Consider the following 72089-nt stretch of genomic DNA (forward strand, 5'->3'; position numbering starts at 1 on the left):
CGGACTCGGCACAGCAAGCCTCATCGCACTGTTAAATACAGACTGAATGGTGGCTCAAAACTTCCTCCGCTGCACCCAAACTTCATTTTAGAGACCTGCACGGGACTCACGTTTTAGTCCCGTTTCCGCAAGATTCTGTCCCGCGCCCACCCGCTCCCGCAGAGATATGTTATTTCGTCCCGCTCCCATCCGCGGTATTGATGTTTTGTACCGCTCCTCCTCGCACAAGCCCGCATAAAAGTAACTCACGTACACATTTTTCACTACATCGATGAAATGTACATGAAATAGTTCTGTAACATCTCGTTATTTCCACAAGATCTCTGTATAAACGCTCCCGATAAAATATCTGTTATTTAGACTAAGCATCAACATTTAGAAACCACTGCTATTCTTAACAGAAAAGCAAGCATCGGCTGCTGCGTGCATGCATGACAGAATGCGAGCAAACAGCGCTCCCTTAAAGCTGACATCTCAGTTCATCGCGATCTCACAAAGCTCTTATAACACAATGAATATATGCACAGTGAATTTTCCACAATGCCTACTAGACCGCGGTGAAGTGAGCCGCTATCTGCGAACGCCAGCCGCCATCTGGATTTGCTGCACGTCTATTAGTGGAATTACGGTACGGAGACACGAAGCGGCCAAAAAGCTGACGAACATCTATATTTCAGCGGTTAAAAATTAAATGTGCCCGAAAACAGGGGGAAAGTATTTACAAAACGTATTTATATTGTACATTATAGAAGATACACTTATATTACTTTCGAATACATTATACTGTGAAGTTTTCTGGAAAAATAAAGTTTGTTAAAATACGTTGTAACACTTAATATTTGCTCCTTTGTTCGTACATGCATTATTAAAATTTCTTCAGAGTTACCATGAACATTTCAATAAATTCTTTTTCTGAACAACCATGTCTCTATCTGTGTTCACGATGTTTTAGTGTAGAATTTGCACAGAAAAAGAATGGCAGTCTGTCACAATGCATTATATAACATATATATTGTTGCTTCTTGTCATTTCTGATGTGTCCTTTCATAATAATAATAACGATAAAAGGCCAAATGTTTTTTAGCATTTATCAAAAAAAAGTCTTCAGAGTTAACAGGAAATTTTCTATTCATACAAAGTCTGTGACATTGCACTGACCATTCTTTCACATTTATACATGCGTTATTTAAATTCCTTCAAATCTCACAGCAAGATTTCTATTCATACTTCTTCAGAATGCCCAACACTCTGTCTGTATCAAGTTTCATGAGACTTCAGTGAAGATTTGTACAGAAAATGAATGGCAAAGTCTGTGAATGGCAAAGTCTGTGACATTGCACAGACCACTTTTTCACATTTATACATGCGTTATTTAAATTCCTTCAAATCTCACAGCAAGATTTCTATTCATACTTCTTCAGAATGCCCAAGACTCTGTCTGTATCAAGTTTCATGAGATTTCAGTGAAGATTTGTACAGAAAATGAATGGCAATTTGTCACAATGCATTATATAGCATATACAGGTGCTGGTCATATAATTAGAATATCTTCAAAAAGTTGATTTATTTCACTAATTCCATTCAAGAAGTGAAACTTGTATAATGCATACATTCATTCCACACAGACTGATATATTTCAAGTGTTTATTTCTTTTAATTTTGATGATTATAACTGACAACTAATGAAAACCCCAAATTCAGTATCTCAGAAAATTAGAATATTGTGAAAAGGTTCAGTATTGAAGAGATCTGGTACCACAGTGTAATCAGCTAATGAACTCAAAACACCTGCAAAGGCCTTTAAATGGTCTCTCAGTGTAGTTCTGTAGGCTAAACAATCATGGGGAAGACTGCTGATTTGACAGTTTCCAAAAGACGACCATTGACACCTTGCACAAGGAGGGCAAGACACAAAAGGTCATTGCAAAAGAGTCTGGCTGTTCACAGAGCTCTGTGTCCAAGCACATTAATAGAGAGGCAAAGGGAAGGAAAAGATGTGGTAGAAAAAATGTACAAGCAATAGGGATAACCGCACCCTGGAGAGAATTGTGAAACAAAACACATTCAAAAATGTGGGGGAGATTCACAAAGAGTGGACTGCAGCTGGAGTCAGTGCTTCAAGAACCACTACACACAGACGTATGCAAGATATGGGTTTCAGCTGTCACATTCCTTGTGTCAAGCTGCTCTTGAACAACAGACAGCGTCAGAAGTGTCTCACCTGGGATAAAGACAAAAAGGACTGGACTGCTGCTGAGTGGTCCAAAGTTATGTTCTCTGATGAAAGTAAATTTTGCATTTCCTTTGGAAATCAGGGTCCCAGAGTCTGGAGGAAGAGAGGAGAGGCACAGAATCCACGTTGCTTGAGGTCTAGTGTAAAGTTTCCACAGTCAGTGATGGTTTGGGGTGCCATGTCATCTGCTGGTGTTGGTCCACTGTGTTTTCTGAGGTCCAAGGTCAACGCAGCTGGATACCAGGACGTTTTAGAGCACTTCATGCTTCCTGCTGCTGACCAACTTTATGGAGATGCAGATTTCATTTTCCAACAGGACTTTTTGCAATTTGCAAATGTATCATTATGTTATGACTTTACTTGTTCAGGCACAGAACTATTAACTAATTGTTAAGTAATATGTCATTGTGGTTATGGATTTACAATTAGTTAGTTAGTCATGTGCCTCAACAAGTAACGTCACAATATAATGATACATTTGCAAATCATTAACTAATGAGTATTTAAAGCAGACAACTGGAAGTTGAAGTACATAGCTTTGAACACTGTGGTAATTAACATATGAATTTAGCATGTCTTTACTAATAACAATTTAATGATTACTTAATCTATGAATCATACAGAATGTTCAATTGTTGCTGATCTAGTAATCATTAATAAATGCTTTAGTTCATCATGAATTATACATTAACTCGTGATTATCTGTGCATTAATTAAGCATGAATTAATGCATATTTTTGTACACATATTGTAAAGTGTTACCAAGATTTGCTTTTCATTTTCTGTCAAATTCTACAATTTTCCTGTTAACTCTAAAGACTTTTTTTGGATAAATAATAAAAGACATTTTGCCTTTTATCATTATTATTATTATTATTATGAAAGGACACATCAGAAATGACAAGAAGTGACATGGGGGTGGGATCAGGAAAGGCCCAGAGTAGGGATTCGAACCCAAGACAGTGCTGCCCACAAAGCTATCGGCATCAACATCTTTGAAGGATATATAAGAGAATATAACAATATATATGCTATATAATGCATTGTGACAAATTGCCATTAATTTTCTGTACAAATCTTCACTGAAATCTCGTGAAACTTGATACAGACAGAGTGTTGGGCATTCTGAAGAAGTATGAATAGAAATGTTGCTGTGAGATTTGAAGGAATTTAAATAACGCATGTATAAATGTGAAAGAGTGGTCAGTGCAATGTCACAGACTTTGCCATTCATTTTCTGTACAAATCTTCACTGAAATCTTATGAAACTTGATACAGACAGAGTCTTGGGCATTCTGAAGAAGTATGAATAGAAATGTTGCTGTGAGATTTGAAGGAATTTAAATAACGCATGTATAAATGTGAAAGAATGGTCAGTGCAATGTCAGACTTTGCCATTAATTTTCTGTACAAATCTTCACTGAAATCTTGTGAAACTTGATACAGACAGAGTGTGGGGCATTCTGAAGAAGTATGAATAGAAATGTTGCTGTGAGATTTGAAGGAATTTAAATAACGCATGTATAAATGTGAAAAAGTGGTCAGTGCAATGTCACAGACTTTGTATGAATAGAAAATTTCCTGTTAACTCTGAAGACTTTTTTTTGATAAATGCTAAAAAAACATTTTGCCTTTTATCGTTATTATTATTATGAAAGGACACATCAGAAATGACAAGAAGCAACGATATATATGTTATATAATGCATTGTGACAGACTGCCATTCATTTTCTGTACAAATTCTACACTAAAACATCGTGAACACAGATAGAGACATGATTGTTCAGAAATTTATTGAAATGTTCATGGTAACTCTGAAGAAATTTTAATAATGCATGTAGAAAAAAGGAGCAAACATTAAGTGTTAGAATGTATTTTAACAAACTTTATTTTTTCAGAAAACTTCACAGTATAATGTATTTGAATGTAATATAAGTGTATCTTCTATAATGTGCAATATACGTTTTGTAAATACTTTTTTCCTGTGTTCGGGCACATTTAATTTTTAACCGCTGAAATATAGATGTTCGTCAGCTTTTTGGCCGCTTCGTGTCTCTGTACCGTAATTCCACTAATAGACGTGCAGCGGTACCCAGATGGCGGCTCACTTGACCGGGTGTTTGTAGATGGCGGCTCACTTGACCGCGGTCCTACAACCGATGTGACGAGATCAGATGTGTCTCCTGACCATATCACCATAAAACATTTTGCAGTGTTTACATTAGAACTGCACGATTAATCCTTAAAATATCAATATCTCGTTTCAAACACCCACGCGATCTTACTCCCGAATGACAACGATTTAGCTATGTCTATTAGGACTGTTTCACATCGCGAGTTTCAGTGGAGCGTGAGAAGCACGTTTTGTCGCTGCCCATGTTAATGAATCAGAGGGTCGGGGTAAATGTGAATGCAGAAAGAGCAACACAAGCAGTCTTTTTAACCACATTATAATCATTATTTCTGTGTTACAGACATTTAAACAATAGAAGCACTGGGATAAAAGTTCATAGTTTGGGTATAAACACTTATGGTCTCGATAAGTAGAGACAATAATAGTAGCGATCAAACCGAAAGTATCTTAACACTTGTATGTATTGTAACGCTTATCCTCTTCCGCCAGGAGGTGGCGACAACTGCCCGTTTTAAAAAGAGTATTTCATTGAATCATTCATTCAGGAGATTTCAATAGTCAAACAAGTCTTAATGAAGTGAGACACTGACTCCTTCATTGAATGTTTTTTTTTTTTTAATAAATATATATTTTTAAAAGACTTAAGCAATGAACAGTTTGTCAGAACCATTATATTTTATAATGGATGCTCACCCATAGAGAAGGTCTTGTGAGGCTCAGTGGTGTTTATGCACATATGAGCATCAGCATCAACAGAGTTAGAATCTATTTGCTGTATTTTTCATTTGTATGTTTTATTTTATAATAGATACAAACAATAGATATGTCAAGTTCAGATGGACAGGTTTAGTGAGTGGTCTTTTTTATAACATGCAGTAGAAGAATAAAAAGGCAAGACAAATGTTTTGGTTAATAAAAAGGTTTAAAAATAAACACCTTTAGAGGAAATTTTAAGGCATAGGGGGGGCCTTGCAAAATTGACCAGAGAAGGAGGTGGGCCGCAGCGTAAAAAAGGTTGAGAACCCCTGTCCTAACAGACATCTTCAACACCTCGCTGAGCCAGGCAGTCGTCCCCACATGTCTCAAATCCACATCCATAATTCCAGTTCCAAAGAAGTCACCTGTGTCCTGTCTGAATGACTATCGTCCCATAGCACTGACCCCAATCATGATGAAGTGCTTTGAGAGGTTAGTCATGCATCACATCAAGTCCAGTCTCCCAAACACACTGGACCCATTCCAGTTTGCATACCATCCAAACCGCTCCACGGACGATGCAATATCCAGCACTCTCCACCTAGCTCTCACTCACCTGGAACAGAAAGACTCTTATGTTAGAATGCTGTTCATTGACTTCAGCTCAGCATTCAACACAATAATCCCTCAGCAGCTCATCCACAAACTAAACCTGCTGGGCCTAAACACCTCCCTCTGTAATTGGATCTTGGACTTCTTAACTGGTGGACCCCAGTCAGTCCGTGTCGGCCGCAACACCTCGAGCACTACCTTACTCAGTGTTGAGGAGTAACTAGTTACATGTAACGGAATTACGTAATTTAATTATAAAATAAATGTAATTGTAATTAGTTACAGTTACTGAGAAAAAATATGTAATTAAATTACAGTTACTTTTGAAAAATCCCAGTGATTACAAAGGGGGGTTACATCTGAATTTTTTCACACACCCACCCCCACTTACAGATTTAACTGACTTCTTTTAAATTGCATTGGCTGCTCTAAAATGAGACACCAGTGTTTCAGGAGTTTAGGACACAGAACAGGACACATGCTTATTCGATAATGGTTTATTTCCTATTTGGGTTTATGCATAAACTTTATTTTTTAAGATTGTTTTTTTCAAGGCATTGTTAGATGCTAGTGTTTTCTGTCATAACTATGCAAACATTTGATTTCAAACCCAGTATCATAGCTATTTCTTGTTATGATGTTAATTATATTATGATCTTGTTATGACATATAGCACAACTGCGCTCACGGTGACCTGAGTTCAATTCCCGTCTCGAGATCCTTTGCCGATCCCGCTCCCTTCTCTCCTACCAGCTCTTTCCTTTCATCTCTCTACTGTCCTATCACAATAAAAGGCATAAAAAGCCCAAAAAAAGTTGGTCAAGACAAAAAAAAGTCAGTGCTATATGCTTGATAATTTTTCTTGGCGGAAGTTTGGAGAAAGCGTTTTGTTAGCTAATAAAATATTAAAGCTTCATTCAATATTATGTGTACAATTTCTTAATTCTGTTATCCTGGTATCGTGGACTTGCTCTGTTGTTTCATACAAACGCAGCTGCTGCCATTTTTTTTTTTTTGTACATTGTAATGGATTATAAGATAACTAACAAACTAGTACTACTACTTAATTATTTATGTGGTGAAATGTTGTGTAAGAAAACAAACTGGTATGACTGCACTGTATCCCTAAAATGTCTTGTTTGAACTTGCCATTTGCAGGCAACTGATTTCTTCATGGAAGCTGGAAGCGTTCAAACATTTCAACTCAGATCAGTGTTGTGTAATAAGTGGGATAATGTACATTCAGCCAGTTGTTATCGCAAAATAAAGATGTATATTATCCCTTACTTATTATAATCTTAATTCAAGTGATAAAGGATTTTGAAAGTCTGACAGTAATCAGTGTTGAGTGCTACTGTAAGGCTAACTCTGCCTGGTTTACATGTTTCAAAATGATTAACAGTTGAAAAAATTATTATTATTAAATTTAGAATTAAATTTAGAAAAGTAATCAAAAAGTAATTAAAAGTAATGTTACATTACTTTAATAAAGTAACTGAAAAGGTACACTACTTATTACATTTTAAATCAAGTAACTTGTAATCTGTAACCTATTACATTTCCAAAGTAACCTTCCCAACACTGACCATACTGAGCACAGGTGCCCCACAGGGCTGTGTTCTCAGCCCACTGCTCTTTACGCTGCTGACCCACGACTGCACTGCCAAGTTCAGCTCCAACCACAACATCAAGTTCGCTGATGACACGACTGTGGTAGGGCTCATCACCAGCAACGATGAAACACACTACAGAGAGGAAGTGGCACAGCTGGCTAAATGGTGTGGTGCTAACAACCTGTCCCTCAATGTGGGTAAGACAAAAGAGGTTGTGATGGACTTCAGAAGAAACTTTGTTGGCCTCCCCCCACTGACCATCGACAGCTCGACTGTGGAGAGAGTCAGCAGCACTAAATTCCTGGGGGTGCACATTACGGAGGATCTCACCTGGACCACCAATGTCACATCGCTCAACAAGAGGGGCCAACAGCGCCTCCACTTTCTCCGCCAGCTGAAAAGGGCAAGTCTCCCTCCACCCATTCTCACCACTTTCTATAGGGGTACCACTGAGAGTGTGCTGACCAGCTGCATCACTGTCTGGTACGGGAACTGCAGTGCTGCTGACCACAAGACCCCACAGCGGACAGTGAACACAGCTGCAAAGATCATCGGTGCCCCTCTCCCCGCCATCCTGGACATTTTCCTTGCACGATGCTCCAGCATGGCCTCCAGCATCATGAAGGACCCCACCCATCCCTCCCACAGCCTCTTCCAGCTCCTGCCATCAGGTAGAAGGTACCGGAGTATCAAAGCTCGCTCTGTCAGATTTCTCAACAGCTTTTTCCCCCAGGCTGTGAGAGTCCTTAACTCTAATCTCCCTGTCCCCCTCTGAAACCATGAAAACCTCAGACTCCTCCCCCCAACTCATTAAAACTGCTGACAATTTTCTAAAGTGCAATTCTGAGTGTGCTAGACACAGGTGAGTGGGCTATACAAACCACCTATAGTAACACACTTATGTACATTAGACACTTTCTATAAACATTTGCTGCTACAAAGACTCAATAGGATTATATATGTTTATTTGTGCATTGCACTATGAATCATTTTGCACTCATTTGTTTATATATGTTTATTTGTGCATTGCACTCAAGCATCATTTGTGCTGCTTCCCTCAAAATCTCTTTTCTGCACAATTTAATGCACAAAATATCTCTTTTGCACAATTTCACGTACAGATGTCTCTTTTGTAAAATGTCATGTACAGTACTTATGTAAAGTTTTTGTTGTCTCAGTTTTGTATGTGTAGTCAACTATTTATTATATAGTATTTATAGTATATGTATAGTCAGATGGTTAACCGTTGTATAAGTCTATAATTGCTTTTCTTATTCATGTACTGTTGTATGTTTATATTATGCCTAACTAGTATGTAGCACCGTGGTCCTGTGAGATATCTCATTCCACTATATGTCCACACATGTAGCAGAATGACAATAAAGCTCAACTTGACTTGACTTGACTTAACTGAACTCTATTGTGGCCTTTCGGACTAGTCATAACATAAGACGAGTAAAAAAGCAGATCTGACTAGTAAGATAAAAATTGTTACTAGTAATAATTGTGAAAGATACTAGTGTCTAATAAATAAGTTCTAGTACCTAATGAATAACTACTAGTATCTATTCAATAAATACTAGTACCTAATGAATGATTACTAGTAATATTTAAATAGATACTAGTCACTATTGCAATAATTACTAGTCACAAATGAAAAGATTATATCAAAAACAGAATAACTACCCTTTCCTGTTCATTTGGAGATATCTTTAACCTCATAAAGAACTAGTGAGAATGTATTTGGAGATATCTTCTTTTAAAAAGGTCATACATAAACATGAGTACCTCTCCACCGTCCAATCAGAGTCCACACGGTAATACAATACATTAATATGCTGAATTAATTTGATTATTAAGTAGGGCTAACTGGCTTTGTATGTTAGCCTGCCTTGCTAATTGGTTACCATGAAAACACAAGGAAAAATTACAAACCTGTTGTCCAACAAAAGTATATTGATATGTTTAGTCCAAATACACTTCAGCTAAGTCTTTGAAATAACATATTTTTGTAATCTGACATGGTTTTATTGAAAAGAATGAGGCAGAAACCATGCCACTTAATATTATTTTAAACGGTGATAAAGACTATGTCGGTTAGCATTGGGTTTTAAATTTACCTTTTTCTTATAAAAATACCCGAGATGGCTTGAAGAACACAGATAAAAGCCATATATTGTCGCGATAATTGTTTATTTTATTCATGTTTGATAAGTAAAATGTCTATCTGCATGTTATTCAGCTGCTAGCCTACATCTACAGCAAAAGCTGAATGTCTTTGTCCATAGAATGGATTTCCTGGAACATCATCAGTGAGTCTTGTGGAGGGCGCCCTCCGGCGACGAGTATGAATTAAAAAAAAGAAATTACATTAATTGAGTACTCATTATTGCTCACAAAACCCTGATTTGGGTAAAAATAGCAAAAATAATTAAGAACTTTCAGCTAAACATTTGCAAAGCCTTACATTTTTCTCCAGTGTAGAGAAGTGTACTTTTTTTTTCTTTTTCTTGCAGCTATATTTATTATATTTATTCTAAAATGCTGAGTGTTTTTTTTTTTTTTATATATTATAGTGAAATAGTGTTATTACAAAAGTAATATTCTCTATTTTGTTTAATGGTATAGAAATAATAACCATAATCATTATTAGTCATAATGTTATATAAAAACAACATTTTTGGCCAAATTGTGCAGCCCTAGAAGTACAGCACACATTTTTTTCTTTTTTTTTATTAATAATATTTTATGTCCTTTTTTCCAAATAAAGCAAATGTTTGTCTGAAAACCATAAGGGTTTGTATTCTGTATGTCCTGTACAGAATATTTATGTAAAAACATTCAATGTCTGTAGCACCAGTGCTATATACAAAAAAAAAAAAAGTTAACTTACAGTCCTGATATGATATTTATTGTTTTTACTGGAGGAAAAAAAAGAGGAAATTAATTGATAATAAAATTGGTGTCTTTTCTCCATTCTGCCACCAGAGGGCACCCGATGACCAAACAAACACATTAGGCTAATATGTTTACAAAATTACAGTGTCTACAAAACTGGCAAATATGTTTTCTATGTGCTTGAGTACAAATTATTGTTTTTTTTTTTTTTTATTCTATGTGGTTTCATCAGAAAAAAAAGTACAACCATCACCTTGTTTCCATTTCCTCTTCCGCTTCCTATATGTTGCTGGTTCATTAATATTCAACATACGATTCCCATACTGGCAGAAATGCAAATTCAAAAAGTACTAGTATCTATTAAGTTCAGGATATCTCTGGTCTAAAAACTTATAGTCACTATTGGAATAAGTACTAGTATCTAAAATATAAGAACTAGTATCTAATGAATAAGTATTAGTAACTTTACAAAAGTTACTAGTAGCTAAAGAATAAGCACTAGTAGCTAATAAATAAGTACTAGTATTTAATGGAAAAGATACTATCTAAAAAATAAGTACTAGTAGCATGAGAATAGATACTAGTATGGCTCTTAGATTAAATGTTAAAACGGCTTGCCATACTCGCACACCTCGCTGCTTACGTTAACCGCTTTAACAGCACCGTTCAGAGTTTACGTGACATACACGGATCCTCCGTGAGCGGATGACCGCGAGTTGTGAGCCTTTAGTAACGTCATTCGTTTAATTTCGGCGCCCGTGTTAACAGATGACTGCCTGTGCAAATTCGATTTACATCATAAAATAATAACGAGAAAGTGTGCTGAACAACACGACGTTCCCGTGAATCACAACTGTTGTCAGTGAAGCGCGTTATTCTTAACGTAGGAACCTACTTTCCGCCTATAGCCACTATAAGGCCGGGGAATGTGTGAAATCCTCCCGCATCCGCGTTGCTTAAACCCGGTAAAAGTCTCCATCGCGCCTCGCGGACGGAGGATTCGTTAATCTGCGGTTACCACGAATGTAGACACCTTAATATACTACTGCAGTTACCAAACATGAAAAATAAAAACTGAAATAAGTCACTTACCACAGTTGTGAATCGTTCTTCTTGCCGCGAATGTCGACCGTTGAAAAAAAAAAAATCCCGCCTCGATTTGAAATTTACAGAATTATGCTGTAGGTTTGCATCAAACCACAATGTGCCCCCAAAGTGCATTGCCGTTTACAGCAATATGCTGTATTATAAGAATTACTTTTACTGCAATTCGTTACACTGTAAAAAACAACCTATAGAATCTACTCAATAAAATGAGGTAAACTGAGGTAACAATTTACACTCAGTTTGTTTGGGTAGATTCTATTCTATATGTCTGAGTAAAGAATACCTGAATTTATCAGCTAAGACAAACTAAAAAAAAGTAGGTAAAGTCTACACAGCAAAAAGCCCAGTGTTAAATGAACTCTCCCGGGAGTTTGAGTCCATACTCAAGAGTATTAAAATGAACACTGAAGCAGTGTTAGAGTTAATGAGGTAATTAAGTGATTCATTGAGTGATGATTGACCATTATTAAAGATGCCTGATGTTAATAAGCAGAATCACCAAAAGGAGAAAATCTAATTTTGTAAGTTGCCATTATAGTGGTCAGTGTTAGCATTAGTTGGGCTCTTGACCCGTAGCTTTTTAACATTAGCTTTTGTTCAACTGTTTAGTTAAACTAGCCAGACAAGCCAAAGAGCAAAAGTCATGCAGTGGTGATAATTCTGTTTTAAAATAAACTTAATTTGAGCCACTGAAACCATTTAGAGTTATATATCCTTTATTTATTACAACTGCCTTGTGGTTTCACAGCAGCAAAAAAATGATAAAGCCTGAATTTTTTTTTTTTTAATTTTGAATGGACTTCTTACAAGCTCCTCCGATCAAAAAAAACTTTCAAAAGCTGTTCTTTTAGGCACACACAGACATCATGAATCAGCATATGAATCGCAAAAATGGTGACAAACAGCATATTCAGAAACAGATCAACTCTAAACATCATGGAAATCATCAGCTCATAATTTATTCATGCCACAATGCATGATGGGAGATGTGGATGAGTTTTGATTGGCTACAACATACGTTTTTGTTGGTCACCATTGTTGTGATTCTCATGCTGATTGTTGATGTCTGTGTGTCTAAATCTAAAAAACGTTTATATTTTTTCCGGTCAAATAAATTTCAGAAACACCTGCCTGATTAAACCAACATAAACAAAATACAACTTGCTTATTCTGATCGCTACTTCATAACTTTGTCAAAGCATATTCAAAACCACAAAATCTCATTTCTTCTGCTTTGTCTGACTGTTATAACTCAATTACAACACCCAAGCAAAATATAATATTAAGAAGTTACTGGTAAGAGCTACACTAATGCTAACACTCACCACTATAATGGTGACTTACAAAATTAGATTTTCTCCTTTTGGTGATTCTGCTTATTAACATCAGGCGTCTTTAATAATGGTCAATCATCACTCAATGAATCACTTAATTACCTCATTAACTCTAACACTGCTTCAGTGTTCATTTTAATACTCTTGAGTATGGACTCAGACTCCCGGGAGAGTTCATTTAACACTGGGCTTTTTGCTGTGTAGACTTTACCTACTGTTTTTTTAGTTTGTCTTAGCTGATAAATTCAGGTATTCTTTACTCAGACATATAGGATAGAATCTACCCAAACAAACTGAGTGTAAATTGTTACCTCAGTTTACCTCATTTTATTGAGTAGATTCTAGAGGTTGTTTTTTACAGTGTACAGTGTAGAATAGTAAGGCAGATGACATTTAAACATCAACAGGCAAAAAAGTTTCACAGGATTATATAAAGTGACAGACGAGCTTCATCTTGGGCTTTTTTTCCCTTTCCTTCTTCTCCCCACTAATTTCTACACATGCACAAAACAAGAAAAATCACTCACACTTTAGTGAAAATCCACTCCAAGAAAAAAAAATATATATAAAAATAAAATAAAAGAATGCACAATTTGAAAACAGACTCCCACACCAAAATAGCCTGCCCATTCTGGATCCCCCAACTCCTAAAAACACACAAAAGAAAAAGCACAACGTCAACAAGGGTAACACTAACGAAACTAGTAACCAATAACAAAGACGAAGAAGGAATTAAAGAATTTTACAAATTAATTTCTTCCAAGGAGACAAAAACAACTTAAACATCTAACCATGAAAAAAGCAGCCCAGGTTAGAAGCCCACCAAAAAGACGGGACACGACAGTGCTCCACGAGCGCGCTGGCAAGCAAACAGGCTGCAAAACAGTACAGAGACAAACAAAACACCAAAGCAAAACAGCAGCGTCAATGTTTCCGGCCGTGCAGTGGCAGAGCACAAAAAGGACACACTAATACACCAATTTACATCCACATGCGGGAAGCACGTCACCCATCCGGCAGAACAATACTTCAAGACTAATCACGGGCAGGAAGACAGCCGTAACACACGCACGCAGCGATGTAAACGACAGGGATTCAATACCCCAAGTTTTACGCCGACAAGACGACACAGCCAAAAAGAGCACCGAACAGACACCAGCCTCCAACACCAGGCAGTGACGCAATCCCGTGTCCCTAGCAACTCCTTTATATATGCTCACGTAATAAGGCTCAAGTCAAAATAAAAGCATCGGACACCGCAATGCATTTCACCACAGTCTACCCCCCACTTTTAAATCGCTGGCCCAGAGATCACCTGATCAGTAACAACCCTCGGTTCAGTCCCAAGGCCTAAAAATGGCAGTTATGCAATTAGATGCCGAATAAGATTGCAGTGAAACTCCTACTGTACAAGGCAAATTATGAGGATTAGAGTGGCGACCGGCCGTTATTCACCCTGTTCGTCGTGGTATAACCGCAGCTACTTTCACAGGCTCTACTAATAATGAAACGTTTACAGCTTCAGGGCCTTCCTCAGTAGTTTCCCTTTCCAAAGCCATCAAGTCTGAGGACTCCCTAGAAGACTGAGAAGCGAATGGTCTTGATGGAACTGACAATTCAAGCCCAACACTTGACACAGCCTGACCTTGCACAGGTAATACACCCACCAAATCCATCTCCTCTTCTTCATACACAGATGCCTCCAGTTGTTCGGTGACATCCCTTGATACTCCATCAGGAAGAGCTCTCTGCACTCGACTCTTAAGCAACGACTGATGTACCGTGATCACCTTGCTCAGATCCTCAACCGGTGCAATAGAATACACTGCACCGCCATCGCCAGGAGCTCGCACCACCTAGTATACTACCGGACTCCAAAGGTCCTGGATCTTATGGCAACCTCTATGGCCACAATGACGGAGGAACACTAACTGGCCTTCTATAAGAGGGACATCACAAACATGCTGATCATGGTTCGCCTTACGTCTATTTGCCGCGGCCTGCAGCCGCTCTCATGCACCATCAAATGCCACCTGTAACCTGGTCCGGTGTTCCTGAACCCAGTCATGCACACTGCCTGGAACTGGTTCCTGCACCCTACCTAACAAAAAGTCCACTGGCAACCGTGGTTCCTGGCCCAACATTAAAAAGTGTGGCGACTCACCCGTAGTTTGGTGCAGAGTTGTGTTATAACAAAAGATAACCTGAGGCAAACATGCAACCCAGTCCCTTTCCTAGTGACTGGCAATGTGCGCAATAAATTATGCAATGTACGGTTGAAGCGCTCGCACTGCCCATTTCCAGATGGATGGCATGGTGTAGTGCGAGACTTCTTCACCCCGTACAGGTCGCACAGCTGACGAATCAACAAGGACTCAAAGTTACGGCCCTGGTCAGAATGCAACCGGCCTGGAATGCCAAACTTATAAAACCATTCAGTGACCAGGGCCTGAGCTACAGTCTCAGCCCGTTGGTCCCGGGTAGCAACAGCCAGAGTATACTTACTAAAGACATCAGTCATTACAAGGACATTTTCGATGCCTGAGCTGGATGGTTCCAGCATCGTAAAATCAATGGCCAAAATTTCTTTTGGCCGTGATGCCAAAAGATGACCCATAAAGCTTTGAGCTGATGGCCCAGTGTCCTTGGCAGACTGACATCTTTCACATTCCTGGCACCAACGGGCCGCATCCGATGAAAGACCTGGCCAATAGCACCGCCGACGGACCAACTCAGCAGTTCGCTCTATACCCTGATGACCGTGTTGCTGATGCAACAAAGTAAACACTTCTGACCTCAAGGCAGCAGGCAGGAGTAACTGTAAGACCTCTTCTCCACCATTCGGGCAATAAACCTGATGATAAAGTACCCCATCTTTCTCCACCAGCCAGTCCCACTGACGGAGTAATGTCAAGGCAGCGGGAGACATCAGTTGGCGCTCATCTTGCCCAGGGCGTGCCTTGCGCCTCCAAAATGGCAAGACCTCAGCAATAACAGGGTCTAGCGACTGCAATAAACACAAATCTGCCAGGGAATAACCAGGCACAGTAACAATCATAGATTGTCGTACCTCTGCTACTGGTCCGACCTCCAAGGCTTGTTGCAAGGATGCAGGCACTACAGTTCCAGGCATTAATCCACCCACCGCACTGCTCTCCGGAGGGTTCTAGCGAGAACGCTGCTCAGTAGCCCCAAGTTTTGCCATGGACAGATGGCTGAGTGGATTGTTATCGGTAAACACCACACACCGACTGCCCAACAGGTACTCTCTAAATTTTTCAGTCATGGCCCACTTGAGCGCAACAAAGTCCCACTTCATAGAACTGTAGTTGGACATATTGCACTCAGTGGGCCTCAGACTGCGACTTGCATATGCAATAGGGCGTACTTGACCCTCCTGTTCTTGAGAAAGGACTGCACCTAGCTCCCCATAACTGGCATCCACTTCCAAGATAAATGGTTGAGAAAAATCAGCATATGCGAGTACCAGGGCGGTGGTGAGTCGTACCTTTAACTCCTCAAAGCTCTCCTCGCACTGCCTACTCCAGGCCTCAACAAACCCAGACTCAGTATTTTTTTCTAGACTTTACCTTGCTCCCAGAAAAATCTGCCCCTAGCCTATGCAGAGGAGCTGCGATCTTCGCAAACCCCTCTACAAACCGACGGTTATAGCTTGCAAAGCCAAGAAAAGACCGCAGCTCTGTAGCGCTGGATGGACGACGCCACTGGGCCACAGCCAAAACTTTGCTCGGGTCAGTTGACACGCCCTTAGCAGAAGTCACATGGCCCATGTAACTAGCCTCTGGCGCAAAAACGCACACTTTTCCAGCCGTGCCTTGAGCCCCTCACGTTCCAATCGGCCCAGAACAACCTCCAACCGTTCCAAATGCTGCTCTACAGAAAAAGAGAACACAATAATATCATCCAAATACAAAAGTAGTGAACGACACTGTTGATCTCCAAACAAACGTTCCATTAGTCGTTGGAACGTACTGGGGGCGTTGCACAGTCCAAAAGGCATCCGATTTCATTCGAATAACCTGAATGGTGTACAAAAAGGGACTGCAACTCTCAAGAATTACTTGTGTCTCCAACAACAGATTAATATGTGCTCTCACTACTTCATATTCAGAAGGAGGTATGCACCGATACCGTTTCGTACAGGAACATCATCCAACAGGGGGATATCACGCAAAATTAAATCAGTACACCCCAAATCCCCCTCACCAGTAGAAAATATGGACTGATACTTACGGAGAAGGGCCCTAACCTTGTTCTGCTTTTCCTCTGCTAATGAAGACAAATCAACAGCATCCATCTGTTCTTGAACGGCTGGGGCCCCTACCTGAGAACCAATTGAACACACAGTCCCCAAAAAGGGCCTGATCTCAGTAACCCCGGAGGGTGGACTAACAACATCCACCCTAGTTAATGTGCCAATCACCCGGCGAGGAAACAGCAAAGCATCAATAGTCCCCACATTGACGACGGGTACATAAACAGTACCCCTTGTCACTCGAATGAGGGCAGGAGAGGCTAATAACCCTGCAGGAAGTCCCGACTCCAAAGGCTCAAAAAGTGCTACACCACTAGAAAATTTCTCAGAACAGGTGGCAGCTACTAGTTTAATCACACCACCCGGTATGCGACTGGCTCGAGGGCCACGCACCTTCACCTTACCCATCACTTCAGTAGGCAATTGTAAACTTGCCTGATGGCAATGTTGTAAAACCTGAAACACTACCTGGGAAGCACCTAACACTGAGGGAGAATCAAAAAGAGAAGGCCCATATTGCCCAAAGAGCTCCTGGTAACACCGGCCCAAGATGTTCATGGCCAACACACCAGGGGCTTGGGCACAGATACCATCAGGAGGATCTCGGACCACCAACACACCACATTTTGGGACCAACTTACCACACAGTTCCACATCTAACTCAATATAACCTATATAAGGGATAGACAAACCGTTGGCGGCCCTAAGCTGCAACCACTGACAGGTCTTAAGGCGTTCTTGATCCCATGGCTCGAAATATTCACAGAAACAACTTTCCGTTATGGTGGACACCATCGAACCGTTGTCAACCAAACACAACACAGACACCCCACCCATAACAACCACCAAATGGGGACAAGACGACATTAAATTCAACCCAGGGCCCTCACTGACCAAACTGACCGAGCTGCGGCTCAACAACACGGCGGGAACTAGTTTTCCGATACCTGGTGTGAACGTGACTGCCTATTTTCCGGTGCCCTGGTGTCTGTTCGAGCTGATAGAGGAGGAGAAGGGGGAGGAGGAGGAGGAACACGCTCCCCATCACACTCCCGAAAATGGCCACATTTTTGACATCTCCTACATACAACAGAATCATTACAGACAACACGCGGGCCACGAGGTGATTCACGTAGCAGAGCGACGCTTTTAGCAAGCTGAGTAAGCTGTTCTTGCTGCAATTTTAACATTTCCCTAAGTTCACCCACCTCAGACCGCTGGGGACTATCACTAGATGAATTAGCATCGCCTTGTACCCCATATTGAAACCCATATGCTAATGGAACAGTATGACTACGACTTCTCCCGCCGCCAGGCATACCCTCCCGTTCCCACCTAATGGCATCACTACGCACCTCTAGCAGGGTAGCAGTGGGTTGATGGCGCACCAGCTGCTTCAATTCACATCGAAGAGTACTATCAAGGACATATTCGACGAACTGATCTCGCAAAAGTACGTCAGCATTTGGCATTGTGTTCGGGGACCGCTGTTTCACCTTCTCCAGAAGGCCCATGAGGGCAAGAGAAAACTCCAATAAAGTCTCACCCTCCTGTTGTCTCCTGGAGAAGAATGCCTCCTGCAACGTAATGTATGACTGAGAACAGCCATATAATTCTTTCAAAGCGACAACAATCTTGTCAGGATCTTCTCGTTCCTGAATAGGCCGATACCTGATCTCTTCCCGTGCTTCCCCTTCCAAATGATCAAACAAAAAGAAGGCTTGATCTGCCACAGACAGATGTCGAGCCCGCATGCAGGCCTGTGCTTCCTCAACCCACTCTGCTATGCCAATCCCAGACCTACCATTAAATTTTGGACACTTTCTATCCCTAGGGATAAAAACAAATCATTCAGCTGCTGCAACACCAGCATTATTAAGTTGGGATGGGAGTGCTAGTGGTACAGGCAGGCTAGAAGGGTCACCACTAGGGCCTGGTGAACTAGCTTGAGCCTGTTCTTGTCATAATGTTAAATTATCAGCCCTCAACTGAGCTACCAGCTCTCGTAATTCCTGCATTTCGTCTTCCACAGAAAAAGAAAAAAAGAAAAAAAACAAAACAAAAAAAAACAACTAAACTACTTTATATATATAAAAAAAGTTATTTGAAGACACCTTACCCACAAGGAGTTCAACAACCACCCACCACTGCTTCTGTTTTGCTTCTGAAAAAAAAAAACAACAATAAAAAATTCATCATTTTTTCTTTCCCCCCCCCACCATTATGATTGTGGCGAAAGAAGATGGAATGCCGATCACACTCCCACAAATAAATTTCATAAATGATAGTGATTACGCCACCCCCTATTATTTACTGGGGAAGGACAAACACAAGGTACGCAGATTCAAATTGTCTTTGACACCAAGGGACAATGATACGTGGATATCCAAATGTACACATTTTTCTTTATTAATACAACTTTATTAAACAACCATAAATAGTTAAAACAAGACCATATTAAGTTCACAATTATTGTAGACATAACAACTGGCTGTGGCATTAGCGTAAATAGACAAACAAACAAAAAAAGAAAAGAATACGAAAAAACAATCCAAGGAACTGGGGCTCACCAGCTATAAGGCAGGCTAAAGACTAGGCCTTCAAAGGACCCTCACTAATTTCTACACGTGCACAAAACAAGAAAAATCGCTCACACATTAGTGAAAATCCACTCCAAGAAAAAAAAAAAATATATATAAAAATAAAATAAAAAAATGCACAATTTGAAAACAGACTCCCGCACCACAATAGCCTGCCCACTCTGGATCCCCCAACTCCTAAAAACACACAAAAGAAAAAGCACAACGTGAACAAGGGTAACACTAACGAAACTAGTAACCAATAACAAAGAAAGAAGAAGGAATTAAAGAATTTTACAAATTAATTTCTTCCAAGGAGACAAAAACAACTTAAACATCTAACCATGAAACATAAACATTCAACATCAACCACCACAATTAGGTTAAACCACAATAATGACACAAAGTAATACACCAGGGACACATTATCATCTCATTTTCACAAATAAACAAAACACACATCCACACAAAAACAAAAAGCAGCCGTTGCAGGTTAGAAGCCCACCAAAAAGACGGGACACGACAGTGCTCCACGAGCGCGCTGGCAAGCAAACAGGCTGCAAAACAGTACAGAGACAAACAAAACACCAAAGCAAAACAGCAGCGTCGCTGGCTCAAGTCAAAATAAAAGCATCGGACACTGCAATGCATTTCACCACATGATCATCTGCACTCAGCTGCAAACATTAGGTGAGGTGAGGTGATGGCGGGCACGGGCCCAAATACGAGAATGGCGCGTCACATGTGCTCAGCCCGCTGCCTCCTATTAGACTTGTAGTCAAGACCGCCTAAACCGAGACCAAGACACTACCAAGACCAGAAGGTATCGAGACCAAGACAAGACCAAGTCCAAGACCAAGACAGACCATGTCAAGACCAAGACCAAGTCGAGACCAAGACCAATACCAAGTCGAGACCGGAGAAAAAAAAACAGACTAGTGTTGAAGCTCTGCAATAACTTGTATGAACAGCAGCATACTAGGCTTCAGCCGCAGTTTACATTCAATACATATTAGACGGTATTACTTAAACTACAGGCAGAGCAATACAGAGAGAGACCATGTCATGTGTGTGACTGAGCTCACTGTAAATGTTTTTTCAGACTGGGTGAGATCAACTATGTGTAGCAATTGTATGACGGCTAGGGCTGGGCGATAAAACGATAACGATATGTATCGCGATAAACAGGTTAGGCTAGGTTACTCGCTCTCTGGTAACCTAGCAACGTAGGGAGTGACACGCTAACAGCCAATCATGTAACAGTATCAACTTTCGTTGCGCCATATCGTTGTCTCGTGCTGGTCTGCTGGATTCCTCTTCATAAGCAGAAAATGAGTGCCGCAGCGAGCGAGGAAATTTTAAATAAAAGAGGAAAAGTCAGCTCGCCAGTATGGCAGTTTTTTGGATATTATAAGTCTGACCGTAGTCAGACCAATGTCGTCTGCAAATTATGCAAGACCGTCGTCCCCGCCAAGACTGGTAGTACTACGAACTTGATGTACCACCTTAGCCGCGCTCACCAAGAATTTTGACCGATTAATACAATCAGTTAAACGGTTTAAAAGGTCTTTTTTCAGTTATTTATCAAAATATTTTAAAACGTTTTTTGGAGGGTTAAAGTAAAATGAAATTGCATTTTTGAGAGAAAAAAGATAAATCGCGTAGGCCTATAACGTTAAGTCGTATTTTATTATTACATTCAGAAAGACACCAGGTCGCGAAATATTTACAGTACACTATAAACATAGGCTAGGCTATTTTAGTTCCCCTCACTCCACAAAAATAATTTCAATTTAACAGTATTTAGAAAAGAACAAAAATGAAAAATATAAGAAGCTAGGGGACAAGCAAAAACGAAACCATTTAGGGTAAAGTGAAACTGAAACTAACATTGGGTCTCTCACACGACACAAATCCAATGTCTCTGTATTCAAGATGTATTTGAATGCTAAAATATTATTTATTATGTAATCCTGGTTTGGTACTTCTCGCATTACAATATCCACATTAAAAAAAATGTTTGGAATAATATCACGGCAGTACGTTGATAACGATTAAGCAGTGTGATTATTTTTTTTCCCCATATGTTTGGCTGATTGTGTGTGCGCGTGCGGCGCCGGCGCAATCACTTTATATTTTCCTTCTAACAGGGGAAACAACTCTTTACAGATAATCGAAACTGTAAACGGTTCGCTGTTTGTAAAATAAAGAAAAATAGGATGCCGCTTTCAGCCGTCTTCCTTTCGCGCAGCACAAAAATGTACCAAAACACTGCATGTTAGCTACTTGTTGCACTTTTTTTGTTTGTTTGTTTGTTTGTTTTATTAAGTAAAAATAATTATCGTGTAGGCCTATTCATTCATTATATATAAATATAGCCTAGCTTTATAATGTTTTTCTCCATTCGCAGAGGCGCTGCAGGTGGTGCGACGTGTCCATGTGAATCCTCATGTTCTGTTGTTTGCTGCTTTTTGCGCATGTAAAATTAATCCCGGTAAACAAATATTGGTATTTTAACGAGTCACAGACACTTATCCTTTCTAAAATAATTAAATTCTAATTTTAAAAAATCTTGTCGGTTAACGGTTAATAATCGGTTAACACGCTGTGTAGTTTTTTTTTTTTTTTTTTTTTTTTTTGAGCGTGTAGTACTGCTAAATCCCCGACCACTATGGCGGTCTGAGACAGCGAGACTTGACAAGACCGAGAGGTCCGAGACCAAGACAAGACCAAGACCAAAGACCGTCAAGGCCGTGACAAGACCGAGACCACGTAAAAGTGGTCTCGAGACATACATCACTACCTCCTATATATATATATATATATATATATATATATGTATTTTTTTAATCGTTTGCCAGCCCCTATATATATATATATATATATATATATATATATATATATATATATATATATATATATATATGTATATATATGTATATATATATACTTCACCGGAGTACCTGAGTCGGGGGACAAATGGATTGATATTTGTATGTGTCGATTGTGTGAGATGGATGCATTTCATACAAGATCTTGAAAGGACAACCTTGGAATATGTTGACGTGATTATTCATATAATAAGGTTTGGGCCATACAAATTACGGGAGTTTTACCGGAGGCGAACATATAAAATACGCCCAGTGGATTTTTTTATAGAAAGATTAAAAATACGGGAGAAATGCGGGAAAATGTTTAAACGGGATGATAGAGGGATAGATTGGTAAAATAGGGTTGACAGGTGCCGTCATGTGAGCAGTTGCAATTCAAATTTGAGGTCCGTAGAGAAAATACAATATACAAACATAAATGTGTTTTCATTCATTAATTTTACATAATAATAATAATAATAATAAACATTTTACAGTAAGCGAACAATATCTATTTGTGTCTGAGCTCTGGAGAGCATTCCCACCCAGCAAAAACTCGTCGAAAGGACGACAGTGCCAGACGTCTAAACAACGTGAAAATTTGGTCGAAAAGTGAAAGACGAAAAGACGTCTATAAAAAGACGTCCAAATAACGTCTAAATATGGTTGTAAAGTGAAAGTTAAAAAGACGTCTTTTTCAGGCCGAATTTCAACCGTAAATTCATGATTATATTTATCTCATATTCAAAATAAGACAATTCTAAACTAAAACGTTTATTGACACATTAAATACATCTTTCAAGTAAAAATCACTTTCCTGCTCACAAATTAAGCCTGCATTTGATTAAACATACCTTAAAAACAGTAAAATTATAAAATATAACTATATGTTTTCTATATGCCTACATTGTGAAAGGTAATTTATTCATGTGAACTACATTTTCATCATAATTACTCTAGTATTCAGTGTCACATGACCCTTCAGAAAACATTTTAATATGATTTGCTGCTCAAGAAACATTTAAGATTATCATCAATGTGGAAAACAAATGCCCAATATTTTTGTGGAAAACATATTTTCAGTATTCTTCAAAAAGAACTTTCAAAGGAGCAGTATTTATTTGAAAGATTTTTCAAAACAATAATCTTTGAAATACTGAAAATGTTTATAACACAGGACAATGACCAATTCTAACCACATTAGGACACATCTCACCCCCAAAAAATGCCAATTTTGCCATTAATTACTTACTCTCATGTCACTCCAAACCCATAAAAAAACTTTTTAACAGATGCCTTGTGTATGGAAAAAACAGCAACAACAAAATTACATCTTGTTGAATTCATTCTTGGGTTGAATTCTTTCTTGAAAAACATTTTTTTTTTAAACAATGGCACCTGTTTCAGAATGTTGAATGAATAAAACAGGGAAAACATGAAATTTTTAAATAGAATAATTTATACATATAATTGAATAACATAGTCTATATATGAATGGGTGTTTGTCAACTGATTGCATGCCATCAGAGTTTACAGTGTTGACAGCTTCGTAAAAAAATAGCCTAATGGAAGTTCTGTAGTTTTGCTGTATATAGCTACTGAAATATGACAGACCGCACAAAAACAGCACTTTAATTTACTGCCATTTTTAAAGATAGTAATTGATTTCATGAATACAAGACTGTGAATAAAAAACAAGTGCCAAATGTAAGCCAGATATGGCCCAGACCCTGTTACTATCTGGGAAGCAAAGCTAAATTCTATTGTAAATTTGTTAACTGACAGTAAGAATATTTAACCGAATCAAGCGGCTATTTTCGTTTGCCGAAGTTTTTTTAAAAAAACATGCTAACATAAATTGTACGTCTTTGAGAGGAAAAATTAAACCCGACAGGTCACGGCGGCTAGGCCTGTACGTCACATTTTATTATATTCTGAAATGAACAGGCCTACAGCGTAATGTTATAATGTTCCGACATTATTTCCCTCACTCCACAACAAATCCTTTAACTTTAACCGTATTCAGAACCGAACGAGGATGAAAAAATAAATAAATAAATAAATAAATTTGCCTAAACAGCCCAAAACAAATTTAAAGCGAAACTGAAAGTAAAGTTGGGCGTATGTAGACTACCTCTCTCGCCACAAATACAAATGTTTCCATATCTGCAATGTATTTGAAGCGAAAATATTATGCATTGGGTAAGCTTTGTACTTCATGCACGTCAACGGAAAATATCGTGATGAGCAAAAATGTGCCACGGGACCGGTGTTCACGCTGAACTGCACGTAACACACACTATTTAAATTGACTAGTGTAACTTTTGGGTGACTGTGTTTTATTTTTCAAATGAACAGGCTGCAGTGATAGTGCGCGAACAAACAGCTGAATAGCATATTCCGGCATTTCGGTCATAGTAAAGGCATAATTCGATACTGCAAAGTCCAAAGCAGTTAGAAGTGTCAAGAATATTGGCAAAGATTATTATAATTCGTTTAGACTAGAACACTGTTTAATTCTTATTTCGCTATGGAACCTGATCGTTTTTTGTTTGTTTGTTTGTTTGTTTTGCGAAGAACGAACCGAAACATTTTGCCTTTTGCCATGAATTTGACAACCCACACCCACCCACTCCCCATCTCGTTCTTCTGAGTTTGAGATCTTCCCAGAGCACTAGCCTGCTTCAAAGACTAAAATCAAGGCGCCCACCACTAGTTCAAGTACTAAGTTTTTTTTCTCAATACCGCTACAATAGAGGCAGTACGTGCATTGCATTCACGCGTTTGCACTGCAGATTATACAGTTTTCTGTTGCTACGTGGGCGCTCAGTTTTTTTCTGACATTTAGCTAAAATATAAAGATTCAGCGCTTCACATAAGCAATTTGGTTGTCTCGACAACAAATGCTAGACTAAGACACACTTTTCTCATCTCCTCGAATGCAAAAAAAAAACCATTAGCCTTTATAAATACAGTGCTGTATTATAAATACAGAAAACATGTACTTTTTCGATCAACACTTCTTTATTTACCTCAAGTCTGCAAACACGCTGAGATGCTTCAAACTGCGCGCCGCACTTCATTCACGAGAGAGGCGGGAGGATTAATACGGTTTGACTGACAGTGTAATGAGCCAATGGCGTCACGAGGTTTAGTGGCGGTGACGTCGCTTACTGACCCAGGATCAGTGAACCGTAGCAGTTATATTTCCGATTTGAGCTTAAAGTATAGAAAAATATATAGCTTTTAGCTTTTGTTGACGCTACCGCGCTACTTGATCAAAATAAGAGCTTAGCTACTGAAAAGCTATTTGATTCAGAAAACAGCGACGCTACCACCACGCTACTGAGAAATGTAGTTAAGCTAGTAGCGTCACTACTTGTAGCGACGCTACTGCCAACACTGCTTACAGCATGAGAACAATTTTCTAGAATTTTCAACACAGTTTTATGTCACTTCTTATATATGCATCACAAATGTGGTACAATTAAAATTACTATGCAAGTACTAAATGAATTCAGCTGCTGAAATGTTAAATGGATAGTACATAAGAACTGTACTGAAACAGTGATCCCTACAATAGTTATAAAAGCCGAAACATATAAATACTGAGAATGTGTTTGACATTTAAGAAAAAAACAAACAAAAAAAAACAACAACAACAACAAAAAAAAAACTTACACAGCAAAAGATGCAGTGACCTGTGGCTGAATGGACTTTGGTTTTATTTAGCTGTGATTGACATAAAAGGGAATAGAAAATAATAACATCACTGAATATGAGTCAAATATTGCATATTTCTGTTCAAATGAAAGTGTAATCATTCTTCATGAGTGATTATTAACTAATTAGTGTTTCAGGGGTTCTTCTCAACTCTGGCCCTCAAAGTCCACTGCCATACAGAGGGTGCGTTTCAATCACCTTTATAGTTTGCTAGGTTGTGAACTGATAAATTGTGATTACAAATTCAGACATTGATAAGGACAGTGGCTCACTACACACTGGTGACTATTTCCATCCTCACAGTACAGCATCACTACTGATATTTACACAAAGCATTAAAAAGAATATCTCTTTTAATGCTATTTACAGTGCATTATGATAAATACTTTGTTACATGAATGTGCAAGATTTCAGCCATAAATAAATTGTAAATGTTTGCTAGATTAGACATTACCTGTCTAGAGATGTATGTTTATGCTGAAATATGATATTGGTTTGTGTTTTAAAATCAGTCACATGTCATTTTGTAGTGAATTATCTCTTAAGTTTTGAGCTTCAGAGCTTCCTATAAGTTCCCTCAACTTGAAAAATAATTTCAAAATCATCCTACATCGCTGCAGAAGAACCAACCCAGTCTTTGAGAAAGTGAACAAGCAAAGAAGATCAAACACCCTTAACAAAAAAGGTAAAACATGAGATAGGAGTTTTTCGACATACCCTAACTGACATGAACCGGAACAAAACAGAGGTCGGGATGAGCAAGATAAGATGAGCATTTGACATTACAAAGTATTTAAATTGTATTATTTTTATTAAAATAACCAATCATTACGCTAGATAAGACCCTCCTTCCCCGGCTGGGGATCGTTTGAAGCCGCATTTAAACTGCATTTTGGAAGTTCAAAATCGGGGCACCATATCAGTCCATTATATGGAGAAAAATGCTGAAATGTTTTCCTCAAAAACCATAACTTCTTTAAGACTGAAGAAAGAAAGACATGAACTTCTTGGATGACAAGGGGGTGAGTACATTATATGTGAATTGTTGTTCTGGAAGTGTAGTTCTCCTTTAACCACTGACTAATGATTAAGGGACCTGAGAGATACACACCCATAGTTTAGGTAAATTTATAGTTAAACTGAAGACCTTGATTAGTTTGTTCAGACACACTGGACTAGGTTGGAGCAAAACGCATGTAAGTGGACCTCGAGAGACAATGTTGAGATCTCCTGAAATATGCTCTAAACATGACAATTCAGAGAGGCAGGATGACTGCTAGATTGATGACTTACAACTCTGGTTTCCAGTCCTGGTTATTGAGGACTGGGTACTTAAGTTCTGCAGAGTTTCTGGTGATCCTTGATCAGCTGCTCAGGTCTGCTTAATTGGTGTTGGAGCTATCAATCCACTGAAAAATAAGGAGCAATATGAAGTCACAGATGCATTTTTATTTACTCTTGTTAGTCTTACTATATTCTTAAAATAAGTTATCATTACCTTGTGTTTTATTGATGATTTTCAGTTTCTGAAACAGAAAAGTTCTATTAGTTATGAATGGCCTCATAACAGTTTTAACACAGTGAGCAAAATGCATACAACATACGACAATACGATAGAACCTATTATAATCAGTGATGCTGTCTACACTGGATGAGGCACAGCGCAACACTACAAATCCCCACAGCAAACTGATGCCGTGTTCTATTTATCATGTACTGACACAAAGTTCAAATGATTTTCAATGGTCGCTCTGGTTTGCATCCAGCATAGACAGACAATCTACGTCATTGTGCATTGCATTCTTGGTATACAATACAAATCACCAAATCACCAAAAAAAAAAAAAAAAAAATCTGTTTACGTTAATATTTTTAAGAGCTTCTTGCACTTTATTAGAATAAATGGACTAATATTTGTATCCCTTGTGTTATTAACATTTGTGGTCAGTTTTGTTTATGTTTTTGAAATAAGTCTCTTATGTTCAGCAAGGAAACTGCATTTATTTGATCATAAATAAAAACAGTAATGTTTATTATTACAATTTAAAATAACTGTTTTCTATGCGAATACATTGTAAAATGTAATTTGTCATAAATAGAATGCGGTAGCAGTTTACTGCAGTGGATTTGTTTTGTCATGCCGCGCCGCATCCAGTATAGACAGCATCAATGATTATAATGGGTTCTACTGTATTTTGTTGTGTCGTGCCACTCGTGTCCAGTGTAGACACGGTGTAAGCATAATGATGCTGCAAAATCAGGTTAGATCACTTTTTAAAACATATTGAAATAGAAAATAGTTATTTAAAAATGGTAATTTCACAATATTACAGTTTTACTGTATTTTAATCAAATAAATGCAGCAGTTGTTGCCATAAAAGACTTATTTCAAATACATGCCAAATCTGACCCTTAAACTTTTGAATGGTAGTTTATGTTTAAGGTATTACTTACTAGTCATATGGTTCATAATGTCTAGAGATGTTCTTCGACAGGAGATACGCTCCAACTCTGGTGCACGGCCATTAGAATGGAAGATTCTAGGAAGGAACACAAACAATCTGGAACATAAACAATCTGTCAACAATATTTATTATACAATGTCAGGTTTATTAGAAGTAAACTATAGCAAAGGTGAAATGCAGAAAAGAAAAATAAATAATATATAGAATATACAAAACAATACAGTTTAATAACAGAATTTACAGAATTTACTTATATACAGTGTTACTTATGCTTGTATGTTAAAGTCCTTTTAAAATATCTAACAAGCAAACAAACATAAAAGTATATAGATATATATAATTTTGCAAAAGAAAATTACAGATGCGTGGTGATATAGGCTAAATATATTATGAAAGATACATATTAAGTAATTTATTAAGCTTTTTCAGATCACCTGTGTTTTTTATATCTCTGTCAGCAGCTTTCTTCAGAAATTTTAAAATCAGGAACTTTTCCTGTGTCGTAGAAGTTTTTTTCTGAAACTGCTGAAGTCACAGGACAAGAGGAATCAATATTTGTTTACCATGAAAGGTCAAAACATGCTTAAAGTACTTTCAGCTCATTTTCACGCTCCATGTTAATTTTGTATCTGATTAACCGTATATTGCATACTTGTAGGTTAAATAAATTAGCTTACTTCCTTTCATCCAATGACAAATTGCCTGCAAAACCTTTATAAAAAGAGCAAAACAGCAAGTAACGTTAATTAAGATGACATTAAAAGCCCAAACTTTCATAAACAAGAGCTCAAGTCAATAGTTAACCTAACTTACCTCTTATAGTTAGCATTACAGTTCAGATGCTAACAGACTTTTTCTGAAGACAATAAACCATTTCTATAAAGTAAATATTCAACAGAAGTGTATCATTTACATGAAAGAAAGTGTCAGGAACACATGTATGTACTATTTGTGTAATATTAGAGACAAAACTTACCTGAAATTTGTGAAAACAACAGTGGGAGACGTGTTTTGCTGCTCGACAGTTGAGTTTCCGCCCCATTTCCATGGTAACTCCTTCCGCTCCAGACTTGAATGTTCAGTGTGCACGCCCATTAAAGCAAGCAGATGTCATGCAGAATGTATAAATGTCATCATAAAGTAATATTATCTTATAAAATACATAATGTAAATGAAGTAAAACACTTACTTAAATACATATTTTAAGTGAGATAAAACACTTACTTCTAGTGTTTAGGTGCACACAGCATATTAATATCATCATGAAGTAATATTACACATAATGTAAATGAAGTAAAACACTTACTTTTGGCATTTTCCTTGATAAAACCAACTTTCCCGTCTGCTCTGCATTGTGATTGAAAGAAAATATCTCTCTGAGAAAAGTTCAGTAGAGCACAACACATAAATATCACTATTAAATCCATATGACGTTATAAAAGACAAATTTTAAATGAGATAAAACGGTTACTTCTAGTGTTTCCCTGTTAAAAGCGACCTCCACCTCAGCACTGCATAGCAATTAATATCTGTAAAGTAATCAGTAAAACACTTACTTAAATAAATATTTTAAATGAGATAAAACACTTAATTCTAGTGTTTCCCTGTTAAAAGCGACCTCCACCTCAGCACTGCATAGCAATTCAGATCTATGAGAAATGTTTAGGTGCACACAGCATATTAATATCATCATACAGTAATATTACACATAATGTAAATGAAGTAAAGCACTTTTTCTTGATAAAACCAACTTTCCCATCTGCTCCGCATCGTGATTGAAAGAAAATATCTCTCTGAGAAAAAGTTCAGAAGAGCACAAGCACATAAGCATCACTGTGAGAAACGTTTAGGTGCACACAACATATTAATGTGGTCATAATTATTATACATAATGTAAATGAGGTAAACACTTACTTTCTGTGTTTTCCTTGATAAAACCAACTGTCCTGTCTGCTCCGCATCGCGAGTGAAAGGAAATACCGTTATCTCCCTGAGAAAAAGTTCATTAGTAACATTAACTGCACAGCGCTCTCGTCTGTTCCGCATCGCGAGTGGAAACAAATGTCTTTGAGAAACGTTTAGCGGCATACAGCACATTAATATCGTTATAAAACGATATGATATTACAAAACACATTTTGTGCGTAAGATTAAACACTTTATTTCGTTGTTTCCCGTCCTCATATGCTCCGCATCGCGAGGAAAGAAATGGCGTCTGTAAAAAATATTTCAAATGGGTGAGGCGCGCACACGAGGAAATGTCCCGGATGTTAATTACTAAATCCGACGGACCAATCAACGACCAATTTTCAACGTCGATTTTTGGGCTAAAAGAAGTCCATGACGGGCCGACGTGATTTAGCCCAAAAAACGACGTCCAAATGACGTCTGGTGCTGGGTGGGTTAAACCTGCTCGTGGAGCGCCAACGTCCTGCAGATTTTAGCACCAACTCACATTCCTCTGACTCTAAAAACTGATTCCTAAGTTTTTAGTGAGTCAGGTTTGGACATCCCTGGTGTAGATGCAAGGCGACATTTAATTACTACATTACAACATGTAATATCCAACAAGTGGGTGTACATTGGTTAGTTACACTGTGTGTATAAAAGTAAAAATAAGGTTATGATTGCATGAAATTAGACTGTGCTGTTATGAAAAATGTGAATTTATGAGAGTCAACAGAACTGAAGGGGTTAAAAAAGGGAACAACAAGCCCCATGAACCTTTGCGCATCCACGTGACTCCAAGACTTCCGCTTGGCTGTGTATTGTTAGCCGTCGCGAGTGTCGGTTGCCAGGGTGAGGATGGATCACACTTCTTTAAAAGAGAGATAAACTCACGTAGTATCTCTCTTAAACACATTTGTCATATCTGCACATACAGGCAACGACTAACAGGGAGGAGTGCCATCACAACGGGTGAGTGTGAGGTGCAAAACTGCGCGGAAGATCCTGTAAATGAGCAAAACATTTACAGTCAATCCAAAGAGTCGAATGAAAACACAGTTCACACTATTTATGGTGAATGATAATAAATGACGCAACTCTAGGGGCTTACTAAATGTCTTTATGTTGCAATACTAAAAAATAACTCAGGGTTGACAGTTTGTGCTGGTAATGTTTAAATGCAGTCTCGGAACACTCATAAATTCGTGTTTCTGTTAACATTCTATGTTTATAGGTTGATTTTCTGCCCTATGTTAATTCACACGTGTTCAGCTTATTGAGTGACCTTGAGGAGCATCTTAACTCCATGTGTCCTCTGTAGGTCCACTAATGCTTCTTAAACCAGATTACTGAAAGAGATCTATTTTGTGAACCTTTACTCTGTTTCTCATACAGAGCGCCTTTCACGTTTGGCATGTATTTGTGCATATTTATAATGTATTGGGATTTAAAGTTCAGTGCAGTGGTGTTAGCTGTGTGTTTGCTATGTGCTGTTTATAGGTATTTTTGGCAGATTGGAATGACTTGAATGATGTGACATAATCTTTAGACTAAACCTAAAGTGTTGCCCTGTGCTGGTTAAAAGTCTCTTTATATGTGAAGAGCAAGAAAGAAACTCAAGTCTGTTTTTGTTTTTTTGTTTATTAGAACCATTAGGCATTGTGACCATTAATATTCCATTAGATTTTTCCATTGTGACATTGTTTTCAATATAATTGAACATATTTTCCCCCAGTTTGCATTACTGTATGTACACACACACACGTTTGTTTTTGTGAATTGTGGGGACTTTCCATAGACTTCTATAGATTTTATACTGACCAAACGATATTGTCTATCCCCAACCCAACCCTAACCCTAAACCTAGCCCTCACAGAAAACATGTTTGCATCGTTACACTTTCAGATAAACATCATTACTATTTTTAATAATTTTTAAACATTGTGGGGACCACAATTTCAGGTTTTACTATCCTTGTGGGAACATTTGTTCCCCACAGTGTAGCAAAAACAAGTACACACACACACACACAACCCTGTACATCTGTCTTTGTGAGGACATCTCTAGCTCCTTACCCTAACCCTACCCATCAGGACTAAGTGCCTCACCCAAGCCCTTACCTTAAACCTAACCTTTACCCAATTATAACCTGATCCCTAAAACCAAGTCTTGTCCCTCAAATAGGCCTTTTCCTTTAAAGAAAGGCCTATAAACAAAATGTCATTTTTGCCCTGATTTTCCGCTGATGTACAGTCTGGAGAAGTTGACGCTAGTTGCCGAAAGTCAGAGTCAGTCTGCAAACAAGATTTGACAGATTCCACAGAAAATTGCGTAGTGTATGATGGTCACAGCCTCCGTTTTTTTTTTTTTTTTTTTTTTTTTTATAGCTTCAAACTCTGATATCACCCAGTTGAGGTATGTCAAACATGTTTGATATTTTCAGCCAATTTTAAGCATTTTAAGCATCTCCCAACAACAAGGGGCACGTTTCTGCATGAGTCTGTTGTGATCGGAACGTTTTTAAAGTCTGCTAGTGTGTGATCCTCAGTCATGTGGTGTATGATGGCTAGTTTTTCTTTGTCACTATTTACAAAGTCGGTAAGTGTATCCCATAGTGTATTCCAGCCTCTAAGATATCAGCATCAGTCATCTATGTGTAATTAATTTGTCATTGCTCATTACTTTATGACAAAATTAAAAGGTGCAGTTTGCTTGGTCTTCAAGTCCCAATGGCTCCTGTTTGATGTTTGGATTGTAGTTCTAGCCACAATAGCTTTAACATGATGCAAGATCTTATTGATATCTCACTGGCGTGTGTAATCTTGTAGCCTGTCGGACTCATTTGCCCTTGTAAGACTGCAGTCTACGCTAGAACATAAATGTTTAACATGATCCCCTATTCTTTTAACACAACAATGTAGATTTACAGGAGCAACTATTGAAAGAATTGATGTACTTTTGCAATAACGTATTTATCATGGACATGTATATGTTTAGTAGTTGTAGTGTGCTGTCCCATGCAGCAATAATGCAGGAACACATGAGATGGCATTTCTCAAATAACCATTCGAAGCCTAAAATACAACATTAAGAAGGTTTGCTACACGCACAAAATACTTATTTTTAAATGTTTCATTGATGTATAGTATTTACTTTTAGAGATTTCATTTATTTACTACATGGATTGTTGTCCTGTGGTGTGACATGCTGTACTGCATTAAAAAAAAAGTGCATTTAACTATTCATGAAGCTTTTATAATCCTATATTAATCGAGAAATTACATGGAGTATATAATAAAAGGCAAAAAGGTGATCAAATAATGAAAACTTAAGATATGTCATGACCAGTTACAGGACCTAAGATATACTCGTTGCTTTTTAATTTTTAAAGTTAGAATGAAATCTAAATTGACCCTATTTGTAGTAAAGTTGGTCACAATTTTCATTTCATGGAGGCGATACACTGTTTAAGGTTGATGAAAAACGTTTTTTTTTTTTTCAACTAAATTAATAACCAAACTATACTGTATGTAAACTGCGCACATGTATTTTCTAATTAAAAGCATGAATACTAGGTCTTCAGATTAATTTGCCATTAGTAGTATTTTGAAGCATGGATTAATGTCAATTAAATTAGATTTAAGCAACATGATACAGTATAGTTAATCAGTAGACACAGAGTAAACTGTACATTATGTTCAATTTTCTGTATTTGTTTTCAGTGCCAACAGTGGGATGGAGTGGCATTCACTGCTTGACTTCACATAAGCTCATCTACAGGACAGATATGATCAGGTGATCTGAGAGGAGAGACGTCCGTCAATCAGTACTGTTTCTCTGTGTGAGAGTGAAGATGAACCGTTACACAACACTCAAGCAGCTGGGTGATGGGACCTATGGCAGTGTTCTAATGGGGAAAAGCAATGAATCTGGAGAGCTAGTGGCCATCAAGAGGTGCGTCAAACAATTAGGCTGTGTCCAAATCCAAAAGCATGTGCCTTGCTTCTCAGCCCATCAGGGCCTTACTAGTCACTTTGACTTTGTATAAAGACACCTTCTGAAGAAACTTAGGGTTCCAAGGCAGAATAATATCTGATGATGTTGTGCAAATTCGTATATGCTTTAGAAGGGTTGTCAGTCGAAATAATCATGTAGTCTTAAAAAAAAAATTATAAGATTAATTACCTTTAAACTGCTTCATCAACCACCAAATTTCATGCACAGGGTTGTTGGATATCATAGGTAATGAAGGATACATCAATGTTGCCTTCACAATTCCACCAGATTAAGCCATTTTAGTAGACAAGATGTTATGCAGTTGGATTTGGATGTGTCTTATGCATTGTGTAGATTATGCTGAATATGTTGTATTTAAGGTCAACATGAAATCAAAATTGATTATATTAACCTATAACACATTCACTGTTGCATTCATTCAAAGTTAAATATTAAACTTTTATCAAAATGTAATAACTTCCTCTACCACTAAAACATATTTTTATTCTCACTAACACCTCAAATGCCCTTACTTCCTCATATCCAATAAATTCCTAATGGCAAACTTTTGTTTTCTCATTGAAAATTCCTTTTCACTTAGAAATCAGATTATGCAAAGAAAATGGGATCAACTTTAAGAGTATACTAGATGTAATTTAGGCATGCACCTGTTTTGAGGAACTGATTGCCTTTCGGACAGAGAAGACTGTTCTGTTTAGTAATGAAAACCTTGCCGTGGTATGGTTTACTGTAACTGTGCTTGTGTTTGTCTTCCTGAAGTGCCTAATATTAATCAGCCTCTTGGGTTTGTATGTTCTACCCTAAGATCATCTTCGTATTACTCAAACCCTTGACATTAGACAAGTCTGACACAAACAAACCAAAACAGCATCTTTACAGGCCATTTCCAGTATACATTATATTACGTTATATTGCATGAGTGTCAAAACAATCCTGCCACATACTTTCCTATGGGATTCACTTAAGTGCAAGTTCATCCAAGATGCGTCTGCTCAGTGAATAGGGGCTGGTGGTGTAAATTATAAATGCCCCTCTTAGGTGTAGTAACTATGCAGGAACAGGCGGTCACTATGCAAATTGATAGCTGTGTGACAGCGAAAGCAGTGAAAGTGGCCAAGCCTACCTCAGTATCAGCTCTGCTCTCTCTTACATAATTCCGTGTGGAGCTTCAGGCTCAGGTCTCATTGAGTCCTTGTATATCAGCTCCTGGAGAGCTGTTATTACAGTGATGCTCAGCTTTTTAGTCGTTCTTTAGATTCTTTTAGAAACATACAAACAAACTTTCTATTTATTCTACTCGTTTTCTTTTTATTTATTATTAACAAATAATAATAACTTGACCCTCTAGCTCTCTCTATTTTATTTCTATTCTATCTATGTTTTATTTGTTTAATTTGTTTAATTTGTTATTAAAAAAAAAAAAAAAAAAAAAAAAAAAACTTGCTACGTGTACTGTGCTAGACTGTCCGGCTATCCAGGACTTATCACAGCACTTACATATAGTAGCTCTTTTGCTGGTGTGATTGCTTCTGTTGTTCTCATTTGTATGTTGCTTTAGATAAAAGCATCTGCTAAATGATTAAATGTAAATGTAAATGTAGAAACAAAGAGAAGGGCTGCTCAAGCATAGTGACCAAAAGAGTCGATTCAAAATCAACTTCAGTGCAAGAACTAGAATCTAGAGATATATTTAATAATATTCATTTGCACCATAAAACAGTGCATAATAATAAACAGGAACATTTTACTACACAAATGCCACATAGGGACTTCTGTGAACATTTTTATGTGATGGCACTGATATTGTGTTCATTGTGATACACTGATACATTTTGAGTAGTATATTAAAGCTGACTATGTAAGCAATATTAATATTAGCATTGTTCTGTTAATAATAGGGTGGTAGATTCTGATGATTGACTGATTTACCTGAACAGTTTGTTGGTAATGAAACCATGGAGATATATTGGTCATTGTGTTTCTCACAGAATGAAGAGGAAGTTCTACTCTTGGGAGGAGTGCATGAATCTGAGAGAGGTCAAGGTACGATATCAGAGGACACATATGGAGCTTTCATTAATCACTTAAAAAATAAAAATTGTCATCAGACATTTAGGATTTACACTATGCCCTAACCAGACACAATGCGACAAGCAGTTTGTCTGTCCACACCAGATTTGACATAGCTACATAGTCACATAATCAGTACCTAAGTTTATCTTCATTGGGTAGTTTTTATTTTACCTTTTACCCCAGCCGTGATGTTGCAGAAATTCAATGTTTTGCATGTCAAATACTGTTGTCGCTTATGGTTAACACAGTGTAAACGGACACAGGCACAGCTGTAAAATGTGGGGCTTCATAGTGTTTCTGTTGGTGTTCTTTATTTTTATGTTGCAGTCACTGAAGAAACTGAATCATGCTAATGTGGTGAAGTTAAAGGAGGTGATTCGAGAGAATGATCACTTGTACTTTGTCTTTGAATACATGAAAGAAAACCTCTACCAGCTCATGAAAGACAGGTATGAAGAGATTCCATATTCCATCTGCCATTTCTTATTTATAAGTGCCCATTATGTCTTTGAAATGAAAAGAATAATTCCCAAAAATTAAAAATTTGTCATCATTTACTCACCCTCAATTTGTTTCAAATCCTCAAGTTTCTTTCCTTTTTTGAACATAAAAGTTATGTTGAAGAATGTGGGTAACTAAGTAATTGCTAGCCCTCACTGAATTCCATAGTATGGAAAAAATAACATAAAAGCCAATGGTGACCAAAAACTGTTTGATTATGATTAAATGATAACAGGATTTCTTTTTTTTTTTTTTTTTAATTTTTTAACTATCCCTTGAAGTCAAACTTAAACTTGGTCAAAACATTTTGAAATGGTTGTCACTGTGCTTGCTTGATGAACAGCACTTTTTGACAGCTGTGCTGATTCTCTGTCTCCAGAACCAAATTGTTCCCAGAGTCAGTCGTCAGGAATATAAGCTTTCAGATATTGCAGGGACTATCATTTATTCATAAGCATGGTAGGTCACAGGGCCATCATATTTGTGTATAACAAACTAGAACAACTGAGTCCAGTATCAGATGTCTGAAGAACTTCTACAGACTGAATTTTAGGACTTTTTCTGCTAAGGACTCAGTTGTTCTTGTATCTCTGTGGTGACAGGATGTGTGAGTATCTCAGCTGCTGCCAAAGTGTTCAACTAAATCCCATAAAATCTGATATTCCCAGACTCATTGTATCATAAACAGTTTAAGGGATCATATCATGTTTATTTAAATATTTTCCCCTCTGAAGTTTACTGATAATGTTAGTACCTTTGAGCCTTCTGTGTCTGCCTTATGATAATTAAACCTCTTGCCATGTGAAATGAGTATTAGCCCTTTTTTTGCAAGATGGGAGATAACTGTTGCTTTCAGTGTAGTTTTACGTGCCCCATCAGTCAGTTATTTAACAGTTAAGATTAAACCAAAATAATCAGCATCTTATTAAAAATAAATTCCAGTTACTGCTTTCTAAAGTCTAATTCACCTTGCACCAACAAATCCTGATCAACGGTACTGGACACTTTTGTCGGATTTTGTCAGATTAGTGTGTTATCTGACAATGTCTAAGAAGTGACATACTTTAATCTGGTGATTGTTGCTGTTGGTCGGTGCTGTTGGTGGAGTGTGCATTAACCGTGCTGTTGATATTTATCAGAAGGATATGAGGACAAGCAGGTGCCACTCACATCCAGAAATAGAGAAAGAAACACAAAAATTAAAAAGAGCCACAATATTAAATGTCATGGATGACATTGATTTTGATACTTGGATTTACCAAGTAATCCACTATTACAAAATGACAAATTTTACCTGAGATTTTGAACCAAATTACACCATAAATATACATGACATTTAATATTTTGGCTTTTGTCACTATTATTTTCCTTTCCTTTTGGAAATCAGTCAATCAATCAATCAATCAGTCAATCAATCAAACAAACATTTACAGTCAGGGAAGTTTCAGAAATTTGGCTGATTTGACATGTAATGATCCAAATGCTCTTTACTGTGGAGGGTGTTTTGAGTTCTGCAAGTTGGAGTATGTTTTCATGGTACAATAAACATCCTTAAAATAAATCCAGTTTATTTTTCCATGATGTGATCCCTTTAAAGAAGCTAATGCTTCTTCATCGGTAGCTTTCTTAAGTTACAGTACCTTACCAAGAGCTGTAACCAAACAGAAAACCACTGAGTCTTACACATCTTGTGGGTGAAATACTTGTGGGGCTGTTCTTTTCTTATCCTATTTCTGTTTCTGTTTTCTTTTTTCTTCTGTGGGTCTTGTGTGTGAAATTCTCTGACATCAGGGAAAATAAGATGTTTACTGAGAATGAAATAAGGAACATCATGTTTCAAGTTCTGTCTGGTTTGGCATTTGTGCACAAGCATGGTAAGATTTTCTCACACTTTCATTTGTTCTTAATGTATTAAGGAGCCTTAATTACACCCTTAAGAAGTTTAATTAGTTCCTAATTAGTTCCATTTATAATAGTGTAATGTGACATGTTTATTATATATATATATATATATATATATATATATATATATATATACAGTATATATATATATATATATATATATACATACAGTATATATATATATACAGTGTATATATATATATATATATATATATATATATATAAGAAACTGGTCAAATGTGTAAAACATTAATGGTGCATGCAGAATTTGTCCCCCTCACTGAAAAGTTTTATCCAAAGTTATTGAAAACTTGGATTGGACTGATAACAGGTATTAATTTTGTGTACACAATCCAGGTATATTGTGGTATTTGTAACAAGCAAATCTTAGAAGTTTATTAAGCTTTAATGGTGTTATATAGGCTCCATGTCTGTGCATTTGCACTGGGTAGAAGCAATAGAGGCATTCTAATGCATGTTGACAGTAATATCTCTTTGGCACAATCTGTAGGATTTTTTCACCGGGATATGAAACCGGAAAATTTGCTATGTATGGGTCCTGAGCTGGTGAAAATTGCAGACTTTGGATTGGCTCGAGAGATCCGTTCCCGGCCTCCTTATACAGACTACGTCTCCACAAGATGGTAAGAGTATAAAAAGAGTCACTGGACCCACAATATTAGGGGAGGGAAGAGAGAATTGTATAATTTTATGATACAAATCTACCCTTTATCTAGTAAAAGAAACACATATACCTGTCAACAGTAGTAGTACCATTAATCACTTTTATCTGGTATTTGATCTGGTAATTCGACAGCTATAGTATGTTTCAATCAAAATTCATAAGTGGGATAAAATGAGTAAATTTTTTGCTATATGTTATCAATTTTTACTATATATTATATATTGATCAGCTTTGATACTTTAAGAACAATTAGTAAATGTGCTAGTGTCCAGCTGGCTGTGGTTTTCCCTACTGGCTGAAATGTGAGCATTTCAAAGTTCTGTCTTATATGTTTGTGTTCAGGTATCGAGCTCCAGAGGTATTATTAAGGTCACCAGTGTATAGCTCACCAATAGACATCTGGGCGGTAGGCTGCATCATGGCTGAACTCTACACGCTTCGACCTCTGTTTCCTGGCAACAGTGAGGTGGATGAGATCTTCAAAATCTGCCAAGTTCTTGGTACAGTAAAGAAGGTATGATCAAATGTGAAGATGCATCACAACTGCATTCTTGGAACAGGACTGGACAACTAATTGTTAGTTGTCTAACAACTAGTTGTCGAACAATTAGTTGTTTGTCACGTCATTTAGTGCGAGAGAGCCACCCTGGCGCACAAATGCGTGTCTGTTGCATGCTTTCATTTGTGGTTTCGGTAACTGGAATTGTTCACTGGTCATGAGCTGCCTTCAGATCACCACATTTGACAAATTTAGAATGTTTTTGTTTGCTTTTTTAATTTGTGTTTTGCTCTGTTTAATAATTCTGAATACAGATCCGTATATATTTATATACAGGCAGGTTAAGGTTGGTATAGTGGTCTATTGGCGTTTCCATGTGGTCCTGTTTGGTATTGCATGTTGTACTTATTTATATATGAATTGAAAATGTAAGGTTTTTTTCTCACAGCTTTTGCTGTTGCATTGTATACATTAATTGTGAGTTATTAAAAACAAAATGTTTTAATTTTTCTTGGGGGAAAAAAAGCTTGCTGAAAATTTAGTTTTGTGGGAATCATCCTCAATCTTAAACTTGGTAAAACAATTATCTTTATATAAAATGTTTCAAGTCTTAATACTTTTACTTTTGTTACACTGGTATAAATCATACCGGGATGTATGCAAAAATTGTAGGATGTGGCGCCTCACCTAGAAAATTTTCCACCAGCCGCCACTGCTAAACATTACTTAAACCATATACCATAAAAGCATAACCTGTAACAAAATTAAAGCACAACTTATTTTATTCACACGCTACACATTTTAACTCCTAATATTAACATTTTGCTTTCAAGTGTGGGAATATGCACCAAAAAAAATCCAGTTCATCACATTATGTTGAAATCAATTTACAAGATTACAGCTTTTTTTTTTTTTTTTTTAACTGATGAACATGCTCAGGGTTAAGAGCTCTGCTCTCCAGCAGCGGAGAACACCCTCTCATACTGCTACCCTTATACCAGGAATGCAGAGGGTACATTTTGCCAAGTTTGATAGTAATGGTTTCCCCTGTAAGAGGTAATGGCTCTGTGTCTTTGTATTTCCTGACTTTATCGACTACTTGATTATACAGTGACAGAGGTAAATGCTGTCTTTTAGGAGGGGAAAATGCATCTCAAAATAAATCCTCAAAAGCACAGGAGTCCAATTTTTTTTTTTCTCTGGCAGGGTGAAAACAGATTTGTCATATTTTTTGTAGGATTCAGGATTTTACATTCTAATGAATAACTTTTACTTGAACTCATGTAGCCCATATTTTGTATTTTGTAGACCACATTAATAAATGCATAAAATAGGAATAACACATATACCCTTATATATATATATATATATATATATATATATATATATATATATATATATATATATATATATATATATATATATATATATATATATATATATATATATACAGTCATGTGAAAAAGTTAGGACATTGAATTCCATGGTTTTACGTATCAGGACATCATTAAAAAAATGGTCCTTGGCTGGTCTTAAAATTTAAAAAAATAAAACCTCAGATGAACAACACATGACAAATTACACCCTGTCATTAATTACCGGACCAAAATAAAGCCAAAATGGAAAAGCCATGTGTGACAAATATCAATCAAATACTTTTGATTAAGTGATCATCAGCAAGTCTGAGCGCCTCTATAAAAGCATAAGCTTTGACAGTTTGCTGGTTTGGAGCCTTCAGGTGTGTGTTAACACAATGCCAAGAAGGTAAGACATCAGCAATCATCTTAGAGAAGCAATTGTTGCTGCCATCAATCTGAGAAGAGTAATACGGCCATTTTCCAAACAATTTGAAGTTTATTCACAAGTGGAAGACATTTAAAACAGACACCTCTCCTTCCAGAAGTGGACGTCCCAGAAAATTCACCCCAAGATCAGAGAAAGTGGCAGACAATCCAAGAACTACACCTCAGACTCTACAGGCCTCAGTTAACATGTTAAATGATAAAGTTCATGACAATACCATTAGAAAAATATGGGACAAAATGGCATGTTTGGAAGGCTTGGCAGAAGAAAGCCTCTTCTATCTAAAAAAAAAAAAAAAAAAAAAAACACATTGCTGCACAGTTTAGTTCTGCAAAGTTGCATCTGAACAAAACACAAGTCTTCTAGAATAATGTCCTTTGAACAGACGAGACTGATGTGGAGATGTTTGGCCATAATGCACAGCGCCAAGTTTGGTGAAAACCTAAAGAGGATGTCAACGCAAACACCTCATACCAAAAGACAAGCATGCTGGAGAAGGGCTGATCATTTTGGGCTTGTTTTGTAGCCACAGGACCTGGGCACCTCACAGTCATTGAGTTGGCCATGAACTCCTCTGTATGTCAAAGTATTCTAGAGTCAAATGCGAGGGCATCTGTCCTACATCTAAAGTTGGGCCAAAATTGGGTCATGCAGCAGGACAATGATCCCAAGCACACCAGCAAATCTCCAACAGAATGGCTGAAAAGAAAAGAATCAAGGTGTAGCAATAGCCCAGTCCACGTCCAGAGCTCATTCTGACTCAAATGCTGTGGTGAAAGCTGTGCATAAGTAAATGCCCACAAACCTCAATAAACTGGCACAACATTGAAAAGAAGAGTGGTCCAAATTCCTCCAGAACGACGTGAGAGATTGATAAAGTCACACAGAAAATGAATGCTTCAAGTTATTGCTGCTAAAAGTGGATCTGCAGGCAATTGACTCATAGTGTGTCTTGACTTTTTCACACATGGCCTTTTCCTCTTGGCTGTATTTTTGTTAAATAAATAATGACACTGTGTGATATGTCATGTGATGATGTTGATCTGAGGATTTATTTTTCAAATTTTAAGACCTGCCAAGGACCAGATAATTTTTTATTATGTCCTGATACAGAAAACCATGAAATTCAATAGGGTGTCCTAACACTTTTTCACATAACTGTATATACATTATAATACAACTAGCTGATATAATTAACATTAACTAAGTTAGTTTTCTTATAGTTTATCTTACCCTCGTGAAATCTGTGATGCCTCCATTGGCATTTTAGTGTAGACCTTCTGTTGTCTGTTCACCTCCTTCAAAAAGGGCAGTGCTTTAAAGTGCAGATCCAGTGCTGAGGCCATGGGGTCTCTTGACTTCACTGAGCATGCAAAGGTGCAATATTAGAAACTGTAAAGGTCTTCTCCTCTGACATTACGTAAGTTGCAATTTAAAGTGGCTTCAAGGCCTTTTTCAGCAGGCTGTTTCAGCCTCTGTTAATGTCCATATATCATTTTTTGGGGTTGAGAGTAATGCAGCGCAAATTCATATATGAGGGTGATCTACATGCGACTTTAATAATGAATTGTCTTTGATCAATTTATGTGTTTGATTTGGTTCTTGTATATTACAGTATTTAGTATCATGGGTAAAAAGTGCTTGATAGTAAAGTTTATTATCCAGTGCTGAGGCCATGGGGTCCCTTGACTAAACTTTATTTTCCCCTGCAGTCAGACTGGCCGGAGGGTTATCAGCTTGCTGCTGTGATGAACTTCCGCTTCCCCCAGTGTGTTCCTACACCACTGAAAACTCTGATCCCCAACGCCACCAGTGAGGCTTTAGACCTCATGAGAGATCTCCTCCAGTGGGACCCAAAGAAAAGACCCTCTGCTGCGAAGGTATATATAAATGATGTATTTTTGATCAGTAAAATACAATGGATAAAAATAAAGCTTTTGGTGTAGAATGAGTTTTCTTGAGTTCTGAGTTTTGTTCATTTGGTTGGTGTGAAAAGTTCCCTTTCATAGGTTCATACTTACTGGTTTTGACGATTTGTCTAAAGCCTGTATAGAATCATGCCAATTTATTGTCAGATACTGCCCACTAAGTAGAACTCTAATAGGTTTGGTTCATCAGACCCATTGTCAAATAATACCCCTTTCGAGATTTTTTGTGTTATTCTAATTTAGTTCATTTTTGACATCCATGTTGTAATTATTCTTATAAAGACAGTATTAACGTTTGTGTAAATAATTGTTTATAAACATCATTTTAGGCACTTAGATACCCCTACTTCCAAGTAGGACAAGTTCTGGGTCCCCTACCCATGACTCCTGATGTACGGAAGGCTCAGATAAAGACGACCATGCCTAGTGAACCCAGATCAGAGCTGCAGTCAGTCTCAGAACCAGTGCTGCCATCACAGACTAAAGGCCAAAGCAGAAGTTCCCATCAGCCACTACAGCAGATTTCTCTGCCCCAGTCTCTTTCCCAGACAGACCCTCTCGCTCCGTACACACAAAAGGTACAAAACCTTTTTCTTAATTTTAATGTTGTAATTACCTTTGAAAACCTTTATATTCCTATTGTGGACTTGTTTTTTTTTATACCACATAATATAGCAAAATCTTATAAGTAGGGCTGTCAGTTTAACACGTTAACTTAATCAGTTATTAATTTATCGCAATTAAGGCACTGGCCCCGCCCTCAGACCTGTACATCATCTTACAGTCCATATAGATGACTGATGCAGGGCAGCATAAATGCAGTTATGCCCTAAAATTCAAGATATTGATGCAAAAAAATGCCCCTGTATGTGTTTTGTGTCATATTTATATATATCACATATCACACAATATCACAAAGAGCAACATCACACAAGTGCTGATTTTGTCCGGATCTATCACAAGCTTAAATGTGATTTTATACAACAGTTTTGCAAATATTAAGTTGATATTGTGTTATATTTTAAACACAATATTATGTGTTTTTGCTCACTTTTGCAGAGAACATATTACCTATAAAGCCACAGCAGAATTGTTGCGCATCTTATGTTTACATTTTGAATGAATCGTGTGAACCAATGATTCACAGGCCCATTCATAAAGTGAGCCATTTACTAAATTCCTAAACAAATCGCTTGAACAAATTGAATGAAAGACTCATAAAGAAATGAGACAGATTTAGTTTTCTCATAAAGACAGATTTAGTTTCTAATATAGAGTATTATTTCATTAAAATAATAAAAAATAATAAACATTAAATGGATAGTTCACACACAAAAAAAAATCTGTCATCATTTACTCACCCTCATGTTGTTTCAGACCTTTATTTTGTAGAAGTATTTTGAGGACTGTTGGTAAACAAAGCTGTTTTGGCTACCAATGACTTTCACTGCATGAACAAAAAAAAAAAACAATAATAATACTGAGATGTTCCTCAAATTATCTTTTATGTTCCATAGTTTATGTTGCAGCTTAAATGTCTATGTGTAACAAATTTTATGTTGGCTCAAATAAAATATTTGAATATATACATTTGTAATGTCTACTTGATAATTTCTCATTTAACACAAAAGTAGCTTAAAATAATCTTTTTTGGGTATTTTCACAGTTCTTCCATACAACCCTTTTTCATAGGAATTATTTCAGTAACACATAAATCATACCCAGAAATCCATGCACCTGTTAAAGTAGTTTTGATTTAAAAATATGAGCTTGATACAAAGGCTACAAAGTAACTTGTCACAGTTATAGTACCAAAAAATAAAAACGTAAATGACCCAAAATATTTAATAATAATTGTATGATGCGGTACAGTCTGTTAAATATGCCAAAATGTCCACAGAGCCACCTTATCCTTTCTTGACAAAATTAAACAGTGATGAATAAAAATGAAACTTAAAGATTACCTGTTATCGTTGCATAAATGAACATCAACACAATGATACTTTTGTGTTCCTAACATGAGGTGGTCAGGGGTGAAAACAGTTTGATTGGGCTGAAGAACGGACGAAGAAGGTGGGGACAGACCAACATGAAACCTTCAGACAGCTGGGATGAGTCTGACTGTTCTGATACGGCAGCAACACTCTCTAAAAAACCCAGCAAAGGACCAGAGGAGGAGAAAACTACTACACAGTATGATCATTACATTCAGAGCTTAACATCGACAGTTTTGACACATTTCATTTATAGCACATTTCAAAGAGCACACTATTCTGAAACCTAGTGAGCAGCCTTGCTGTCTACTGACCTTCTAACAGAGCTAACTGAAATTGAACCATTTGATTTGAAATGCTCTGTATGGCTCTTTGTTTGTTATTAGCATGCTGCATGCTGAATATTGGAAAGCGTAGCACACTAGTTTTATATTAACTATGTGTATTGTATTATTGTGTTATATTAACTATTAACTCTATTATTCTGCTGTAAAGCAGCTCTTACAAGACAATTGTGTTATTATTCAGCTTCAGTCAGTTCAGTTTAATAAATGTGTAAAGGTAATCAATTATGAAACAAGTTCATTTCAGCAATAAGCATTTCAACTGAATACTGTAGTGTTGTTATTCAGTTCAATAACAGTCACTGTTGCAAAATTTGTTACTTATGAACAAATTTGATTCAGCTCTGAAGTATTTGTAAAGAAGACAATAGTGTCATTATCAGCTTAATTCAGTATTAGTTTTGTTCTTATTAGTGTCAGTACCATCAAATTTGTAAAATTACTAAATATTAAGTGTCTTTCGAACTCCACTAAGCAAGCCAAAGGTGACAGTGGCAGGGAATTCGAACTCCATCAGGTGACAGAACTAGAGGAAAAAACCTCTCTGACCAGTTCTTCCCTGGCCAAATTAACAAAAATTGTGTGGTTTAGGGATGCTGCAAGTCAGATTTGTAGGTTAATGTCATTAAATACATTTTGCATCAGTCTCTTTCTGCTTGAAGTTCAGGATACTTCACACCAGCGTTAGGGGAAAGGGAGAGTTGTAGTCTCAACATGAAGGTAGAGTTGCAATTTAGCCAATAGTAGATGACTGGCTTATCAATGACCGTAAACACAAAGAACATCCTTATTATTAAAAACTCTTTTGGTCTCAGCTTGTTTTAGCATGATGTGTTCATAGCTAGCAGTAAGGATCTGTGCCGAGGGCTTATCTAGTCTAGAAAGCTGCATAATGTTGCTGCCTCTTTTTAGCAGCCTTTTGTGTTGAGAGCGTTTCCTGTGAAACCTGTCTAGTATCATGGATGCTGACTAAGTTTGAGAACAGGGCTTTTGTAGTTCTCTATTGCAGTTTCAATTATTCCATTTTAGATTTCAATCTTTCCTTTTTTTTATGTTATGAAAACTTTGCAGGCACAAGGACCAGAAACCCCTTTATACATTTAGCACTGTAACAAAATTACCAACCACCAGCAGATTGAACCAGCTGGACTCTAGTCACCAGAGCACCTCTTCAGCCAGACAGCATTACCTGCGCCAGTCCAGATACCTGCCAGGCAAGATTTCAGTTTGATTTATTTACTTGTTTGTTTGTTTATTTATTTATTTATTATTTTTTTAATGAATTGAAACTGTGCATAATACATTATATCATGAATAAGATGAATGATTATCAGTGTGTATATCAAACTAGCTCCTGATGTAGCTTTTCACACATTTTTTTGTAATGCCATAAAATCAAGAATATGTTATCTGTTCATTCTCTTTAACCTTTATTTAATTGACTAAAGTACAAAGAAAAAATGTTTTCAGTGGCCAACTTTTAATTTTATTTTGTAAATATAACCAAATTTTGATTTTAATGGCTAGTCCCATGCTAGTAACATTTCATTGGGGTTGTAAACAAATGTTCCTTTAATGCAGCAAACCGATGTATATGTAAACACCCCATTAGACTATTTTGCTTAAATTAGGTTTTACATAATGATTATGTCAATCTAAGGGTTAATAAGCAAGAACACACCATCTCTGAGCAACAAGGAATCTCAACAAGACATGTGGGACACCTCAGCTCTGATTAACAAACCTATTGCACCCATTGGAGGAGCGCCAGTGTCTAGAATCAGCCCAGGTGAGCACATACAAATTAATTAATTAGTTCTTTATTAATTAAATAAAAAGACTTGTTTCACAAATGTTTTAAAGTATTAGGCCCGCGTTTTTGCGGTGAGAGGCGCCTTTTTTGAATTGTTTTTTATTGGCAGTGAGCGTTATTCAAGCTGTTTATGCGCTCCGGGCGCCTCGTGTTTTTGCAGGAGCGCTCTGAGTGCCTAAACTTGAAAAAAACAAAAAAAAAAACAACTCTGAGCAGAAAAGCGCCCAGCGTCATTGTGTTTTTTTCCATTGTCCAATTGAATGAATGGAGAGGTGGGCCTTCCGCTGTGGTGATGAAAGTTTTACCGTTGCTTAAAAAGTCCAGAGATTGCTGTGATGGAGGAGAAACTTTTGGTGTCTATTGCAGGTTACCCGGAGCTGTAGTTTTTAAGGTTTTTGCTAATATGACAGTTTACTTAACAGCTAAAAACCAAAGATATTAGAGCACTCGCACTATAATCCTTTGATTAGATTGACAGGGCGGCTGATTTGGTGGTTGCCTAGCAGCATAAAAAAACGCAAAGCACTTCTCTTTTTTTAAAAGTCACCAAAAAAAGGCAGTGCGGTGCGTCTTGCGTTTTCAGACCTAAAAAATGTGTCCGGTGTGATCGGGGCCTTTTTTTTTTCTCCCACTTTTCTTGTATACATGTAGTGCCAAGATATTATTTTTGAATGCAATTCTCTCCCCATCTTGTTCCAATCCTGCTTTTAGCATTTCGTCAGTTAACGGATTTGTTGAGCTCAGTGACTTAGATGAAAAAGATGTGAACACCCCTTCTTCATATGTCTTCTAAGTACAGTCTGCCGTGTAGTCATTTGTTTTGCTTCTTTCAGGTTAGATAGTCTATTAAGAAGTTGTTTCCCCACTTTCCCAACCATCCTTCTAAATGCTGCCTTGATCATTTTCTCACTTTATGTGCAGGCCAGTAACATCTAATTTTAGTTATTTACAACTTAATAAGTACACTTAATGTAGACCCTGCAGTTTCTCTTAGAGAATCTTGGGAGCCTGACCTAGGTGTTTCTGTTACTGATGATCAACGGGGCGACATTGTAAATCTGGTTCACTCCTGTTACATATATGCCTATTGCAGTGTAAAGTGCTCCACAGAGCTCATCTAACCAACACCAAACTGGCCAATTTTTTTCTAGATGTGAGTGATGCTTGTCTCCTGCCAGCCATCTCTATATGTTCTGGAGTTGCCCTCGGCTGACAGACTTTTGGTCAAATGTCTTTGATACACTTAATAATGTTTTTAACATAGACTTGGGCCACAAAACCCCTTGACTGCTATTTTTGGCATTTCCTCAAGACCTGACTTGACTGTCTCATCTCACCAGGTTATTGACTATTTTAGCTAAACGAGCCATTCTTCTTAAATGGAAACATGTCATCCCCCCCATTGCATGATATGTGGATCCAAGAAATTTTTTGCTGTATGAAACTTGACAAGTTAAAATTCTCACTTTCAGGATCCTTAGAATCTTTTGATATGTCCTAGAAACCTTTTTAGACAACGTAAAACGCTTACTCTGTTCTATACTAACGCAAATAAGCAATAATTAACTTCTGTTGGAAAGAGGGAAAATAGAAGATTGAGAGAGGAATGTTCATTTATTTTTATGTATTTCTGTATATTTAATTATTTGCTAATGTATTATTATTATCATTTTGTTCCTTCTTTTCTCTCTTGGTTTTATATTACATTTAAAATTTTCTGGATGAGAGGTTTCCGAATGGGGTTAAATTGAGACAATCTACAATCTCTTACTCTTCACTGAATTTTGAAAAATATATATATATATATATATATATATATTGTTTTAAAGGGGTGCTATTATGCTTTATCACTTTTTGAATTTTGAAGTTTGTGGTGTGTATCTTTGAGCATAAAAAAGATCTACAAATTTACAAATCTCAAACTCCAAAGGGAGATATTTCATTTTTAAAAAAATCTTTCCAAGAACTACAACGAACGGCTCCTTTGGACTACAGCGTTTGTTTTCCGCATGCAATGATGTCACAATGTGGTCCATTAGAATATCATTAAATTAAATCCTGCCTATGGAAATTCGAATTGTTGGGGGATGTGTAGGGACGAGGTGGGGGATTAGCCTATATAATGCATTTTTCGAACCACTAAGCATGAGAGCATGTTCTAGTACACCCCCAAAACAAAATCAAGACTTTGAAAAAGAGCATAATAGGACCCCTTTAAATGCAGTTCTACATTTTTGAACTTTTTTTTTTTTTTTTGGCTCATGAAACGCTTAATTAACAAATGTTTTTATTTTATAATAAAAAGTCATTTTTTATGTATTCTAGGATAAGTACATTAGGCATCATAGGCTGTAGCAACCAAATTGTATAAAACCCATTAATTGACCCCATTTTAGAGTAGTTTTAACCTAATTTTAAGTGTATATATTTGACTAACTTGTAATTATGGGTCCTGCCCATTACTGATCAAGTGTTACAGTAGTCATATTCTTAACTGTCCCACCTAGTCTCACTAATTGTAATCAATTGTGCATAATTCAGAATAAAATTATCAGTGCCTTAAATTGACGTCAGTTCCTGAATTTGAACAAACTGCAAACAGGATGCAGAATTGTAATGAAAAAATTAAATTAATATGAATATGACAGATTAGGTATTTTAAGAAATGTCAAATATATATATATATATATATATATATATATATGTGTATATATATATATATATATATATATATGTATATGTATATGTATGTATATATATATATATATATATATATATATATATATATAATACAAATAAGGAAATTATTTATCATAGTTGTTTAAAATAAGGGATGTAATCATTTTTGTTTGGTGGCAAAACTTGTGAGGGGATAATTAAATTCCTTTTTTGTTTGACTCCTTTTTTTTTGTGTGCATTTCTTTGAATTACAGTTCGGTTAGCCTTACATTTTCAAAGTCATTGGCCAATTTCAGTTTATTAATTCACAAGGCCAAATCTTAAATCTTAAAATTGTTTTTGCCCAGCCCTGCTTCATGTTATTGTAAGGTCTACTTTTGCTGTAATACTATCCATCTTTTCTCCCTGCATGGATTCAGAGGAAAGCAGCAGTAAAGCCACAAATAAAGCTAAAGAAAGGACACTAGAGAAAATTGAACAGGTCAACGTTGCAACAGTGTTGTTCTGCCATTGCCCACATTATCATGGACATTGGTCTGGGGTGTAAATGTCTGGAAGATACTTTAAGAAAAATAGTCCAGTCACTGAGGAACTGTATTACTTAATACTGACATCTGATGAAATTAGTTTAAACACCTCTTGAGTAGGTATGTTTTGCAAAAATGTAGATAATCAAATACTTGTGTATTTTAGCTGGTTGTGTTCTCTTTCTTGACTCGTAAGTTGTGGCCTCTGCCCCCAGGAAACTTTGTAACCACCACGTACAATCTCTCTGGAGGATATATACCATCTTTTCAGAAGAAGGAAGTGGGATCCGTGGGGCAAAGGATTCAACTCGCCCCTCTCGGACACCAGCATGCACGTAAGAGTTTGGTTTTACAATATATCCTCAAATAATTTACTTTGGACTTTCTTTGTTTCTTAACACAGCATCATGGAATCATTATTGTTATGCTTTTCTACATGCTGCATACATGTTAGCTTACTGATACATTTGTTTTGGCTTTGCAATACTGATACTAAATTTAAAGGTGAACTGTAATTTTTGTAAAATTAAAATATTTTATTTTGTTTATTATTATTTGTACGTTAGTTTCCCTGACAAATGTAAACACAATGGCACTATCAGAATGTTGCTCTATTTGATTGAGCAGCCCAACCAACCATACAATTTCCAAAACAATGGTAGAAGGCGGCACATTATTACCTAAGATGAAAACAGCCTCCCCCACCATCCTACATTTTAAATATGTGACCAGTCTAACATAGCAACATTGCCTCAAATAGTGCCATGAGTTTGGAGTGGTATTATTGGTTTGCCTACACACCTTTTATACTTACTATTATTCTTCTGATACCCCAAATTTAAACTTAACCCTTGTAAGTTTTTTTTTTTTAATTTATTTCTTGTTCATGCTCTTTGTAAATAGTGTTCTATGCATTTGTTGCTAGAGCTCTTTTAAGATCTGCTGTTTCTTTCTACATTCATTTATTCATTCATTCACTCTGTCTGTCTCCTTTTCATCTTTATATCTGCTCTTAGTTGATCTCTCTGCCACTGCTGACTCAAAAACTGGCAAAGCTAAACCTTCAAAGTCCAAACCTTCCTCTACTGTTTCAGTCAGTGAGATCTCTGAAGGTAAAATCTCAGAACAACAGAAGTTTTAGTCAGCGCTTATTTCAAGGGTCCAAAATTAACGTTGTCACACCTTCCAGGTTCTTTTTTTTTTTTTTTTTTAAATGATTTATTTATTTATTTTGTCTGGTAGAATTATATAACTTACGCCTTGCTATTAGTGATACTCTGAAATTGTCACTTCCAGCAGCATATATAAGTTAGTCAGTGTATAGCAGCAGCTGTCACAACAACGTTAAGACGCATGATGATTTTTTTTTTTTCCCTCACATTACCATTTTGGTGGCCAATGCAGGGACAATTCCACATAAGTCACTAGAAGGTTTGTATATCTTTTTTAATAATTTCTGCTAGACTATTGTTCAGACATTGTAAGTCATGTGACGTTGCAAGTGTTAATTTTGGACTCAGCCTTTTTATTACATAATTCTCACATAAGTAGCCATTAACACTGCTGATTTTGCACAAGCGTGAAATGCTCTTTCTCCCTTCCCAGATTATGAAGGATGGAAAAGGAGAGCAGACCGAACCCAACCTAAAGGAACGAGTTACTCGGCTCTGGGCAAAAACTCTGCCAGTCTCATTGCTCGCGCTCCACCAGTTCAGCCAGTGCACGGGCGGATTGACTGGGCTGCAAAATATGGAAGCCATCGCTAGTATATCTCATGCGAACTACAGCTGCTGAGAGGACTAAGTTTCAACACTCGTGAATATTGTAGAAAGGAGCAGCTAGGATAGATCCACACTAATTAAGTCCACAGCTGCTTAATTGTTCAATAAAAACAAGAATCTGTGAACAATGGATTTTTACAAACCTAACAATTTATCTTTAAATCTGTCTCATTCAGTTTATGCATCAAATGCCTGTAATCCTCTTTTTCAATGGAATGGGTAGATCTATATCCTATATATTGCATCTATTTTTTTGTAACATTTTTTATAGTATGCAGTTTTTAAATATATTCTTGTTTTCTTTTTTATGTTACTGTGATTTATACTGCAAAGCAGTGTTATTTATATTTCCTTGTATGTTGACTAGTTGTTTTTTTGTCTGTAAACAATACTAAGAACTACAACATGAACATATAGTGTAGATAACAGTGATTGGGTTGGGCTTAATTCAAATCAGTAAATCGTAGATGTTTTATATGCATAAAATGGGCATGTTTTTAACAGAAGTCTTTAATTCATAAATTCACCCAACAACTACATTTTCATTGTACATTTTATACAAATATGGCAATGAGCTATAATGACATATTGTTCAAAGAAAATTATATTTGAATGAAAGCAGACTGAAATAAAAGGTATTATGATTGCTGAGGTTTCTGTAGCATTCCAGCTCCGAGTTTTGCCAGCATCAGGATACTGCAAGAAAAAATTAAAGAAATAGTTCAGGCAGAAATAAAAATTCTGTCATCAGACTCTATAAAAGACACTTTGGTCTGTTCCTTACTCAAAGCTATTGCATGACTTTAGAAGACTTGAAGTATGTATAGCAGATCAGGCACATGGGCTACTTTTATTATTCTACTTATGGTGTTTTTGGAGCTTGACAATCATGGTATTATGGAAAACCTTCATGAAAGTTCTTCTGAAATTCTAACCTTTTTGTTTCATGGAACCAAGCAAGTCATACAGGTTTGCAATGACAGGGGGGTGAGTACATGAATTTTTGAGTGAACTTGCCCTTTAGCTTTAAGTTGATAACTGCAGTCATGTGATAAAATGATTTTAATAATGATAAATTGCATTTTGAGATGCAACACATGCTGAAAAAAGTGTGTGCAGAAATATTCTGGGGTGGTACCATGGTACATTGATTGAACGGTTGCTATTTGCATTAGTTCATTGTTTATTGGGTACTGCAACGAATAGCATATCATAATACCGATGGTAATACTATGGTATTTATTGTGCTACAAGTGACCTACTGAGGTTGAGCCTGAAAGAGATATAGACGAATTTGGAGTAGACATCACAGTTATGTCACTTGCAGCTGTGTGCGCATAGTGGTTGCAGACTGGTAACAAGTGGAGGTAAAAAATTAATAAAATTGTGCCTTTTGATGTCAAAATTGGAATGCAAATAATTTTTATAGAATACTGTCGCCAAAGATGCCATTTGAAGCTAAACGCATACGTTTAAACAGAAATACTACGGATGAAAACTGCTATGATTACTCTTCTTTTAAAGCATAAATTTGATTTAAACAATAGGTCTACATAACATTCGCATATGCTGTTCATAGGGAATGTATTGTATTATCCCTACAGTCACAGCATGAAATATTATTTAAACCTATTACTATTAACATTTTACATATCATTTATTTATTTTCTCACAATTCTGACTTTTTTTTTCTTGTAAATGCAAGTTTATATCTCCTGATTCTGACTTTATAACTCGATTTAACTCAAAAATAGTGAGCTTGTCAATTCTGAGAGAAAAAGGAAGAAGTGTGGGATATAAACTCAAATTCTGAGCCGAGGGGAAAAGAGAAAATGACAAGTTATTTTTCCTTATTAGAATTGTGAGATGAATAAAGTCAGAATTTTGAAATATAATATCAAATTTATTTTAATAAATTATTCCATGGCTCCATAGACTGCCACTTGAAAACCATTTCGGATCTGTAAGACTATCCCCCTAACTTCAATTTCTTTGAATAACAGTGCTTATCGCTGGGTGACAAGCTCTTGTAATATGCGAAGAACATTTTGAAAATGACATCTAATCAATATAATCTATAATTGTTTTAAATGTAACCAATTTGTATCGTATCCGTGTCAGAAGTCCAGGAACAGAATTATAATATTTCTGTTTTTTCCCCATTACACTTTTGTCTGGAGTATGTGACTCGTTTGTCTTTTTTTGTTTTTTTTTGTAGTTGTTAATGAATTAAAATATTTTACTAAGAGTTGAAAGCTCTATCATCCAAGTATAACTCTGAGTTAACTCTAAACACAAAGCATTTATGTATTGTGGCTTGTCCGTGAGGGAACTGCAAGGGGTTTGTGAGTAGCTGAATAGCTAATAATTAAATCATTAAAAAAATATAATATAAAATAAGCAAGATCAAATATTTTGTTTGTTGACATGCATGTCACATGATTATTAACTGACCTCAGAGTACCACAAATATGCTGTTACATTTTTGCAATATTAACACAATATTAACTTAACTCAGGGGGTACTTTAAAGGGGTTTGACTGACAAAACATGGAGACCCTCTTTTAGGCAAATGAAATGTGATATATGTTACTTACCTCGCTCCAGCGATGAGACCAGATGGAACGATTTTGCGCGAGTTATAGAATCTCTTTCCCATGATACCAGCAAGTGTCCCAGATGCAGCTGAGAGAGGAAAAACATTGATGACACATGTAATTTAAAATCATGATCACCTAATTTTATAAAACAAATTAATACTGACTCTAGATGCAAAGCATATAACTACAATGCATGAAAAAATGCACACCTAAAGACACCCAAATATTTTGGGGATCTTGTGATGTCTGGTAAGCACCAAAGCCAGCCAAGCCACCAAAGAGCAGCCCTGCTGCCAAAGACGGGATACTGCCTGCAAGACAAATGAATTAAAACACTGTCTTGATGAATGCCATAAATCTATAAAGTGTCATAAAAAAAATTCAGAGTACAAAACAAAGAGCGTTTTGAACATTAATATGTTTAAATTATTATCCAATAACTTTTTTAACAACTTTTTCTAAACAAATTTTGGAAAAATCATACATCAGAACTGAAGGCCTTCGTTAAAGATCATGCACAGACATTTTCACTGAATATAGAAGAACAAACAAAATTTGTGTGAAAAATTATTAAAGAAGTTTGTTTTTGTTAAAATAACATAAAGGTGGTGCATGTGTAGGGTAAAATCCGATCAAGCTGGAATTTGGCTGGTTTAGCTGATCAGTTTTTAGCCAGTTTCCCAGTTTAACAAGTGCCAGCCAGCCAGCCAACCATACCAGCCTGGCAAGCAATGATCAGCAAACACTTTGACAACTCTTAATCATGTAAATTCTATATACACAATAATCTCTTGAACTTTCTCATTACCTGCTTTGACATATCCTATGACTCCTCCAGATGCTACTAGTGCTGCGTATCCATATCCAGCCCAGTCCACTGCCATCATCAACACCTCAACACACATACAGAAACATTTTAAATATACACAGCCTGATAGTTTACAGGCAGTGTGAAAGAAAAATTACACAAACATACATACACACATAAACATACTTGTAGTTGTGGTTTACATGGACTCTCCATTGGTAATGGTTTTTATAATGTACGAATTGTTTTTTTTTTTTTTCTATCCCCTAACCTCATCCCTAACCCTCACAAAGAATTACTGGCAAACACAGTTCAGTGTAGTTTTTGTGTAAAGCCATTTGTCATACAAATGCCATTGTACATATTTTGCACTACACATTACACACACTGTGTCCTCATAAACCATATATTCAAGCATGCACACACTGCACTGATGAACTTTAGCTGATCTCATATCTGCGCATGAACGGTTCATAAACTGCATTTCTGCTGTCTGCTGTGAGTGCAGAAACTGACACGTTTTTGTTATTCAAAACATTGAATGGTTTTACTCGAAAAAGTCTATTCTACATTCATTACACTACTGCAATACAATATTAAAGTCAATACCGCTGCCTGAGAATCTGTTCTGGCTAAAGTCCTTGCCTGGTGGTGCTCGTGGCCGACTTGTTATGCGCTGCGTAAACGTCCTCAAAAGCCAATGAAAGCTTACGCACCTGACGTACTTATGGCAATGTTTCTCAAGTTGACTTATGGGAAATGTAGTTTACGTCAACCCTAATGGATTACGTGTCTCTCTCTCCTAATTTCACCAACATAAATTATGTATCTTGCACGTATATGTTTGTGTGTATCGCAAGCCGTTTTAACATTTAATCTAAAAGCCGTAATAGTATCTATTTTCATGCTACTAGTACTTATTTTTTAGATACTAGTATCATTTCCATTAAGTACTAGTATTTATTCATTAGCTACTAGTGCTTATTATTTAGCTACTAGTGCTTATTCTTTAGGTACTAGTGTTTATTCTTTAGCTACTAGTGTCTTTTGTAAAGTTACTAGTACTTATTCATTAGATACTAGTTCTTATGTTTTAGATACTAGTACTTATTCCAATAGTGACTAGTATTTAATTACAATCTTCCTGTTAAGAAAAGACAGAACTAGTACTTATTTTTTAGTTACTATTAACTTTTTAGACCAGATATCCTGAACTTAATAGATACTAGTAATTTTTGAATTTGCATTTCTGGCAGTATGGTAATCGTATGTTGAATATTAATGAACCAGCAACATGTAGGAGAGAGATTAGCGAGGAAAAGGATGTACTTTTTGAGGAAACAACATAGAAAAAGCAATAATTTGTACTCAAGCACATAGAAAACATTTTTGTCAGTTTTGTAGACACTGTAATTTCCTAAACATAGTAGCCTAACGTGTTTGTTTGTTTGGTCATCGGGTGCCCTCTGGTGGCAGAATGGAGAAAAGACACCAATTTTTATCATCTATTAATTTCCTCTTTGTCCTCCAGTAAAAACAATAAATATCACACTAGGGCTGTACGTTAACTTATTTGCATATAGCACTGGTGCTAAAGACACTGAATGTTTTTTACATAAATATTCTGTACAGGGCATACAAAATCCAAACCCTTATCGTTTTCAGACAAACATTTTCTTTATTTGGAAAAAAGGCCAAAACAAAATATTAATTAAAACACACACACCAGGTGTGCTGTATTTGTAGGGCTGCGCAATTTGGCCAAAAATGTTGTTTTTATATATCAGTATAACTAATAATGATTATGTTTATTATTTCTATATAGAAACATTAAACAAAATAAGGAATATTACTTTTGTAATAACACTTTTTCGCTATTCTCTACAGTGGAGAAAGGATTTGCAAATGTTTACCTCAAAGTTCTTAATTATCTTTGCTATTTTTACCCAAATCAGGGTTTTGTGAGCAATAATGAGTACTCAATTAATGTAATTTCTTTTTCATTCATACTCGTCGCCGGAGGGCGCCCTCCACAAATGAGACTCATTGATGACGTTCCAGGAAATCCCTTCAATGGACAAAGGCATTCATTCAGCTTTTGCTGTAGATGTAGCCTAGTAGCGGAATAACATGCATATAGACGTTTTACTTAAAAGAAAAAAGAAAAAGAAAAAAAAAAAAAAAAAAAAAAAAAAAACAATTACTGCAACAATATATGACTTTCTGTGTTCTTCAAGCCATCTTGGGTATTTTTTATAAGAATAAAGTACATTTAAAATGCAATGCTAACCGGCATAGCCTTTATCATTCTTTAGAATAATATAAAGTGGCATGATTTCTGCCTCATTCTGTTTAATAAAACCATGTCAGATCACAAAAATAAGTTATTTCAGAGACTCGACTGATGTTGTGACATGTATTTGGGCTAAACATATCATTATACTTTTGTTGGACAACATGTTTGTAATCTTTCCTTGTGTTTTCATGGTAAACAATTAGCAAGGTAGGCTAACATACAAAGCCAGTTAGCCCTACTTAGCAATCAAATTAATTCAGCATATTAATGTATTGTATTACCATGTGGACTCTGATTGGATGGTGGAGACGTATTCATGTTTATGTAATAATCTTTTAAAAAGAAGATATCTCCAAATACATTCTTACTAGTTCTTTATGAGGTTAAAGATATCTCCAAATGAACAGGGAAGGGCAGTTATTCTGTTTTTGATATCATCTTTTCATTTCTGACTAGTAATTATTGCAGTAGTGACTAGTGTCTATTTAAATATTACTAGTAAGCATTCATTAGACTGGTACTAATTCATTAGATACTAGTAACTATTTAATAGATACTAGTAGTTAGTCATTAGGTAATAGTACTTATTTATTAGACACTAGTATCTTTCATAATTATTACTAGAAACAATTTTTATCTTACTAGTCAGATCTGCTTTTTTACTCGTCTTATGTTATGACTAGTCTGAATGTCCACAGTAGAGTTCAATTAAAAATTTTACTAGTAAAATAAAAAATCTTACTAGTAATATTTCAAATAAGTACTAGTATCTAATAAATGTGTACTAGTATCTTTTGAATAAATACTTGTTGCTAATCAGTAAGTACTAGTATGTAACTGTAACGCCAAGCCAGCAGAGGGAGCCCTCACCCTAGGACTGCCTGCACGCTCCCTGCTGCTTCTACTTCTACTGCTACTTCCTGTTTGGCACTATTTAAAGACTGGCCATGTGCTTTACACTTCATGAAGTATTGCCAGTTTCACCTGCCTTATTGAGCGTTTATACACTCTGTTGGATTACCTGTTGCCGTCTTGCTCTGTTCTTGGATATTGTGTTTACGGATTACCCCTGTTTGGATTTATTTGCCTGTTTGGACTGTTTTCAAGGTTTGACCATTATCTGTCTTTTGACTATCGCTCTCTGGATCGCCCCTGTTGGATTGTTTGTTATATTGGACTGACTTCATGGTATTTGACCCACTGCCTGTGTTATCTATCTGCTGCTTGGATTACGATTGTGTCGTGTATGCTATTGGACTACCTTTCCGGTATTGACCCTCTGCCTGTTTACCTGTACTCCTGTCTACTTTAATAAACGACCGCAAATGGATTCTACTTCTGCCTCAGCGTCCACGTTACAGAATACTTCGCCTCCCATGAATCCAGCGGAAGTTACCAATACACGACCAACCGTGGACCCAGCAGATCGTCTCATCAGTCTCCGACAAGGAAACCGTCCAATAGAGGATTACGTAACCGACTTCTGTGAATTGTGTTATCAGGTGAACTTTAATGATACATCTCTCAAAGATCTTTTCCGTTTTGGCTTATGTAAGGACATTTCAGATTTGATGCCATGCAATACCCCACATTGGACTCTTGAAAATTACATTGATCTTGCGCTCCGGTTAAGCGGCTCACCTTTTACTGTCGGGATTGCGGACGAGGGATCCCGCAGTAACCACCACACCACAACCAGCTCACGTCATATCAAGCAAACCAGAGACCCTTCACACCCCAACCTTCATGTCCGGTATTATCGCCATCGTGCCAGAACCCCCTCAAACCAAGTCTGCTAACGTCACGTCTGCCAAGCTACAGCCTGTTCACTCCACATCTGCCAGACCACAACCGGTTCACGTCATGCCTGCCAAGCCAAAGCCAGCTCAAGTCACGTCCGCCAAGCCTGTTCACGTCATGCCTGCCAAGCCAAAGCCTGCTCAGGCCACATCCACCAAGCCAAAGACTGCTCGCGCCATGCCTGCCGCTCCAGGGCCTGCTCGCGCCATGCCTGCCGCTCCAGGGCCTGCTCGCGCCATGCCTGCCGCTCCAGGGCCTGCTCGCGCCATGCCTGCCGCTCCAGGGCCTGCTCGCGCCATGCCTGCCGCTCCAGGGCCTGCTCGCGCCATGCCTGCCGCTCCAGGGCCTGCTCGCGCCATGCCTGCCGCTCCAGGGCCTGCTCGCGCCATGCCTGCCGCTCCAGGGCCTGCTCACGCCATGCCTACCATTCAAAGACCTGCTCATGCAATTCCTGCCTGTCCAGAGTCTGCACCTGTCATGGCTACCCTCCTACAACCAGCTCAGAAAATGGCTGCTATCTCCAAGCCAGTTCACAAGATGGCTGCCATCTCAGAACCAGTCCACAAGATGGCCACCATCCCAGAGCCAGTCCACAAGATGGCCGCCATCCCCAAACCTGTTCACAAGATGGCCGCCATTCCAGAGCCAATCCACAAGATGGCCGCCTTCCCCAAGCCAGTTCACAAGATGGCCGCCATCCCCGAGCCACTCCACAAGATAATCGCTGTCTCCAAACCACGCCTCATGATGGCCCACGTGCTGGACTCACCCCTAATGGCTGTATGGGCAGCTCATGTCATGGCAGCTACCCCTGATTCGAGTCCAGCTGCAGAGCCAAGTCCAGCTGCAGGTGCATCTTCAGAGTCAGGTCAAGTTGCAGCTGCGTCTCCTGTGTCAAGTCAAGCTACAGCTGCTGCTCCAAAGTCCAAAGCTTTCAAGTCCAGTCAAGCTTCAGAGCCCGGTCAAGCAACAGAGTCAAGTCAAGCCAAAGCTACTGTGCCCCACGAGTCAAGCCAAGTCACAGCTGTGCCCCACGAGTCAAGCCAAGTCACAGCTGTGCCCCACAAGTCAAGCCAAGCCACAGCTGTGCCCCACGAGTCAAGCCAAGCCACGCCACAGCTGTGCCCCACGAGTCAAGCCACGTCACAGCTGTGCCCCACGAGTCGAGTCAAGTCACGTCACAGCTGTTGTTCCTGAGCCAAGCCATGTTGTTCCTGAGTCAAACCAAGTTGCAGCAGATTTTCACGAGTCAAGTCAAATTGCCGCTGTCTTCCCTGAGCCAAGCCACACCACAATTAATCTCCATTAGCCAAGTCAAGTTGCGGCTGTCGTCCATGAGCCAAGCCAAGCCACGGTTGTTCTTCATGAGCTAAGTCAAGTTGCGGCTGTCGTCCATGAGCCAAGCCAAGCCACAGTTGATCTCCCTGAGTCAAGTCCGGCCACGGCAGGCCTCCCTGAGTCAAGGCAAGAAACTGTTGCCCTACCAAAACCTCACCAGGTCCCCTTTGACCTTCTCAAACCACCTCACATATCAGCTGACCTCGCAGAGCCCACGCTCGCAAGCCACGCAGAGCCCACGCTCCCAAGCCACGCAGTGCTCACATTCCCACGCCACAAGTCCATAACATCCACACCCTCAAAGTCACCAGACATCCCACTGTCTACTGTGCTGCCTGTAATGGCTGTTGCCATTTTCAGTGTGTGGGCTGCACACTCTGCTCCAGAGGCCTCGCCGGTCCACGAGTTAACGCCAGAGGCCTCCTCTGTCAATGAGTCTGTGCCAATGCCCCCAGAAGTGGCAGCTCCGGCTGCAGAACCTCCTAAAGGGGCGGCGTTTCCCCACGGACTCTCTGCCTGTCCTGTCATGGCCATGAAGGCCATTTATAACTTCCCTGCCACACCTGCCCTAGCATCTGCGCCCATGCCCCCAGAGGTGTCAGCGCAAGCTGTAGATTCTCCTATGGGGGCGGCGTCTCATGATGAACTCTCTGCCTGTCATGCCACGGCCAAAGAAATCATTCATGAACACACCATTCTGCTATGGATGTCACTAATCCCACTGTGGATATCTCTGCTCCTGTCTGCTCAGCCTATCCTGCAATGGCTCCCTGTTATGCCTGGTCTGCCTGCCTCGCCATGGCTCCTTGCTCTGCCTACTCTGCCTGCCTCGCCATGGCTCCCCGCCCTGCCTACTCCACCATGGCTTCCAACTCTGCCATTGCTCCACAGCCCAGGCCTTCCAGTGTTCCACTGTCTGCCATTGCTCCACGGCCCAGGTTCTCCAACATTCCACTGTCTGCTATTGCTCCACGGCCCAGGCCCTCCAGTGTTTCGCGGTCTGCTACTGCACCACGGCCCAGGTCCTCCAGTGTTCCACTGTCTGCCATTGCTCCACGGCCCAGGCCCTCCAGTGTTCCACTGTCTGCCACAGCTCCACAGTCCAGGTCCTCCAGGGTTCCACTGTCTGCCACTGATCCATGGTCCAGGTCCTCCAGTGCTTCACTGTCTGCCACTGCTCCAGCAGAGGGAGCCCTCACCCTAGGACTGCCTGCACGCTCCCTCTGCTGCTTCTACTGCTACTTCCTGTTTGGCACTATTTAAAGACTGGCCATGTGCTTTACACTTCGCGAAGTATTGCCAGTTTCACCTGCCTTACCGAGCGTTTATACACTCTGTTGGATTACCTGTTGCCGTCTTGCTCTGTTCTTGGATATTGTGTTTACGGATTACCCCTGTTTGGATTTATTTGCCTGTTTAGACTGTTTTCAAGGTTTGACCATTATCTGTCTTTTGACTATCGCTCTCTGGATCGCCCCTGTCGGATTGTTTGCTATATTGGACTGACTTCATGGTATTTGACCCACTGCCTGTGTTATCCATCTGTAGCTTGGATTACGATTGTGTCGTGTATGCTATTGGACTGCCTTTCCAGTATTGACCCTCTGCCTGTTTACCTGTACTCCTGTCTACTTTAATAAACGACCGCAAATGGATTCTACTTCTGCCTCAGCGTCCACGTTACAGTAACAAATAAGAACTAGTATCTAATTACAAGGTACTAGTACCTATTAAATAAGTACTATTATCAAATAAATAAAAACTAGTGTATATAATGAATGAATGAATACTAGTACGTAATAATTAAGAACTAGTATCTTTTTAATAGGTTAGAGTATCTAATAAATAAATACTAGTATGTAATGATCAAGTACTAGTCTCTAATAATAGGTACTAACGAATAAGTACCAGTATCTATTAAATAGATGCTCGTATCTAATGAATAAGTACTAGTATCTAATAAGTACTAGTGTCTATTTAATAGGTACCAGTATCTAATGAATAAGTACTGGTATCGAAGGAATAAGTACTAGTATCTTTTAAAAAGGTACTAGTAGCTAATGAATAAGTACTAGTACTTAATGGAAAAGATACTAGTAACTAAAAAATAAGTACTAGTAGCATGAAAATAGATACTAGTACAGCTTTTAGATTAAATGTTAAAAAGGCTTGCCATACTGTGTGTGTTTATGTATACTAATCTGAACAATGTCTGAAACTTTGTATTACAAGTACTTCCTGTGTTTATTTGCCTCTCTATTATGAATTGCTTGCTATATTCTTATACTTCATTCTGGATAAAAGCATCAGCTAAATTAATACATTTTAATGTGATGTAGATAAATAATGATAGCAATGTTTTTTTTTTTTTTTTCTTCTTCATCAACTACAACTAAAACAAATAACTTTCCTACTTACTTATGCCCATCACCTCTGCCATGATATGGGTCATCAACCACAGATCTCCTCTGTTAGATCAGGTCCCCACGCCAGACAATTAGGATCCAGCCCCGGACACCAGATCCTGTCAGAAAATATCAGTCTTTCCGGTAACAGAACAACTAGTCAGCAAGCTGTAGTTACCCCAACCCCACAAAAGATGCAGGACTCTAACCCACAGTAGATGCGGGACTCTAACCCACAATAACAGCAGGTTTCTGTCAGTTATGAAGTTGACTGATGGAAGCCAGAAAAGAGCAGAAGCAGGACACGAAGTGATGATGGTAAAAGAGGTATAACAGAATTTATTGAACAGTTTTAGTTGCGCATGTTTCAATGTTCAAACTTCGTCTGAGGAGTACAGCTCAAAGAACAATGATATATCAAACGGATTCAACATCCCATAAACCTTGAATTTCCATAAACATCCCCGTTATCTATTTCTTAGACCAAACAATTAATGAAACCCCGCAATCATGGAACTGAACAATAATGAAAATGCATAAGCAAGGAAAATAATAAGAAATATAAAATATAAAATCTTATAAATGAATAATATAAATGAACAATATATATGAATAAATGAATAAATGATAAATACTTAAATAATCAAATAATTAAATATGAATTATGTGAATGACTAATGATTATAAAATGATTATTAAATGATTATGTAAATAAATGATTATAAATGAAATTAAAAACAAGCATAAAATTTAAACACAACACAATAATTTGCATGTAAGGATCTAAGGATCCTTCACCTCAGATCCTCCATCTAGGTGACGTCAGCCTCGAGGTCACGTCACCAGGTGTTTATTGGACTCTGGATAATAAATCTTGGATTCTGGACTGTTGATGAAGATCTGCATCTTCCTGATGGTCATCATGGTCATCCTCAAGGTTTCAGATTCATACAGTAACACTGACTTGTTGAACAGGCAGATCTTAGTTTCCAAGGACAGGTCTCTGGAGCTCCAGATGTACTTAAGATTTTAAGATTTCATATGACATAATTTTCAAATCAGGTGAATCCCGTTTTTTTTTTTTTTTTTTAATGTGTTCTCTGTTGGTCTTTGGTTCAGTTATAGAAAACAGATCTGGGAAAATAATATATATTATGCTTATTATTTGATGCATTACGTCAGAAAAATGTAAACTGCCTATTGCGTTTATTATGTTTAATGTGGATGCATGTAATCCACATTAAGTAAATTGTAATATTGGTGCAGTTTGAAAAAATATCGTTTGATGGCGCCAGATGACCAAATGAAAAACATACTGTAGGCCTATATATGATGTTTAATATTTTATTAGATTGTGTTAGCAATACTTTTACAAACCCGTTAAAAAGTATTTTCATAAATATAGAGCTATTGTGACATTCCCTTAGAATCATAACAGAAAAAGTCAAATGCATTATTAAAGTGGACATGTTGAAACGTTGAAAAGACAGGTCCGACTCCTGCTGACTTTATTACAAAAGGTTATCTACTCTTGTCCAATAGAGGGCGCCGGAGAACTTCAGGCTTTTTAGAGGGAGAACGTTTACGTGACGATATTCTCTAGCCTAAAATATGTCACTCACATTTCATGCTTGGCACAAAGTTTTAACAAATGATTTTAATGAAATAGTCAGTAGTCTTGTCAATACTGATATTAATAAAGAACTTACCGATGTCTTAAATGTGTAAAAGAAAAGCTACAGCAAAAACCGGAGTCGTTTTTGACGGACCTGCATTTAATTTTTTTTTTTTTTTTTTTTTTTGGAGACGTTTAGTTCTTAGAAAAGAAAGAAAGAAAGAATTTTTGACCCTGCGTCAGTAGTCGCCAACAACAACGTAAAATGTTGTTCATATTCTGTTTTTCATAATTAAATGTCAGTTTGTATACATTCATTTATTAATTAATTTATTGTTTGTTTGTCTTCCCAAATTACATCTCTGGCCACACGCTTCAGTATCAGACTGGGTGCATGCATTACTGCACTTTATTCATTTTGTGCTTAAAGATCTGGTGCCTTTTGAAATCTCTCCCCTTCCTCTTTTCCTCTCTTTCTTTAAAAGAAAGAGAGGAAAATCTTTAATTTTAATGTACTGTAATGTACTTCATTTTAAATTCCTTCTATTAGTAAATGTCTTTCTGATGTTTGCAGTAAAATAATGCATAATAAAGCCCTGTCTAACAGCAGCAGGCCTAAGTGTACGGAATAGGCTAATTTTTCATTTGGCATTTTAGTTAAGCCCTGATATTAGCATGTAGATCATTTTTTAAAGAGTTTAGTCCATTCACACACACAGGCACTTACAACCGAGTCGCTGCGTATTTGGGGAAAACTGCCTACTGCCTGCGTGTTGGCTCTTTGCTGTGTGAGTGATATTTAATTTATTAGTCTGCATTTTACGCTTGTATTATCCTACTTTTTTATTTATTTATTTATTTATTTATTTATTTATTTTTGACTCATCATTATTATTATTGTTATTATATAAAATATATTTGATTAAATTTAAAAGGACAAAACACCTTTTCATTTAGGGGCAGTAACTGTACAGTATATAATCTGAAAACAATGTGTATGTATGCACAATACATAATCTGAAAAGCACACTAAAGCACACTGATACTTTTTATGCATGCTGACTGCATAAGATTAAGTTTTAACGTTTTACACACTTAAAACAGCAGATTGAAAAAAACACACTCGTGCTTCTTTCTCTTCATGCTAAAGTGCAGCAGCAATCTCAACACTACTTTTACCTTTTCTAGGTGTTGTTGGCTTACACGTGCCCGTAGCAGAGCGCATGCGCCGTGAGGTGGTCCTCTGTTTTTATTGCCAGGTGAGTAGATTTTGTTCAGGTAAAGCGGAATTTTGCTTAAGGACACAAGACCCAATGAGATAACACTGTGTGATGTACCACATTCAGAAAGAAGACACAAGAATGTCATTAATGGGCAAAATGGGAGACTGGCAGGTACGTTCTTTTCCTTATAAGGTGTATGAGGGTGATGAAGGTGCGCGTTTTTACTTTTGCATATAAGTGAGAATGAAGTCTCCTCCACAGTACCTTTTCAGAAAGATTCAACAATGCAAATAAAATGCTACACAAAAGCTAAATAGTTTACGGAGGCAGTTTTGTGTTTGAGAAGGTTAAAGATGTAAGAGGAAAGGCAAAAGCGAGAGTGGAAAAAAAAAATCTCATGATCAGATTTCTCTAAAAAAAAAAGCACTCTTGAGGTGGCTGGTGAGAGAGTCCGAATTTGTTGTTAGATATTGGATACGCAGGCTGTTTATTTCATTTTGCTCACTGTTGTAAATGTTTTAATTTGACTCACTCATTTCCGATAATACTGGAATTTGGTCGTTTTGTCCAGGCCTACATAACGCATTTCCTATATAACGTAAACGGGAAAGACTTTATTTATTATTTTCTTTATAAAGTTTTTTCCCCTGCAATAATAAGTCACAGTTTATCTTTTGTGTCAAACGTGATATTTAAAAAGACGATCTGGCCCAATTTGACATGATAAAAAATAAGCCAAAACAAACGGAAAAGAAACATGAATTAGTAATTTATTTTGTGAATATAACATTATAAATAACTGATAACCTATGTCCATTTAAATACGAATATTGCTAATGGACAGTTTTCCCACAATGAAGATTGCCAAACAGTGCTAAGAATGACGACTAGTTCTGCTTTTCTTTTGTGCGATTGGTTTCAATGATGCGGACCCCCAATCAATAAGCAGCGAACAACAAAGCAACACACCCATCCATTTCTATTGCGCGTTTCTCTGCCTCTCTTAATCGTCATTGTGTCTTAGTTTCTTTCGACCTCTCATTAATGACAACTGGACTCACCCCACCAAAAATGGTAATGGAGATAAGGGAGAGACAACGCCTTAGACTTGGCGACCTGTCTCCTGACCTCATTCACATTTAACAACCCATGTTGTTGTGTTAATTATGTACATTTATCAAATTGCGCCGTTACACGCTCTAAATATATGTATACCTACTGAAGAATCGACTTTTTTGCATAACACTATTGAGAGTATTTTAAAGGCCCAGGTTCACTATAGGACTAAAACAACAGTTTACAATTGTCAAACTGGAAACAGTGTGGTTTTGCCCACTAAAACACGTGCATGCAGCAGCAATTTAGCATTGTTCAATATAAATTTTACAGGCTGCTCCTGGGTTGTAGATTCGGAATCTTAGAAATTCTTGAAGAATGTATGTATGCAAGCGTGTGGCCTTTAATAGAGAAGAGAGATATTTTTAATGGTTCAGGTTCTCCTTGTTTTATTAATTCCGCTCCGAATTAAGCCAACTGGATGATTATTTAAATGAAAAGGTGAAGTCCTCCTTCACCAACAATATTACCCCTGCATTTACTGTTCCCTTTTGAAATACAAATGAAACTCAGTAAAGGTATTCTTACTGGAATTCTCGTTGCAGTTTCTACCTGTGTATATTCATTGGCTTTGGTCTCTTGATATGCTAATGAGGGTTATTACAGTAGAGCTCGAGTCTCTCTCTTCCACCATTAGAGGGAGATCTGAGCGCGCAGCTCGAGCCTTGTGCACTGTGTCAAACTCAAGCGAAGGCGCACTTCACTCTATCCACAACCAATGAAAATGCTTTGGAAATTAACTGATAATATTAAATATGAAGACTGCGAGGTAAGCGGCTTAACCAGGCTATTAATACAAAATACTGCATGATATTTACCATAATTCTGAACGGTTTAACTTTTTTTCAGTCACCTTTTATTTTATTTTTTCTTGCTGTGTGTACCATTTCATTTAACACAAGAACAAGTGATAAATAACATACTGCAAAACTGCATGATCCAGAACATAATAATAATAATAATAATAATAATAATAATAATAATAATAATAATAATAATAACAATAACAATAATAATAATAATAATAATAATAATAATAATAATAATAATAAAAATAAATACACGTATCACACATTAAATGTAGGGAAAAAAAATCCTTAAAACGCTGTAAAACTGGTAAAAAAAAATCAGACAAGAAACAAACTTACCAAACAAGTTTTGGAAACAATCAAACGCATCAAAGTGAATAATTTCGTTTTAAAATAAATGTTTTGGTCTAAATATATATTTTTAAGCTCTTACTTGTCTTTATCCTCTAGTATTTGGCATGATTTGTTTGGTGAATGCAGTAATATATGGGAGTAGTTTTCGGAGTGGTGAAGCCAGTAAAACGTGTTTTCGCTCGTTTCTGGAGAATCACACGCCATGATCAGGAAAGAATCTCTGTCTCCCGCGTGTCCTTATGAGTTTCTTTCTCTCAGCGCACAGACTCGCAATTGTGATTAATTGTAATAAATAATTATTTTCTGTTTCATTAAAATCGCGCATGATACGAAAGCTAAGACGGAAGTGTGCAGCAAAGTTTGTTGAAATATTGCTCTAGCGGTGAGTTAAGCTGCATCGGCGTGTGTTGATGTGTCTTGGCCGTGCTTAAATTCGTGGTGAGGTATTTTAGTGGGACATGGAGTACGAACAGACGAAGACTAATGTGAAAAACAATGAGGTAGACGAGCATCCTGTGAACAGTAAAAATGTGCCAGCCCAGATGCCCTCAGCGTTTGCTGGATATTCACCAGAATCAGAGGTGCACATTGTTTCCTTCCTTGTGTTCTTCCCCCCTCGTTCTGTCTTTCTTTCACTTTTGCTTGCCCTCGAACCTTTTAAAATGTCCCCCCCTCTCTGATTCGTCAGACGCAGGAGAATGTCCCTCTTTTGTCTCTCTCTCCCTCTCTCTCCCACTCACTCTCTCTCTCCTCATCTCTGATTAGATATACTGATTCCCCATTCAATGGACGTCATTTAGTGCAGTCTGCCTTGAGTTGCTTCCTCGCTTCACGCTCGATTTCCGACCATTCTTCTCTTATTAAGTATTCGTGTAATATTAATAGTCATGAATATCTACTATTAGGAGTGCAGAGGAAGAGGCAGATCTGTGCTAACATGAGCTCAAGCGAGGGAACAGTTCACTGACAGAGCCGGGAGACGCCAAGGGGATATAAGAAACTTTAGAGAAAAGCATTGCATCTAAAGAGCAGATGAAGAACAGTGGGAATTTACCCAGATTCTGATGGATTATTGCTTTATTTGAACGCTGGCCACCGCCACCTCGCCCTACAATTATCATTGGCTTGATTTAATTTGCACGTTCATTTTCGTTTTGTCCCTCTGAAATTCTTGTCTTTTGAAGTCCTTGGAAATCCTCGCTGATGTTAGTGCACAGTTTTTCCGCGATGGTGAGTGACTGTCGGCAGTAGAGATCTGAAGACTGCGCTCAACATTTACTCTCCGATTGTTTGTTTGTTTGTTTTATTTATTAATTATTATTATTATTTTGTATCCTGTCGTTTCGTCTGTTCCATTATGCAAGCGCTTATTGGTAGCATCAAATGCTATTACAAAGACTTTATGCTTGTTGTGAGCTCTGGTTATTTTTATTTGTCTCTCAGTAGGATCTTAAATTGAAAAATGAATAACAAAACATCGACGTCCATTTTAAAATAGAATAATATATTATTCTATATGTATAGTATTCTGATTATAATGTAGTGTTGTTATTGATATTATTTGTTCTTGACCAAATCAAAGGCATGTTCGGATTTCTGTTGAAATAAATTACTAAGTGCGATAACAAAACATCTGTTTACCTTTTTTTTTCTTAGAAAAAAAAAATAAATCTTAAAAACATGTGTATATATTTATATCTATGTATATATCAGCACTCAAACAGAACTGTATCTTTTTCTCTCCTAAGGATCGCCACGACGGGACCAGCAATGGCACAGCCCGGTTACCCCAACTGGGCAGTGTGGGCCAGTCTCCGTACACCAGCGCTCCTCCGCTCTCTCACACGCCCAACTCAGACTTCCAGCCGCCATACTTTCCGCCACCCTACCAGCCCATCTACCCGCAGTCTCAGGACCCCTACTCTCACGTGAATGACCCGTACTCCCTCAACTCTCTGCACGCCCAGCCTCAGCCACAGCACCCGGGCTGGCCCGGCCAGCGGCAGAGTCAGGAGAGCAGCCTTCTACACCAGCACCGCGGGTTACCGCATCAGCTGTGCAGAGAGTACCGCAGAGAAGTGCTACTTCCCTCGGGTCACGGCATTGAGACTGGACTCACGGATTCAATCCCTATCCATGGAATACCTCACTCTTTAGAAGATGTCCAGGTGAGGAGAAAATCTTATGACATGTAGTGTTTATAATCCAACGCCATTATTCGGATTTGCTGCTGGTGCTATTCTCTATATAATCTGGGACCGTGAAATATCGTATATCGTATATATCACATATTTAAATTGTTTTATTCAAGTTGTTCTTTTATTGAAGATTATGGTAATGCACAACAGCGGTTTTGTCAGAATAAACTGGTAAAGTTGGTAGTAAAAATGTGGCAGTTTTTAAATTGTCGCTTGAATGTAAATAGTCTATACTGTTTAAATGTATATTTACAGGTAGTGGTTAATTATGTTCGATATTTTTTATTTGATGGCCTATGATAAACGTGGCATGTTTTGTGAGGAAAACAATTTAGAGAAAAAGCCATTTTACGTAAAATTCTATTTGTAACGCAGCGCGAGTAATTAAAAAAATATTATGATATATATATTTTGTGTATGTATATATATATTGGATTTCGCTGTTGTTCATCCCAGTAACTCAAAGTGAGTGGTGTACTGGGCTTTTTGATTAATA

At 37.5% G+C, this 72089-nt stretch overlaps 3 protein-coding genes and 2 long non-coding RNA genes across 14 annotated transcripts in view; 2 read left to right on the plus strand and 3 right to left on the minus strand.

Annotated features, from left to right (window-relative positions):
• Nucleotides 1–13013: 13013 nt before the first annotated feature.
• Nucleotides 13014–29763, minus strand: LOC127155489 (uncharacterized). Of its 3 annotated transcripts, XR_007825608.1 has the most exons (10): nucleotides 29516–29763; nucleotides 29353–29415; nucleotides 29217–29250; nucleotides 28974–29064; nucleotides 28529–28614; nucleotides 27574–27601; nucleotides 27369–27484; nucleotides 26034–26084; nucleotides 19023–19067; nucleotides 13014–13274 (listed from the first exon to the last, which is right to left on the minus strand). It is a non-coding gene; the product is annotated as an uncharacterized LOC127155489 (long non-coding RNA). The 3 variants fall into 3 exon arrangements; XR_007825607.1 differs by lacking the exon at nucleotides 26034–26084; XR_007825609.1 differs by lacking the exons at nucleotides 26034–26084; nucleotides 27574–27601 and having other exon boundaries at nucleotides 27369–27473.
• Nucleotides 29764–29844: 81 nt separating this feature from the next.
• On the minus strand, nucleotides 29845–30741 carry LOC127155490 (uncharacterized). The gene is made up of 3 exons (XR_007825610.1): nucleotides 30454–30741; nucleotides 30011–30068; nucleotides 29845–29915 (listed from the first exon to the last, which is right to left on the minus strand). It is a non-coding gene; the product is annotated as an uncharacterized LOC127155490 (long non-coding RNA).
• Nucleotides 30742–31288: 547 nt separating this feature from the next.
• mak (male germ cell-associated kinase) lies at nucleotides 31289–53682 on the plus strand. Of its 6 annotated transcripts, none has more exons than XM_051098389.1 (16): nucleotides 31289–31457; nucleotides 34208–34439; nucleotides 36491–36545; nucleotides 36903–37024; nucleotides 37456–37535; nucleotides 39490–39622; nucleotides 40006–40177; nucleotides 43678–43845; nucleotides 44223–44471; nucleotides 45917–46086; nucleotides 47303–47445; nucleotides 47892–48020; nucleotides 51466–51585; nucleotides 52267–52362; nucleotides 52655–52681; nucleotides 52856–53682. In XM_051098389.1, the coding sequence occupies exons 2-16, from the start codon at nucleotides 34339–34341 to the stop codon at nucleotides 53014–53016; spliced, it is 1926 nt and encodes a 641-aa protein (XP_050954346.1). In that variant the 5' UTR covers nucleotides 31289–31457; nucleotides 34208–34338; the 3' UTR covers nucleotides 53017–53682. The 6 variants fall into 6 exon arrangements, with proteins under 6 accessions (XP_050954346.1, XP_050954345.1, XP_050954347.1 ...); XM_051098388.1 differs by lacking the exon at nucleotides 37456–37535 and adding an exon at nucleotides 38868–38950; XM_051098390.1 differs by lacking the exons at nucleotides 37456–37535; nucleotides 52655–52681 and adding an exon at nucleotides 38868–38950.
• tmem14ca (transmembrane protein 14Ca) lies at nucleotides 53524–57130 on the minus strand. 2 transcript variants are annotated; one of them, XM_051098395.1, is made up of 5 exons: nucleotides 57049–57130; nucleotides 56440–56524; nucleotides 55841–55942; nucleotides 55629–55716; nucleotides 53524–53727 (listed from the first exon to the last, which is right to left on the minus strand). In XM_051098395.1, exons 2-5 carry the CDS (start codon nucleotides 56516–56518, stop codon nucleotides 53670–53672), a joined length of 327 nt encoding a protein of 108 aa, XP_050954352.1. In that variant the 5' UTR covers nucleotides 56519–56524; nucleotides 57049–57130; the 3' UTR covers nucleotides 53524–53669. The 2 variants fall into 2 exon arrangements, with proteins under 2 accessions (XP_050954352.1, XP_050954351.1); XM_051098394.1 differs by lacking the exon at nucleotides 57049–57130 and adding an exon at nucleotides 56626–57042.
• An 11790-nt stretch (nucleotides 57131–68920) lies between these two features.
• tfap2a (transcription factor AP-2 alpha) overlaps nucleotides 68921–72089 on the plus strand; it is a 9603-nt gene continuing 6434 nt past the window's right edge. The window contains exons 1-2 of one of the 2 annotated variants that reach the window (XM_051098827.1): nucleotides 68921–69001; nucleotides 71144–71563. In XM_051098827.1, the coding sequence (XP_050954784.1) occupies nucleotides 68951–69001; nucleotides 71144–71563 (471 nt within the window). In that variant the 5' untranslated portion in view covers nucleotides 68921–68950. Of the gene's footprint in view, nucleotides 69002–70188; nucleotides 70626–71143; nucleotides 71564–72089 lie in introns of those variants that run through there. The other variant, XM_051098828.1, reaches the window with a different exon arrangement.

This window comes from Labeo rohita, chromosome 24 (assembly GCF_022985175.1).
Source record: "Labeo rohita strain BAU-BD-2019 chromosome 24, IGBB_LRoh.1.0, whole genome shotgun sequence".
Taxonomy (NCBI): domain Eukaryota; kingdom Metazoa; phylum Chordata; class Actinopteri; order Cypriniformes; family Cyprinidae; genus Labeo; species Labeo rohita.

What these genes read in the sequence shown, in the direction of transcription:
- mak (XM_051098388.1), top strand. Translation starts at nt 34,339, where the DNA reads ATGAACCGTTACACAACACTCAAGCAGCTGGGTGATGGGACCTATGGC. An exon ending in GAGCTAGTGGCCATCAAGAG is followed by an intron (nt 34,440 to 36,490) that starts GTGCGTCAAACA and finishes TGTTTCTCACAG; the next exon opens with AATGAAGAGGAAGTTCTACT. An exon ending in CCAGTCCAGATACCTGCCAG is followed by an intron (nt 47,446 to 47,891) that starts GCAAGATTTCAG and finishes TGTCAATCTAAG; the next exon opens with GGTTAATAAGCAAGAACACA.
- tmem14ca (XM_051098394.1), bottom strand. Translation starts at nt 56,655, where the DNA reads ATGGAGAGTCCATGTAAACCACAACTACAA. An exon ending in CATAGGATATGTCAAAGCAG is followed by an intron (nt 55,943 to 56,439) that starts GTAATGAGAAAG and finishes TTTGTCTTGCAG; the next exon opens with GCAGTATCCCGTCTTTGGCA. An exon ending in AAATATTTGGGTGTCTTTAG is followed by an intron (nt 55,717 to 55,840) that starts GTGTGCATTTTT and finishes TTCCTCTCTCAG; the next exon opens with CTGCATCTGGGACACTTGCT.